Below are 72089 nucleotides of genomic sequence, written 5' to 3' on the forward strand. Positions count from 1 at the left end.
GGACCACTTCTCCAAAATGGCACATGCCTTTCCCTGCCGAAATCAGTCTGCGAAACAAGTTGCCCGGCGGTTGTGGGATGACTTCTTTTGTATTTATGGCTTTCCCCAAAGAATACACTCAGACCAGGGTGCCAACTTCGGGAGCAAGCTTATGAAAGAACTTCTAGAGATGGAGGGAGTTCACAAGTCACGCACCACCCCATACCACCCAATGGGTAATGGTGTTGTAGAACGTTTCAACAGGACACTGGGGAACATGGTGAGAGTCCTGCCCCCTACTGCAAAAGCCAGATGGCCACAGATGCTGCAGACATTGACCTTCTGCTACAACTGTACCGTGCACGAGACCACTGGCTTTGCCCCCTTCTTCCTGATGTTCGGGCGAGTCCCGCGCCTCCCCATTGACATCATGTTCCAACATGTCCGCCGGGATGACAAGGTAGTCAGCCGTAATGAGTTTGTTACTCGCTTGAAGCAAGACTTGTGTGCAGCCGCAGAGATTGCCCGAAGACACAGCCTCCAAGAACAAGCACGTCATGCCAGACTCTACAACCGTCGAGTCAAAGGCTCTTCGTTGGCTGTGGGCGATCGTGTGTTGCTGGCCACTCGTGGTGAGAAAGGCAAGAGGAAGCTCTCTGACAGATGGGACTCAGCTCCTTATGATGTTGTGTCAGTGAGGCCTGACATCAACGTGTACAGGATAAAAGACACCCAAACTGGCAAGGAGAAAGTTGTGCACAGGAACCTTCTTCTCCCAGTCGACTTCCTTAAATTGGATGAGGATGAGACTCCAGTCTCCCTTGTGGGATCGGATCTCAGTGTTGTGGCTGATGGAAGTGGCCAGGAGTCAGTGGCAGTTGGCGGTGTGGATCGTAATGTCCAGACTATGGACTGGCTCATGAATACTCCTGAGATTGAGGACCCTGTTGATGGGAGTGATGTGGATGAGGTTATATCCATAGCTGCAGGAAGTGATTCCCTACCTGGTGACTTGGCCGATGCACCTGATGGATCTGAACCTGTCCCTACCAATGCAGTCCCCTCCCCCGAACCTGTCCTTACAAATGCAGTCCCCTCCCCCGAACCTGTCCCTACCAATGCAGTCCCCTCCCCCGAGCCTGTCCTTACAAATGCAGTCCCTTCCTCTGACCTGTCCTCGCCGGTGCAGTCCCTATCCCTGATTCAGCCCCTGTCAGTGCAGCTCCTGAGACAGCCCTTTGAAGTCATTGAAGCTCGCTCACCTGATCCAGCCTCAGTCAGTGTGTCTCACTTAGATCTGTCAGAGGATATTAACCAGGATACTGTTGTTTCTAAACAGCCTCAGAGTTCAGGGCTGTACAGTGCGACATATATATCGCACGTGCTACAGCAACAGCGGTCTGTGCGATGAATGGATTTACTTCAGTAGCACTGGTGCGATAGGCATTCGGTTCATATTGATACTCTTATTTTGAAAATCCTGTCACAGGTCTCATTTCCGCCTAAGCGCAGTTCCAGTCATGATATATCTGGGCTCCGGCAGCTAGCAACAGTCAGGTTCATATGATACTCTTATTTTGAAAAAACCCATAGCAACTCCGTGATGTCATATCCGCCCCAGACCGTGCTTCTGCCTTCTGCTCTCAGCCGAGCGGAGCGGAGCTGCACAGCAGACTGCGGCTATTTTGCGATCCGAAATAAGTCTGTGGTGTTTTTTTTTCTCATAGCGGGTCAAATGCATCTAACACGCTTTGCATCGTCGCCATTCCTTTATGCCCACATCGCCCGAAATGAACGTACATTAGCATAAGCTAACAAGCTAATCCTGATCAGAGGCAGAGCCATAGAGAATTAGAGACAGTGTGGACTGGGGAAAGTGTGTGTGTCGAGAGGAGTGGAAGTTTGAAGACAGACTAGACTACAATATGATGCGGGGGTGGTGAGTTGAAACAGTGTGAATGAATGAAAACTTTATTTAACAGATTGCAGAATGGGTACAATACAGTACGGCTCAATACACACAATTGTTAAGGGGATGCAGACCAGAGAAAGACTTTCGTCTTGTTTACATCAGGGTCCCCCATTGTGTGTGTGTGTGTCCCAACCGACCCCACTTCTATGTTTCAATAAATTATTTCAAGTTTCAAGTTTCAAGTTTCTTTAATAGTTGTCATACAGAAGTACAGAATACTTTTGTACAAAATGCTTCTTACTGTTGCGCTCCAGAGACTGTGCATGACAAGATAAGTATGAAATAAAAACATAGTGAAAATAGTAAAAATTAGAAGTAAAAAAAGAGGTCACAGTGTTCAGTTTAGACATATGTACAATGTTCGTAGACGTAGTTACCATACAATATACAATACTGTGCAGTGTACTAATATACAATACTATATAGTGCAAGGCACTATATAGGTACAATTTGCATTTAAAACTATTAACGCTGACTCATTCCTTCAGTCCACTCAAAATTATGCTAATATTCCTTATGTTTATGATATTAATTGAAAATAGCATATGAGAGTATTATAGTAATAATAACACATGGCGATATACTAAAAAGCTATTTATAATTTTTGGCTGGTAAAAAATCTGCCTTTTTTAAATCTACCAGCCAAATGGCTGGTAAGTCAAAAAGTTAAGTTTGTTCCCTGACTGCAACTAAATAACACAAATACAATAGGCACATTTGTGACTGTTACAAATATAACACGTTTTATACTTGTGCTACAAGATTTTGGCCAGTGCTACAAAACTATCAACCTCTGTAGCACCAGTGCTATGTGCAAAAAAAGTTAACGTACAGCCCTGGAGTTTAAGTGCAGGTCAAACTGGTGCAGTCACTACCAGGTTTGGGAGACATGTCAGACCTCCTAACAGATTGATTTGTGAGATGTTGACACAAGAGGTTGAGGATACCTCACCTGTTTCGGGGTCTGTTTTTAATCTCCTCAGGAGCATGTTTGTGGTCTAAATGACCAAGAGTTTTTTTTCAGTTTTTCTTTGAAGTCTAAGTTTCTGATAAGCCTTGATTGAGGGAGTGGTTTATGTCATTTTTGTTAAGTGTGCAATGAGAGCTAGGTGAGAAGAGATGTTCAGGAGGTGTAAACGGCATCTTCTATTGGTCTGTGAGAAGTGTGGGGTTTGGTACCACCCTATTCTTTTGCACTCCCTATGGGAGAATTTTGTATTTATTGACTGTGTAATACGTCAGCGCTCTGGTTTCATTCATTTTTTTGAGTGGTTAAGATATTGTTTTTTGTTTGGTTTGATGACTCTTGAGATTTGTACAAGAGTTTACCATAATTTAAGGTGGGTGTATGTAACAGTGTTAACAAATACTTTATTATAGTTCTATTATGTTAAACTTGGGACACAGCCATGGCTATTTATATTTTATTTAGTTTTGTATGTGATGCATTTTACTTTGAAGTTGTTGTGTTGCATTGTGGGTCCTCAGCACACATGAATACCTTGCTGATGGTAAGATGGTTTTCTGTCTGCTCAGATCCAGAATACTTAATTAACATTATCTGTGCTTCATCAAAAACCCTGTTAGTGGCCAAATATGCACTTGTGTTTCATATTTATTGTCTAGTAACACTCGTTTTATATTTTGGTTCATGGAATTGCTTGGTTCATGGTTACAAAAAACGATTAGCATGCTAAGCTAGCTGTTGTGTTAAATAACAGCTCACTAACATGGAACATGCTGTGTCTGAACAGGAGATGACCCAATGCTGTTTTGTACCTTACAAGCTGTGGTTGTGTGTTCCAAATTGTATACAGGTATGTCTTCTGTGTAATATTGTTTATCTGGTTTTGGTTATTATTTTGCACAGTAAATACTTATGCAGGCCTACCTGCAATTCAGCATTTATTCCAGCAGGGCGACAGTGATGTTCCTGCTGCCTTTTGTTATATGAAAAATGGGGCTTTAGAGGGAAGAGGTTATTATGATATTTTGTAATGTTGTGTACTGTATTTTCTTATTTGAAGTTACATGTATTTTATAAGTAAATGTTTTATTGTTATTATTTGTATTTCTATCAGACTTTGTCAAACTAATTCCACTATATGATCCATGTTTGATCCAAGTCTGTAAGCACACATGAATATATTGCTGATGGAGATGACCCAATGCTGTTTTGTACCTTACAAGCTGTGGTTGTGTGTTCCAAATTGTATACAGATGAATAAAACCACACTCTACTGCTCCAGCACCTGATTCCTTGTCGGTCCTGGATGAGACAGCAGGCAGGACAGAATAGGAGAGGTCACACATGTAGCCTACCTTATATGTGACAAATACAACTTGAAACTTGAACTTGGAGGTGGAAGTGCCAGTTCACTTCAGTGTTAACCCTTCCACTACCACACTACAGAAGGTTCTGTTTCGTAATGGATCTCGCTCAGCGTCACTACTGCACTATACCTCGCTCGTGCACGCGCACTGAATAAAAAATTCCACAATGTACCTTTACATCCCAACATTCGTCTGGCCACACCCCTATCAGCTTACCTACATAAGCAGGGGTGGGGCCACATACTCACCTCCTTCTTCGCTTTCACCACAAGGAAGTGCCTTCGGTAGATCCCCACTTGACGAGGTTGTTAGAAGAAGAAAGTTGGAAAACAAGAGATACGTTGACATCATATCTTTATTTTCTCTCTCACTATTTTCGAGAAAATACGGCGATATTGTCTTCGTTACTGGAGTGTCTGGAAGATGATGATCATTCTACACCTCCACAGGTTTTTTCGTATTAGGAGCTCACGCCGCTGACATGCTTCCCAACTACAATCCTGCTTGCTGCGGCTGGATGGGGTAAGACCCTCCAGCAACACAGCTGGACTGTAGGACACACCGACTGTTGTGAGAAGCGGTGGGTTCCAGTTTGGGTATGTACTGTTTTGATTGCAAGCTCTGGTTGTTGTTGATGCTATGGGGGTTAGCTAACAATTTACGAAACGCCGACCCCAGGCTAAGGTCCTCTGCTCGGCTTAAAACGGTGGTCGGAGGATCTTGGCCTGATGCCCATGATGACTAATCTAGTGGCCCGTGCTAGGTTCTGGTGATCCCAGGATTCTAGAGCGGATGCTTCTCTGTCCCGTGTAGGCCCCATCTTTCATATACAAATGAAAGTTTACCCTAACGAGGAAATGTGGGCATAAGATCTTCTGTATTTTATTTTTTTATTATTTTTTAAACAAACACATAAACAAACATGACAACACACGATAAGATATACAAGCATTAATTGTCAGAGCACATCCAATGAAATCACATTTTAGTTAATTGTCTTTTATAAGATATACCCCTAATACCTGTTATCTAAAAACCTACACACATATGCTCCAGCTCGAACCCCCCCCTCCCGGACCCCACCTTGGGTAGTACCTCCATTATCCCTCGCACCTAACCAGACACTACCATTATAAGCTAGCTTTTATTCTCTCCACCACTTCTAACCACATTGACATTTTGGATTCATTGAGACCCAGAATTCTTGCTGTAGATATTTCTTGATAAATCACATCGAGATATGTAAGAAACCAAACTTTCCGGCACATTTTTTCCGGTTGAAACCAGCGTGATGCGATCAGCTTTTTAGCTACTGTGATACCCGATAAAACCAATCTCTTTAGCTGTGGATTTACTGCAAACTCAAAAACATCATTCAATAGTAATACCGAGGGGTGTACAGGTATATTCCAAGATACGAGTTTTGATAATTGTTGGGTCACATCTTTCCAGAATGCCTTAACTGGTGGGCAGTCCCAATACATGTGCATAAATGTCCCTTCGTCCCCATTTGTACATTGGGAGCATTTGGAGTCTTGTTTAAGACCCATTCTGCACAGTCTTATAGGAGTCAAGTATGTCCTGTGAATATAGTTAAGATTGATTTGTTGATGGTCCGGGTTCCTTGATGTAAGTCGGACATTTGCCCAGGCTCCTTGCCAATCAAAGTCATTTTCCAGGTCTGGTATATCCCTCCTCCAGGCAGAGTCTAGTTGGAGGGTTTCATACGAGGACGTTAGTAATTGATGATAAAAATCTGAAACAAAACCTCTCGATGTCTCTCTTTCATAGAAGAATTTGTGGTATCTGTGGTGTTCAATTGGTATGTCTAATGGAACACCGTGAGACTTCAAACATAGCTGTAACTGTATGTAAAAAAGCCATGTGGACTTGGTGAGATAAAAAAATTTGCGTATTTCTTTATAACTACAAAAACCCTGTTTGTTAAAAACATCCCCTAATGAGTGTATGCCTTGCTCTTCCCATATAGGGAATCTTATAGGTCGTTTTTCAATTAAGAGTACATTGTTATTGAATAAGGGAGTATGATTGTGCCATTTATGTGGGTTAGGATTTTTTTTTTGTGATTCACGCCATATCCGGATCGCATGAGTAATTATGGGGCCAAATTTCCGTTCACAGTGCTTGATTGGTAGTTTAGTGTATGCTATGTCCTTCAGTCTATGTGGGGCTACTATGTTTTCTTCTAATTTTCTCCAGGATACTAATGCTTGGGGGTCAAACCATGTTGTCAATGGTCTTAATGTGTACGCCTTAAAATATTGGAAAAAATCTGGAAATGCCATGCCACCATCTGCTTTATTTCTCTGTGCGGTGGTCTTTTTATACGTGGTGGTTTGTTATTCCAAATAAATTTGTATGTGGAGGAGTGTAATCTTTTCCAGTAACCCTCTGGAGGGGGTAACGGTAGCATTGAACTGAAGAAGTTGATTCTAGGTAGTACATCCATCTTAACTATTGATATCCGTGCTTGTACTGTGTTTTTAAGTTTTGCCCATCTATCAAGGTCGTCTTTGATTTTGTTTTGGATTTTTGTGTAATTGTGCTTCACCGTTTGTCTTATGGTGGGGAATATTTCCACTCCCAAGCATCTAAAATGTTTTACCATCGGTATCTCTCCTGGGAGGGTTATATCTTTTTTTGCAGGGGTGTTAAGTGGAAGGAAAGCCGACTTCGGCCAATTTATCTTAAATCCCGATAAATCACCAAAGTTCTCAATCAACTTGAGCAGATGAGGCAATGTGGTGTTGGGGTTTTGCATGAACAATATTACGTTGTCCGCATATAAACTAATTTTATGTTGTGTGCCCTTGATTACGATTGGTTCTATGGATTGGGATTGTCTTATATATTGTGCTAAAGGCTCTAATGATAGATTGAATAGTCCGGGACTAAGAGGGCAACCCTGTCTGGCTGAGCGTGATACCAGAAAGATTTTGGAGATGATTGTACCTGTTGTAATCATGGCCGATGGGTCTTTCCTTTATCGGAAGTTCCATGCTCAAAGGGCCCCGTGTGTGTCTGGATCACCGTTGAAACTGTGTTCTGACATCTCTTTTTCTTTTCCCTGTTAGGGAAGGGATTGGGACAGCGGCCTGTCTGCAGTGTAGCTGTTATGTCATTGTATACAGTTCAGGTGTTGGCTGGTTAGCTTGCGTGCTAGTTATGGCCTACTGCCAGTCAGCTGTTAGCCGCGCAGCTGTTAGCTGCGGCGTTAGCTCGATGTGTTTACCAGGCTGGTATACGTTAGCTTGTGGCTATCAGCCGATCGGCTGTTAGCTTAATGCTACACTGTTGAACGTTCTGAGACTATAACATGCTTTAAACACTCTGACTACGACGTCATCTTTGACAGAGGATGTTAGTCGAACCTACCCGGAGCCCGGCCGGCGAGGACTGCGTCAACAAGGAGAACCGTAGCGGCGGGGTAGAGCAGCGACGCTGCCCATGTCGTCAACACAGGATGCTGTGTTTACTATCGGTGCCCTGTTAGCAGACTGCAGTTCGCTTGGTCCACGCTCACGGTAGGGAAGGTCCTGACCAGACCTTAAAACGCGTCTTCTTCCTTCCCTTCTAATGTTTTGTAATAACGATGTTTTCCAAAACGGGTGTTGCTGCAATACATTTAGGATACGACGCGAGTTGTGTGTGAATTGTCTTGTCACTGGTATTAGCTTCTCCATGCAAATCGGGTTTTTTGTTACATATGTAAAAATGATCTGGTTTGTTGTGTTGAGAAACATCATGTGTGTTCATGTACCGTGTACTCACAACTAAGGGGGTTATTTAACCTATAAAGCTATGCTTAGTGACATATGAGTGAAGAATGAATTATTTTCTCAGCCTGTAATGACAATGAACAGTGTGTTCACACATGAACAGGTTTACCTGTTCAACTGGCCGTATCAAGGTGTTCCCCCCGGTTCCCTGGGCTTCCCCCCCTCCTCTCAGACATGTTGTTTACAATATATTGTGTCACTGTGTGGTAGGGATACGATGTAACCCTTAGCTTAGTTGCTGGGGTTGTGCTAAAACCGCTTGAGAAACTATATTTTCCTAAAGAAAAGATTGTTTGGTCACTTTTCGTGTGTGCTTAGCAAGGCCTGTGGCCGATACTAATCGAGAATTATGTATTCTCTCATTGTGAAAAACGGCGTTCCTCTGTAGAGTGTAATTGCCATTTTTTGTGGTGATTGTTCTTCGCTGCGGCCCTTGATCTCACCTTGTGGTGAAAGCTTGGGAAGGAGGTGAGTATGTGGCCCCACCCCTGCTTATGTAGGTAAGCTGATAGGGGTGTGGCCAGACGAATGTTGGGATGTAAAGGTACATTGTGGAATTTTTTATTCAGTGCGCGTGCACGAGCGAGGTATAGTGCAGTAGTGATGCTGAGCGTCACCATTACTCACAGAACTTGGTTATAGTTATAACCTATCGTTAACCCTTTACTATCACACTACAGACGGTTGGTTAACCGTCTGTAGTGTGATAGTAAAGGGTTAACCTTCTGTAGTGTGGCAGTGAAAGGGGTAACCTTCTGTATTGTCGCAATGAAAGGGTTAACCGTTTGGTAGTGTGGCAGTGAAAGGGTTAAAACATTCTCAAAGGAATACCAATTCAAGAACCAAAACAATCAAAACAACAGGCAGAACACATCAGTAATTACCTGATTCACATTGTTGAATTGTATTTTTTGTGTTTTTAAATATAAGACAGTGAACTAGTAAGGATGAGAGTAGGACGACATAACGCCACTTATCTCACGATACAAGTTGATACGACAACGAATGGGAAAGCTGAAATCCATTCTACACTCATAGCACACAACATCCACACACACACACACTCACTTTAAACATTCACCTATCCAAAGAGGGGTCCGGGAGGGGGGGGTTCGAGCTGGAGCATATGTGTGTAGGTTTTTAGATAACAGGTATTAGGGGTATATCCTGTATAAGACATTGGTATAAATGGTAATTTCGTTGGATATACACTGTATATTAATGCTTGTGTATCTTATCGTGTGTTGTCATGTTTGTTTATATGTGTGTTTAAAAAAAGAAAAAAAAAAACATTCACCTTTAACTCATTGGACGCCAGACCCGATGATAGTCGGGTTAACTCGCCATCGCTTGAGCGCCAGACCCGAGTATAGTCGGGTTTTAATCGTTATTTATTTTATTTGCGATATCCATTCATTTTCATCCATCCAAACTGATGTTATCGTTGGGAATGGGTCTGAGCTTGCAAAAGGGCAAATACTGTCGCCTACGCCTTCCAGTTGGTATTCAAGTCAAGTCAAGTCAAGAGTTTTAATTGTCACGGCATACAGGTATACAATGAAATGCGGGTGGTCTTGCCCGCAACGATGTGCAATACAGTGGTACAACATATAATAGAATCAAAATGAAAAAACAACACTGTGCAGTAAACAGGTAACAGGCAACATGGAGTGACATCTCGGTATCTGTACATAGTTATTTACAGAGCATATGGGACATGCTAGTTAGCTTCGGTAGTGCAATACACCGCTCCTGTTATTCTAATTTTATTGCAACCCATTGGGAATGGTCTAGTTTCTATTCTGGGATGATCCAAGCCGTGCGGGCGTGGTTTAAATACTCCGCAGGTAACCTGATTCATACATATATCTGCGAGGCTCCCCTCCCCCCCTTCAATATGCAATGCTGTTGAACGTGGCACGGACCTCCACGCCCAGTACTTCAAATGGCGATGAGATAATTGGATTATTTCTTTTGCATTACATCAGATACAAGGTAAGAAGATTATACATTTTATCGTTGATCTGATATGTATTTCTACCCCGATCGATGCTGTATCTGTGTCTGTATGTGTGGCTGTTTTCCGTTGGGTGGAGGAGGTGGGGGGGGGGGGGGGGGGCGCCGCGCTACGAGGGCTATTTCATGTATGCACAAGGAAGGATAATAATGGTGATCTAGTGTTGATTTCAGGAAAATTCGATTATCAGCCGAAAAATTTCTACGTGTTTTGTGTATTTCACTAAAGGGCTATTATCGCTTCTTTCTCTGGAATTACTAGAAATCACCAAAACTATACTCGTATTCAAAACGGTATCAAACGGAAATGTACCGATGAAAAAAGAATCCGTTTCGTACATGTTGACTGCAAGCAACTCATTGATAAGCGACGGGTATATTAGACCCATAGCCATAATTTAAGATATATTTTAAGCACTCGCAAATCTCCCTGTCCTCCCATTGATTAAAGTGGTGGCCATCTAGACCTTTATTGGGCATATAGCTCCGGCGCTGAATGAGTTAACATTCACTTTAGACACTTTAAACACTTTTTAACACTAAACCATATTTTATCTATTTATTCCTAAAATATTTGCACTACCTCTCTGTTACGATAGGTGGGGTAGTGAGGGAAGACGATGCGAACTCAGGTTGCAGACCGGAATGGAGGAGGCAGAGACGGCAAGATAACGTGTAAACAGACTTTACTTGATGACGACGGTACGTTTACAAAAGGAAACATAAACGGCTCAGCCGAGCTGGCGCTAGAGACGGAGAACTGAATTGTAAACACGGAAAATAAAACAACAACAAAATAAAATACTAATCTACTTACAAACGCTCAATACAAACAGCAAGGCACGGGAGAAAACGGGAGACACAACGAGCAGGGTAACACTGAGGACTTGGAGGAAATGACACCACAAGGAAATGAGGACAGACAGATACCTAAATACCCAAACTAATTAACAATGAAGAACACCTGGCCAAACACAGAATCACAACACAACCTAGACACAAAAGCAATGACAAACTAAACACAACTAGACACTAAGGCAATGACACACAACAACTCAACAGGGGGGTGACATCACACATAGACAGGGATGGCCCAGGACAACAGAACATTAGAAATTAAATCAACAATGTGCAACCAACATAGGATAGCAGACCGCACCATAGGGCTTAGGTCCCTAGAGGGAGGTAGAGAGCCAATGTCAGGCGGAGAGCACTGTCCAATGTTATTATCCTGCCCGATCCAGCCAGGACCGGGCCTAGGAACGTGACACCTCTCTACCTCATTTAGCATTTGGTTTTTGCATTTTGTAAATTTTTTGTTTTGTATATTGTATATTTTGTAGTGTTTGGTCTTTATTATTTAACTTTTTACTGTATGAAGCAGGGATGGGTACCGAATCCGGTACTTTTAAGGGTATCGACTATCGACTGAATCACGTCGGTACTACCGAGTACCGATTCACGTGATATCCACCGGTGCCACATTTCGGTACTGTTAATATATATTTTTTTAAACCTATGAAGTGTGCCGCACGTTCACGTCAACGTTTATGCGCATAATACGCATTTACTTAGGATTTGACTTGATTCAACAACAAAGCAGTCGGGGAAATGGCAAGCCGAAAACGGTCGCAAGTGTGGTTACACTTTACAAAGCTAGATGCAGAAAAGGCTTGCTGCAATATTATATATTATATATACAGTATATTAACAAATTGTTCTAAATAAATAATAAATAAATAATTTGAAGTTTGTAATTATTTTTTACAGCTGAGGTAGGTAGATACATATTTTTTAGACTAAAGTACAGAAAAAGGGTACCGTTGGGTACCGGTATCGGTTCAAATGTGAACGGTACCGAACCCTAGTATGAAGCACAATTTCAACAAATGTACCTTATTATGTGACAAATAAAACACAACTTGAACTTGAAATGCTGTCATACTGATGGTTTCAGTCCAGAAGGAGCGTTCTCCATCTCAAGTTCGTCCGAAGTTTGACTACCGCCTGCTGCCATTTTGGAAGGAGTTGATGTTGTGACGTTACCAGAGACAACCTACAGTATACAGACCTGAGGAGTCCCGCATGGTTCCAGACTAGTTTTTACCTGTGGTCTTTTACCATAGTAGTTTCTCGAGGTATGGTTCAGAGTTGAGCATAATTAAATGCGATCTGCGTTTTGAGGAATTTGAGGAAAAATAAGGGGGAAAACCCATGGCTGTGTACCTAATCTTTACTCGGAGTGGTTGTGCTCTTGTGATTGGTCCATAGACTGTAAAAGAAGGCAATGCTTATAGGTATTGTAATAGTTACCATGGAAACGTGTAAAGATACTTATATAAAACACGTTTTCTCAAAGGTTAAGTTAAAAGTAAACATTCATTGGGGAGCTCCAGTAGCTCACCACGTACCGCAAGTGCTATTTCAGCGCCGTGGACAACCGTGCTCGTCACGGATCTGGGGCTGAGCGAGTTCGAATCCCGGACTGCAGCCGTGCCTTTCCCAGAGTGTCTTCCCCCCCATCTGAACCCTTTCAGCCTGCTTCTGTCGGTCGAACTTGACCAAGTATAAATGCGATAAACGTATAAAAGAGCCAGGGAAATGGCCAAAGTTTAAAAAAAAAAAAAAGTAAACATTCATTGGCTGTACCAGTGAAATAATTAAATAATCTATACCTCCGTCAAAGAACCTAATGAAATACTTAGTATTTAGTGTTGTTCTTCACTGGGTGGCTACAATCATAGATATATATCACTAGATGGCTCAAGGCGGAGTCTCCCGCATAGTTCACCGGTGGCCATCTTGCTTGAGTGGACTACCGCTTTAACCCTTTCACTACCACACTACAGAAGGTTAACCCTTTACTATCACACTTCAGGGCTAACCCTTCGTCATGTGGCAGTGAAAGGGTTAACCTTCTGTATTGTCGCAGTGAAAGGGTTAACCATTTGGTAGTGTGGCAGTGAAAGGGTTATGGTCATGATCTGCACAAACAAAAATACTCTTAACTCGCTGAAATCTTGACGGATTTACAAACAGTTTGGTTTATTACAAACGTTGTTAACGTGGCTATGCTTCTTGGAATTTTTTTAATAATTAAAAAAATCTTTATATGAAAGTCCATTATATGTATGCAGTATGATAACTACATCTCTGACGTTTTTAACAAACCAAACGGTTGAAAATTTAGCAAGCTATGGTTATTTCAATAGTACATGCACCATAGACATGCATGTTATGAGTGGGCGTGCTCCACCCACGCAAGATGGCCGCCATGTGGCAATGTCGGTCTCCGTTGGCCAACAGCGCGGGTGAGTCATCTCATAGATATATATAGAACACTAGATAGCTTGCCCGCGCTGCCGGCCAATGGAGAGCGACGTCACTGAACCGCCGCCATCTTGGGAGGGTCAGCCTTGAGTGAGAGTGAGTGAGCTGCACAGACAAAAATACTCATAACTCGATGAAATATTGACGGATTTACAAACGGTTTGGTTTATTACAAGCATTATTAACGTGGCTATGATTCAAGCGGTTTGTAAAAAAAAACATCTTTAATTTTTTTTTAAAGTATGCAGTATCATAACTACATCTTTGATGTTTATAGCAAACCAACCCGTTTGTAAATCCGTCAATATTTCAGCGAGTTATGAGTATTTTTGTCTGTGCAGCTCACTCACTCTCACTCAAGGCTGACCCTCCCAAGATGGCGGCGGTTCAGTGACGCTGGTGACTCCGCCTTAAGCTATCTAGTGTTCTATATATATCTATGAGTCATCTAGTGATATATATCTATGGCTCCATACAACATGAAGAGTCCACCTGTCACACGCTGTCACTGCCTGGCTACTCTCTCTCTCTCCTTCTCTCTCTTTCTCTCAATCAGTCGTGTTTATTGTGCGCTCGTGAATAATCTAGTCCATTGATCTTTGACCGTACCTAACCCTTTGTTGTCCTCCTTCCCCTGCAGTCCGATACCTGGCTCTTCACCCTGATCTCATGCTTGGATACCGTGTTCTGACCTCCGCCTGCATGCATGTTCCCATAGAAATCGCCGCCTACATATCAGGTGCCGTCCCACGCTCAAACACGATGGGTCAATACTGCTCTGACTACGACCGGAAACCAAAACGCTCCTGATTACCAAAATCTTGTCCCGCCTACATATTCTGTATTAATATTAATATGAATAAACAGTGGCATTGGCTGAAATGTCATCTGGACCTAAAACACCTATCGATATTTGTGTATTTTTTGGGGAAACGTTCAACTCGTTTAATAAAAGAAACACGTTGCTGTATTTTACTGTATATGTCGGACTGTATATTTTAGAATGTATATACATATTTATAATGTATATCTCGGACTGTGTACTCATATTCTTATTCTAATTCTTATTTTAGATTTTTTACTACCTAAATATTTATTGTGAGCGATCTGTGTTGCTGAATTTCCCTCGGGATCTTGGTACTTCTATTCTATTCTATATGCAGATATCTGTTTACGGAGATTACTAAATTGTGATTACTACTACAGCAGAATGAAATGTAGCTGATATTGTTATACGTTCTTCTGTCCCATGATATGTATTGTCACATTGCTGTATCGCCATATATTGAATTTATATTGTAGCCTATACTGGCATGCACTCATAGTGATCTAAGAAAATGACGGTGCCAAAAACAAAAACAAGTGATTAAAATGATTGAGGAAAATTACCAACAGTCACAACATGCGATTCAATGCAGTCCTCATATTCATATATTCATATGATTGACTCCCATGTTGTGACTGTTGGTAATTTCCTCAACATGTGCTTTCCTAGTTTATTCAAGATGGCGACCAGGTGAATAAAGCGAATCATGACTGAACAAAACTACCATATAGTACACGGATGTAAACAACAAACAAACAATCAAACAAACAAACAAAACAGAACGGTTAGAGAGGAGAAGAGTATCAGAGTATGTAGATGTCTTACTCTGACCTGCTGTAATGAGGCTTCTCAATGTATTGGATTTACCCTCTGGCTTTGCCAATTCGACACACAATGGGAAGTCAGGCATCCTTGGTCACACAAACATCCGGATGATGGTGATGCAAAACAGGTTTTAATGAAGCTGATCTGCGCTGCGATGCGTGAAATGCTTAACAGGGGAATTCATTGTGGGGAGTGGGTTTCACAGCGCAGGCCTCTGTAATTCTTTTCATTTCACTACAATGGATGACAAGAGTGAAGATCTTGTTCCTCCTCCTCACGTTTGTGGCACAGTAAACATGTGTGCGCGTGTGTGTGTGTGTGTGTGTGTGTGTGTGTGTGTGTGTGTGTGTGTGTGTGTGTGTGTGTGTGTGTGTGTGTGAACATGAACTGCCACTTACCAATGCCCGTGACCATCTCATGTCGGCACAACAACAACGCCAACGTCAACACTGGACTGAGCTTAAACTGCAAGGGAAGCTTGCTTGTCTCCCTGCCGCTGACCACTCTGTCTCGCACGCAGTTTTAAAAAATGTAGCTATTGATGAGAGCATCATCATTTTTACTTTAAAAGCTAGGCTACAGGTTTTACCATCAATGCTCAACCTTTCCATCTGGTTCCCTGGCAGTCATAGCCCACACTGCATACACCATGGTCACGAACAGACAACAGAAACCATGTCTCACATACTCAATGGCTGTCATGCATACAAAGGGCTCTACATTTGTAGGCATGATAGGATCGTGGGGAGCATGTCTATGTTCCCCGGGTCCTATGTTCCCCGGGTTCTATGTTCCCCGCTTTGATTGATTGATTGATTGAACATTTTAGACCACCAGCCCTGATTCCAAACTCTAACCTTAACCAGTTCGAAAGAGGGCCTAAGCTTAACCGTTTGAAACAAGGCGGACATTAATAATTAATAAAATAATAAAAATTTATAAAATGTTCAATCTATTAATCAATCAAAGCGGGGAACATAGAACCCGGGGAACATAGGACGCGGGGAACATAGGGATGATCCCGGATCGTGAACCTGATTGCAGACAGTGTCAGTTCCACACTCGGGTCACCTGCAACATATAAGCTGTATAAGCACACCAGTGTGAAGCCATAATATGCTCAATCTGTGTAGGGACAATTCACTGTTCTCTGACATTTCAGCAAACACCCCCGATGTTGTTATTGTTAATGAGAATAACAGAGAGGTTCTCATCCTAGAAGTTGGTTGCACGTTTGATTACAGTCTAGAGGAAGCATTTACAACCAAAATGTTAAAATATCAACTGTTAGACCATACCATATCACAACTTGGCTACAACTGTAAACTTTTAGTCTTCATATTTGGAAGCCTGGGTCATGTCCATAAGTTGGGTGTTAGAGGCCTTCAGTTGGCCGGTCTTCCGAAGAGAAGAGCAAAACTATTAGCAAAATATTGCTCAGTGTCAGCAATTATTGGCAGCCGGGCAATTTGGAGAAGACGCTGCTATCTGTACCCATGAGCTGTGTGTTGATTGTCAGGTTCATCATCCGTGTGAGTCTGTAACTTTGATTGCCACTGTGGCACGATTGTATCGGAATAATCCCACAATGTACAGGTGCACTGTTAATATTTGTGTCCTTTAAACTTTGTCTTTATGTGGACATAAATAAAATATTCTAAATGTGTGTGTGTCAATGCATGCACATTGTATTGCGCAATCACCTGCTATTGTTTGTGTGCATTTTGAGGGGCTCTCGGAATGGCAATGTCGGTCAGTCGCACTCTGTCGGTCAGTCGCACTCGGTCCAACACTTTGGTCAGGTGGCAGCCATGCAGATTGCTACGTCCTCTAACCAACGCAGGATGGCAACCGTGGCAACCCCAAGACACCACTGGGCTCGGTGACTGAGGGGCGTTATGTGCCGACATGATGGCTACACTATGCCCATGTTTGGACTCCCGCTTCCAGGCGCAGCTGCAGCTAGTAGGTCATCAAGACCAGCTAGCCAATCACAACTGTATGCGCTTTTTGAGGAAAGTGAGGAAATAGGGGGCAAGGGACACACACACACACACTCACACCAGGAGAGGAGAGACTCGCCAGGAGAGAGGAGACACACCGGTAAGAGGAGAAGCCTCCCGCCAGACAGTAAGATTTAAGTGAGCTAAATGAGGACAGTATTTGTGTTTGGAAACTATTATTTTTTGGAACCGCAACTGGTTTTATTCTGCAACCCCAACACCTGTTGCCACACAACACAGAGTATCACACAAGAATCAAGACAGCATAGACCACACTACAGCAACACTTCCGGGATTCTGAAATCATGGGAGAGAGAGCGGGGGGAGAAAATGAATGAATGTGGATGGGAGCCTTGACATTAAGTGGTTGTAGCTATGGCTGTGAGGGTGCTGGAGACGTGATCCGATATGGAGTCTCATGAATACGGAGAGACCAGGCACATTCTCGGCCGAGCTATAGTCACTTTTCAGCAGCCGGTTCCCCCAATGGAAGAACAAGAACAGCAGGCTTGGCTGTGACACCGTTCACTGAAAATAAACAAGCCGTTTGTTAGCTAGTAACGTAACATTGTGAATGAATGAATGAACGAATGAATGAATGAAAACTTTATTTAACAGATTGCAGAATGGGTACAATACAGTATGGCTCAATACACACAATTGCTAAGGGGATGCAGACCAGAGAAAGACGTTTGTCTTGTTTACATCAGGGTCCCCCATTTTCAATTCATATTCATATTGTCAGAGCTTCGGCGCGACAGATACCTCACATTACATTTGAAGATGGTACAGTGGAGTCAAACAAGAAGCGGCGCGATCTGTCCTAAATGAAGGCAACTACATTTTACATTTAAATATAGTCATTTAGCTGACTAAATGTATAACAAGTCAGCCAGAAGATGCAGCTGTATGGGTATTGAGGGTGTGTAGTTAGAGACCATTGACCGGAGGTAGGAAGGAGCCGTTCCCCTCGCTGCACGGTGTGCCAGGTCAAGGACCTTGAAGCGGATTTGTGCGGCGATGGGAAGCCAGTGCAGCTCTCTAAGAAGTGGAGTAACGTAGGGCGGCTGGGTGGCGCAGCAGACTAAGCGCTCGTCACCACTGCAAGAGCCACTGGTATCGAATCCGGCTGTCAGCGGTGCCTCCGGCTTGGGCCGGCCGTCATACTGACACAATTGGCGGTGTCAGCGGGTGGGAAAGCCGGTGGGTGGTAATCTGGTCGTTGTAAACAGCGACTCCTACAGGTCGGTCGGGGTGCCTGCACAGCGAGGGAGGGAAATGGTGAAGGTAGTGTGACCTCCCATGCGCTACACTTCACCAATGAGAGTCCGCGCTGGCAGGTGAAAAGAGGCCGCTGGCTGTCTCCTATGTATCGGAGGAAGCATGTGATAGACTTCAGGGCTCCCTAGACTGACCAGTGGGGGGCACTTGCGCACAACGAGGGGGGAATTGGCATAACGACTAAATTGGGATGGGAGGAAGATACAGAAAAACAGGAGGAGAAAAAGTGGATAAAAAAAGTGGGGTAACATGGGCTGACTTTGGTAAGTTGGAGTTTAGGCGGGCTGCTGCATTCTGTATGAGTTGAAGTGGCTCGGTGGTGGTAGCCGGTAAACCAGCTAGCAGTGCATTGCAGTAGTTGAGGCGAGACATGACTGTTGAATGCAGGAGGAGTTGGGTGGCTTCTTTTGTCAGGAAGGGGCGGATCCTTCTGACGTTGCTCAGGAGGAATCTGCAGGTTCTGGTTGTTGAGGCAATGTGAGCAGAGAAGTTCAGCCGGTCATCAAGGATTACACCTAGGTTCTTGAGAATCGGGGATGGCTACATTCTCCACTGTGATCGAGAAGGTCGGTCATCTGGGAGGATTTGACTGGCAGGTGAAGTAGCTCCGTTTTGCTTAGGTTCAGTTTGAGGTGGAAATATTGGACAGGCAGGACGAGATCCGCTTTGAGGGCCATCTCTGTGGAGTGACCAGTCCTGAAGCCTGACTGATTTGGGTCTTGTTAACATTCTCCAAAACCATTACTACTGCCAAAGCTTCTTTCTTTCACCATAGGATCGAGGCCTCTGCCAAGAACCTTCGCAAACTGCATGCTACCATGTCCTCACTCTGAATGTTTGCATAGTTCTCTTTCTCCAGGATGGCTCCCTGTAACCACTGGTAACCAACCACTTTCAAAGGAAAATGCCTTATTTCTGTGTAGTGGTAGAGTAGGTAAAACACTGGAAAAGCTGCGTTGATTGAAGAGATGGACTGCACTCTAATCCACCCCCCTTAAAAGGAACATAGCAACCGTTTTGACATTTTAAAATAGCTATGTGCCAGACAAGAGGGGTGGATTAGAGTTCAGTCCATCTCTTCAGTTCTGCACATTCTTTTCTTTATGATGCCATATGCAAGCTGCAAAGAAATATCATTTTCACTTATTTCTTCATATAAATCTCTGTGGGGAAAAAGGAACCTGTGATATTGTGAATAAGTACGTAAGCCATAGAATGAGGATAGAATGGATTAGAATAAGGATATGATAAGAGCACTTGGGATGGTATTGGACTCAAATAAATGTTCTCATGATGGAGTATATTTGTAGACGTGACTTGTTATTTTTTATATTCTCTACCATTGAGAGACGATCAACCCAACCTGGTGTGGGGTCACTCTGAGCAGCCTGAGCTCTTCAGGATACCCAGTCTGCCCTCTGTGTAAAACACCCCTGATCTAAAGTCATTAAGGATTCTGGCCGTTTGGACTATACCCTGTTGTCTAGTTCTGTATCGTATCGCTCTCGCTCGGCATCGCTCTCTGCACTATCTCGCATACGTGCACGCGCACTGAATAAAGACCACAATGTACCTTTAATCCCAATATTTGTCTGACCACACCCCTATCAGCTTACCCATATAAGCAGGGGTGGGGCCACCCACTCTCCTCCTTCTCGCTTTCACCACAAGGAAGAAGTGCCTCCCCACACTTGACACCATGATGGAAGAAAGGTTTAGGAGCAGCTTTGGGAAACAAGGATACGTTGACATCATATCTTTATTTTCTCTCTCACTATTTTCGAGAAAATACGGCGATATTGTCTTCGTACTGGAGTGTCTGGAAGATGATGATCATTCTAAAAACCCTCCACCGGTTTTCGTATTGGGAGCACGCCGCTGCATGCTTCTCAACTGCAGTTCCTTGCTGTGTTTGTTGGGGTGAAACCTGTCAGGCCACAGCTGAACTGTCGGACATGCCGCTGTTGTGAGAAGCGGTGCGTTCCAGGTTGGGTGAGTAGTGTTTGCTGGCGGGCTCCACTTGTCTGTTAGTGCTATGGGGGCTACTTGACAAAGTTTATGGAAACCGGCCCCAGGCTAGGGTCCTTTGTTTAGCCACCTAGGCGACAGGAGGCCTTGGTCTGAAGACCATTATAGTTTTAACTAGTGGGCCGCGACCATTGACACTGGTGATCCCTGTGTGTTCTGGACGAGTGGATTCTCTCTGTCACCGTGTTAAGGCCCCATCTTTCATATCCAAATGAGAGTATTCCTTCACGAGGGGATATGTGCATGTAATGTGCGATAGCGGCAGATTCATGTTCAAAGTCAGCTACACAGGCCAGTTGGTACTGTGCTGATTCCGTCGGATGTGGTAAAGTCACCGTTGTGAAGCGGTGTTGACATCTTGTTTTCTCTTTTCTCTTAAAAAGTGAGGAGAGGTTCAGAACGGCGGCCTGTCTGGGTGAGTGTTATGTCATTGTTTACATGTTCATAGCTTACGGTTAGCCAGTCAGCTGTTAACTGCTGCGTTAGCCTGCTGGATCGCTGCATGGCCTGCTTAGGGCCTACTATTAGCCAGTCAGCTGTTAGCTGCGGGGCTAGCATGTCGTGGTCGCTAGGTAACGTTAGCTTGCTGCTATGGGCCATGGCTGGCGCGGGGTAGCTTGGCTTCTCGCGCGCCGCCGTGAGCTCGCTTCTGATCGGATGCTATTCTGTTGAACGTGCTTTGATTTTAACATGTTTTACACTCTTGACCGCGACGTCATCCTTGACAGGGGATGTTTCGTCGACCCTGCCCTGAGCCTGGACGGCAAGGTTGCATCAACGGGGGACTGTAGTACGGGTTGGGGCGGTGACGCTACCCAGTTCGGACAAGACAGGAGCGGCTGTGTTTCTACGGTGTCTGTGACTGCACTTCGCTGATCTGCGTTCCGGGTAGGTACGGGGTTGACCAGACCTCATAACACGTCTTCTGGTTTTACTTTGCTAGATGTATTGTGAATAACGGTGTTTTTTCCCAAAACGTGTGTTGTTGCAATGCATTTAGGATACGTTGCGGGTTATGTGTGAGCTGTTTTTTGTCACTGGCAGTTAGCTTCTCCGTGCAAATCGGATCTGGTTGTTGTGTGAGAAACATCATGGTGTTTATATGCTCACAACTAAGGTAACTAACCTATGAAGCTATGCTTGGTGACAAGTGAGTAAAAGAATGTTCTTTCTCAGACTGTAATGACAATGAACAGTGTGTTCACACATTAACAGGTTTTCCTGTTTTAACTGGCCGTATTGAGGGTAAAATAGGAGGATTGTGTTTCCCCCCCGGTTCCCTGGGGACTTTTTCATCCTCCTATCGGACATGTTGTGCATTAATTGTGTCTTTTGTGTGGTAGGGATACGATGTAACTCTTGGCTTGATTGCTGAGGTTGTGCTGAATCTGCTGGAGAAACTTATTTCCTAAAGGGAAATTGGTTTGGTTGCTGTCATGTGTGCTTAGCAAGGCCTGTGGTCGATACTAATCAAGAATGATGTATTCTCTCATTGTGAAAAAAACGGCGTTCCTCTGTTGAGTGTTTTTGCCATTTTTTGTAGGTGATGATGGGTTGTGTGTGTCATGTGACTTACAACTGGGTTGTACTGGCCACAGAAGCACATGTGTATGTTGGACCGGGGTTCTTAGAGCCCTCTCTATTCTGTGTTTTTCCTTAGTAAAAATCAGATAGCAGGTTAGCTCATGCGCTGTGTGGAGCTGTGAAACGCTTCATAGAGCTGACTATGACTGTGTCATATTCTCTTTTTGTCGTTACATCGTATCATGGGTGTGGGGTCGTAAAGGGGTGAACTGGTAACCTTTCCTCTCCCCATTGTTCTGTCGGTCAGGGGTACACCCCCTGTCCTTCAAGGTTCCCGTCACGTGGCGGTTCGGCACGTTACGGGGGGGGGGGGGGGGGAGTTCCTGGTCCCACGGCCTGGTATATTGGGCGTGTGCACCGCAGGAATTCCCCCGCCATAGAGTACGTCACCGTGCGCGTCTCTGTTGGTAGGACTTCCGTGTGCTGTTCAGGTCCATGTGATGGATCTGTTTTCAGGGGGGGTGGTCAGGGCTCCTCCTCACCAAGCGCCTATTCAGGCCTTCTGTGAGTTCGGACTCCTTCTTCCATGTGAGGAAGCCTCCATCAGAGTACAGAGCCTTCCTCCTCAGATTGTCAAAGTGAGTGGACCCTCTAGAAGGGTCCTTTTCTATTGTATGTATATTCGATTCAATTCGTTTATTGAGTGTGTATGGGTTCAGTGCCTCTTCCCCGGAGGCCCTGAAACCAGTTTTTTACATGGCTCAAGGTGCAATATATTCTTTTCAATCTGTACAGCTCGCGTGGGAAGTCTCTCTGGGGATCCCCGTCTCTTTCCTATGGGAGGGTGGTGGGGTGTAAAAATGTGAAATTTTTTTACCCCGGCTGTGTAGACTGGGATACATACTGTTGATGCTTCCTTCTTTATATTCCAGAAGTGTTGGAGTTAGGGAGTGTCACACCCCTCTTGTCGTTCCCCTGGGCACCTTGGGGATTCAATGACAGGTCTAATTAGCCTGTTCATTGATGGGGGTGTGTCCCGACGCACGTATAGTGCTGGCTCGCTGTAAACAGGCGATTGACTGGCACGCCTTGGTTGCTTGTGGTTGAAACAGCGTTTTTATAAAGCAACTGAGATGGGGGTTTTTCCTCTTCCGACGACCACATCCCATGACCTGGGTGGGTTGTCGACGGATTCTCGTTCATGTCTGGGGGATGATGACGGGATGGATCTGAACATATGTGGTGGGGTCTCACGCCCTTGGGGTGGGCCACCAGGCGCGGTTCGTCCGAACGTCTGGGTGGCGCCTTCTTTTCATGTTAAGATCAACACGCATATCTGCCCTTCTCCTGGAGTAGGCATGTCGGCGTGGTTAGGGCACGGGACTGGTTCTGGTCACGCTGGTCCTGGTTAGTACTTGGTTGGGAGACCGCCGGGGAATACCAGGTACGGTGTGCTTAGGGGCTGGTTCTCCATTATTTTTCGCTCCTCTCTCACGCATGGCGAAGAGGGGCCTGTGGGGGTGGTTTTTTGACCTCCTCTGGTGACCCTGTGCTTCCCGTACCGCCAGGCCCGGTCCGAAGTGATGTTTGCGACCCGTAGGCCTGGGTTAACCCTTTTTGGAAACTGAAACACTTGTACTGCGGTATAGCCGGTGTATACCCGCAGGTGTGTTTTGGAGTTTTTTCTTGAGGGGTTATAGGAACAACCACCGCATTGGGTAACACCGAGGTGGTTGATTCCCTGGTGTGTTGGAGCAGTGTCAACTCCCGGGTTCACCGTTTGAGGGTGCCCCTGCACGTTCATGACGTCTGCCAATCGTGTCATCCTTCTCTGCCTCGACCCCTCTGGGTGGGGGTTTTTAAATGGAGGCTTGGTCATGCAACACCGCCAGCTTACGCTCCTTCCGCCGGGGCGGCTGTGTTCAGCTGTCCCCTCTGGCGCCTGTCTCGTCCGCAGTCTCCAGGCTAGGGTTAACAGCCTGTTGCCTGGTTTTTCCCCGGTGCGCTGCCTGCTTCCGTTGGTTAACCTTTTTTGTGTGCTTACGGCCATGCTGACTGCCTGTTCTGCAGGGTCAGTGTGCCAGGCGGTGTACTATTGGGGGGACGGGGCCCGCTCGGCTTACGGCCATACCAACCTGAACACGCCCGATCTCGTCCGATCTCGGAAGCTAAGCAGGTTCTGGCCTGGTTAGTACTTGGATGGGATTCCGCCTGGGAATACCAGGTGCAGTAACTGAGGGGCCTTTGTCCGAATACGCTGGCGATGTGGGGGGCGGGGCACTACGTGCCCACCTGGTGGGGTCTTGATGCTGGCATCATGGACTTCTCCGGGCCCCCATTCTAGGGAGTCCAGTCCTTTTGGTGGGTCTGGGTCTTCCTTCGTGCTCCGCTGCTACGGCCTTGCCACGGGGTTGGGTTTGCCCTTGACCCCGTGATTCTGGGGGCAGTAACGAGGTTGTTCCTCCGTTCGTTCCCGGGTGGCATGCGGGTTGTGCGTGTGTGTAGTCGTGGGGTCAAGCCACGGTCTGCTCACCCTGTGCGTTGAGTTGCTTGAGTGCCTCTTCGCACGGTCGGGTCCGTCGCCCTCCCGTGAAGCCCCTAATAGGGGGGGTGCCCGCCATTAGGGTGGGTCGGGGGGGCTCGGCCCTCCCTGTTCTGATGGTTTGTGGGGGGCTGTCAGCGGGGTGTATTTGTCGGCCGTTGGCTCTCGCTCGGCCTCCCTTGTGCAGAGAGCGATGCCGAGCGAGAGCGATACGATACAGAACGTTAGGTTATGACTATAACCAAGTTCTGTTAGTATAGCGACGCTCGGCATCCGACGCCGCTGCAGCCTTTGACCTCGCCTTGTGGCGAAAGCTTGGGAAGGAGGAGAGTGGGTGGCCCCACCCCTGCTTATATGGGTAAGCTGATAGGGGTGTGGTCAGACAAATATTGGGATTAAAGGTACATTGTGGTCTTTATTCAGTGCGCGTGCACGTATGCGAGATAGTGCAGAGAGCGATGCCGAGCGTCGCTATACTAACAGAACTTGGTTATAGTCATAACCTAACGTTAGTTTACTTAAATGTATTAGGCTTGTTTCTTAGAGCTTTTACTATATTTGTATTTTTGTATTTGTATTTGTTTATTTTTTTTGTTTACCCAGGGACAGTGCACATTAACACTTAGAGCGCCGGGCCCGACTATAGTCGGGTTAACTCGCCGAACGTTGAGCGCCAGGACCCCCGAAAACCCGAGTATAGTCGGGTTTTCATCGTTATTTCTTTTATTTGATATTTCCATTCATAAACATGCAGGCAGCTGTGTGTTATCACTGGGGATAGGTCTGAGATCGCAAAAGTCCAATACCGCCGCCTTGCGCCTGCTATTGCACTCCATTTGAAATGAGTCTAACTAGCCGGGCAGGCGAAGCGCTTATAACACATGCATCGACGAGGGTCGGGCCCCCCCGGATCATGTTCAGTGCTGGATTACGTTGGTAACACAATCAACATCAGTAATTGGAATGGTGATCAGATCATTGGAATATTCTTTTCGGGACAGATCCTGGTCAAGGTAAGGACTATATGGTATCAATATTGTGTTGATCCGATAATTCCTTCCCCGCGATCGGAGCGTGTGTCTGTAATGTACTGTGTAACGTATTCCGTTGGTGACGATCAAAGCATAGAACCCCCCCCCCCTACCCTTTCATGCATGCATGATGAAACATAATACCGATAATCTAGCATTGATTTCAGATTGATTGTTGATCCAAGCGAGGAATGGCACGATTCCTAGTGAAATGCACTGAAACGCTGTTTAGCAGCGTTTCCTGGGATTACACAGCATTACCATAAAACTATACTCATATTCACCACGGTATAAAACAGGAATGTATGAATGAAAAAATTATCTGTTTTTTGCATCTTGACCAGAAGAAACTCAATGACAATCGACTATATTATTAGATCCATAGCTATAATATATAATATAGCTTTAGGCCTGCAAACACAGCCACGTATCCCCATGTTAAAAGGCGATGGCATTTCAACGACCCCTGGCGCTGAAAGTGTTAATGAACATCTTCAGTTTCCACATCAATGTAAATGTGCCAGATTTTAGCTAATTAGCTAGTTTCCATCGGTAGTCCCTGCCTACCATGCATGTCTATAAAAAAAAACATTATCGAAATCAATATTATATTCATTATTATTTATTATAAATGAATGTGTCACAGTTATTGTAAATTGTAGGTTACCTTTTCACCTATATTAAAGCTAACTGGTCTACTTCCATTTTTATTTGGTAACTGTGCTTCAAGGTAAAGATCCTTCAAATTATTTGATATTTATTATTATTATTTCTTATTATTTTCAAAAATGTATTGATGTAAACTGTCATGAACCAATACTGTTGTATTAAAATGGAACAGTTATATTAAAAAAAATTATAATAATAATTCACTCCCCTTTCCTGTCAATCCAGCGACCATCCATATGAATGGTTAAGCCACCCGATTATGTGCACAGCCCACTGAGCTGTGCATGTTATGTGTGATATTGTAAACAGACGCACACATGCAAAGCTTAACACACACAAGCACCATCCCGTCTGTTTGAACAAGCCTGTATTCTGCATTGCTAGGACAGGCTCTATTATCATAATTGCGCTATTGATTATACATAACTCACTTTGTCTGATTATGATTACAATTTAATGTTGACTTAACCAATGCAATGAATTCATTCTCCCGATGTCAGTCTTGTTGACTTGTATGATCTATGATTCATCAATACCATTGATTCTCCCAAAGTTCATCCATCCATAGGTGACTGGCACATCAGTGTTTTACATAAAAAGATTGAGGAGAGGCAATCTGCATGTCAGCAACATGTCACCATAATTGAGCTCGGCTGATTTTATTGTCCCTTAAGGAAGTTCTGACTGTTTTATAAACAGGGCTGGGACGTGAGGCATCAGTCACAGGGGACACCGTTAACATTACCAAGGACAAGAGCCTCACACTTCACACAGTCAGGGCAGATGTGTCGTATTGAACTTGAATGCTATTCTATATGCATTGTTGCTCACAGTGGCCTCCAATGTGCATTAATACTTGCTTTCTGTCTAAGTATTTGTTTGTTTGGATGTAGCATATCTATAGACCATACTCATCTGTCTATCTATTTATTATAGGGGATGTACTTACATGTTATGGGATAGCAGAGTGCGTGAAAGCACAAGAGTAATACACAAGAAGAACATCAACAAAGGCTACTTGAACGCAATGCAGTCCTGTGTATCTGTGGGGGGGGGGGTCATGGCTGTTCAGTACACACCCACATGTGTGTCTCTGGACATTAGTATGTACACCTGTGGCGGCACGGTGGTGTAGTGGTTAACACTGTCGCCTCACAGCTAGAAGGTCCAGGGTTCGATTCCCGCTTGGGGACCAGGTTTCCGCGTTGCCTGTTACCCAGGTGGGGTATCTCCCGGGCCTTTCTGTGTGGAGTTTACATGTTCTCCCTGTGCTCGCAAGGGTTTCCCCTCCCGATAAGATACACCCAATGGAAATACATGCACAACAGATCGCAAACGCTGTTGTGCAATTCCTGGGTTAATCCCGAGGGGGTGCAGGTTCTCTCAAACTCGTGTTCGCCGGACTTGGAAGATCTTTCTATCCTATGTCGTCCGTTTCACCTCCCGAGGGAGTTCACCGCGGTCGTCATGACTGCCGTGTATATTCCCCCACACGCGAATACGGGCAAAGCGCTGGGCGAACTACACGATCATCTCAACAGACACCAGATCAAACACCCAGACGCAGCGATGGTAGTGGCCGGCGATTTCAACCAGGCCAACCTGAAGAAAGTGATGCCGTCCTTTTTCCAGCACATCGCCTGCTCCACCAGAGGGAAAAACACACTCGACCACTGCTATTCCCCGCTCAAAGCCGGTTACAAGGCAGTAGCCGCTCCGCCATTAACGGGGTCCACAAGCTCGAGCGATCATGACTCCATCTTGCTATTTCCGGCATATCAACAGAGATCACGTGACGCCGTCGTGTCACGTGAGACAAAGAAGTGGACCGACGAATCAGAGGCCACGCTCCAGGACGTGCTTGCAGACACGGATTGGGATATGTTCAAAGGAAGCGCCAGTGACGTCAGTGAGCTAGCAGACACAGTGGTGTGCTACATCACAACAATAGCCGATGGTATTGTCCCCAGGAAAACGGTGCGGATTTTCCCAAACCAGAAACCGTGGGTGGATAGCACTATTAGAGCAGCTCTGAACTCTCGTACCACCGCCTACAACCTGGGTAGAGAGTCAGGAAACATGGAGGAGTATAAGGCTTCAGTCTATACTCTACGCAAGGCTGTCAAACTTGCTAAGAGGACATATGCTGATAAACTGGAGACACAAATGGCACAAAACGACACAAGAGGATTATGGCAGGGACTGAAGACAATAACTGACTATAAAGTCAGCGCCCCCTCAATGGGGAGCGACGACGCCTCCCTCGCGGACAAGCTCAACATCTTCTACGCTCGGTTTGGTGTAGACAGTGGCGCTGCTGGCTCTCCGGCTAGTGACGTCACTGGCGCGCCGGCTGTTGTGGAGGGGGGGGGGCAACCGCGAGGGGGGGGGGGGACGCTCTCTCGTTGTCGGAACACAGTGTGAGAAGAGCATTTATGCAGGTGAACACCAGGAAGGCTGCTGGCCCAGATGGCATAACAGGACGTATACTCAAGACCTGTGCCAACCAGCTGGCCCCTGTGTTCACCGCCATATTTAATCAATCACTGGCGGAGTCAGTGGTCCCTGCCTGCTTCAAGATGTCTACCATCATCCCTGTGCCGAAGAAACCCTCCCCAGCATGTCCAAATGACTACAGACCGGTGGCACTCACCTCTGTGGTCATGAAATGTTTCGAGAGGCTGGTCAAGGACCACATTTGTGCCTCCCTCCCCAGTGATATGGACCCTATGCAATTTGCATACAGGACAAACAGGTCCACCGACGACGCGGTCTCCCAGGTACTGCACAGCACCCTCTCGCACCTTGACCGTCAGAAGGGGGGCTATGTGAGACTGTTGTTCATTGACTACAGCTCAGCGTTCAACACCATAGTCCCCACCAGACTGGTGGACAAGCTGATCGAGCTAGGTCTGAGCTCCGCCCTGAGCGCCTGGGTACTGGACTTTCTGAGCGAAAGACCCCAGGCGGTCAGGGTGGGGGGTCAGACCTCCAACACCATCACCCTGAGCATCGGGTCCCCCCAGGGCTGTGTTCTGAGCCCCCTGCTGTACTCACTCTACACACACAACTGTGTGGCCAAGTTCAGCTCCAACTCCATAGTGAAGTTCGCAGATGACACGGTGGTGGTGGGGCTGATCTCGGACAACGACGAGAAGGCCTACCGGGAGGAGGTTGAGGTACTGGAACGCTGGTGCCAGGACAACAGCCTGCTCCTGAACATTGGTAAAACCAAGGAGCTGATCGTGGATTATAGGAGAGGTCAGCAGGAGACACACACACCACTGATGATAAACGGGGCTACCGTGGACAGGGTGAGCAGCTTCAAGTACCTGGGGGTCCACATCTCAGAGGACCTGACATGGTCAACACACATAGTCACAGTAGTAAAGAAGGCGAAACAGCGTCTCTACCACCTGAGACAGTTAAGGAAGTTCAGAGTATCGGGGAAGATACTCCAGTCCTTCTACTCAGGAGCTGTAGAGAGCATCCTGACCGGAAACATCACTGCCTGGTATGGAAACAGCACGGCACAGGACAAGAAGGCCCTACAGAGAGTGGTGCGCTCAGCCGAGCGTACCACGGGTATTGCACTACCCCCCCTGCAGGTTATATACAACAAGAGGTGCAAATCCAGAGCCTGCAGGATAATGAAAGACCCTCACCACCCCAATAACAGCCTGTTTCAGCTGCTGAGGTCAGGCAGACGCCTGCGAACCCCAGCTACTAGGACAGAGCGGCTTAGGCTCAGCTTCTTCCCCCAGGCCATCAGAGCCATGAACAATGAACATTGAGTGCTCAGAACATTGAACTGTCCACACACAAGCACACATGAACACACACACGACACGCACACTGTGCACGCTCACACACGAGCAGCCACTTAACACTTTAACATGAGCGGGCACACACTCATGTCGCACACACGCACGCTTATGGCCAAAGGAAAGGACACTTTAAATTAGAATAACAGGAACAGTGTATTGCACTACCAAAGCTAACTAGCATGTCCCACATGCTCTGTAAATAACTATGTATAGATACCGAGATGTCACTCCATGTTACCTGCTACCTGCTACCTGTTACTGCACAATGTTTCCTTCTTTTGATTCTATTATATGTACCACTGTATTGCACATCGTTGCGGGCAAGACCACCCGCATTTCATTGTATACCTGTATGCCGTGACAATTAAAACTCTTGACTTGACTTGACTTGTCACGTTCCCTGACGAAGACGGACAGGAGCACTTGGATTGGTCCCCGGGGGCGCGGCCCCACGCCGCAGCCACTATCTGCTCCCGGCTGCCCTTGAGGGGGAAGGACAACGGGATGGGTCAAGTGCAGAGAGACATTTCATCGGCGACCCAATGCATGGGTGTGTGTGTTCCTGTGTGTCGCCCATCTTGCATGTGTGTGTTAAACTGCATGACAAATAAAGACTTCTTCTTCTTCTCTTCTCTGGACATTAGTACACTACACCTGTGTGTCTCTGGACATTAGCACACTACACACACACTTGTGTGTCTCTGGACATTAGTACACACACCTGTGTGTCTCTGGACATTAGTACACTACACACACACCTGTGTGTCTCTGGACATTAGTACACACACTTGTGTGTCACACACCTGTGTGTCTCTGGACATTAGTACACACACCTGTGTGTCTCTGGACATTAGTACACACACTTGTGTGTCTCTGGACATTAGTACACACACACCTGTGTGTCTCTGGACATTAGTACACACACCTGTGTGTCTCTGGACATTAGCAAACACACCTGTGTGTCTCTGGACATGTCTGCTCTGCTGCTCGTGGTGGATACTGCTGCTGTGACAGTGGCCTGCCCTCAAAGGTCTCAGGATATCCAGTGTAATTCCAGCCCAGTGTGGTGCTGCGGTGCCGAAAAGCCAATAATGTGTTATTGCAGTTCTCCTGTCGCCTCTCCATCAGAGCACCGGTGTCACCTGACACACGGACCACAGTGTGATAATGGACAATAATGCCAAGAGGGCGGCTGCTGAGCAGTGAGAGAGCGGAGAGCAGAGCCCATATCCTGTTTGAGAGCTCTGACTCCAAGCCAAGGCAACATACATTACCGCCTCATAATGAGCCGCCGGACATCACCTCCAACATACTTAGTCTGCACGTATGTATTGTGTGATGATGCATTCAATTCCTTTTTTTTTTTTATATAACTTTCTTTATTGGAAGTGTTTTCAAAATTATACAGTTATACATATTATACATCTTACATTTACATTTAGTCATTTAGCTGACGCTTTTATCCAAAGCGACTTACAAGTTCTGTACGACAGGTCATCAGGAAGGGCACAACTCTATCAGCTGAGTAACAATATTCATCAAAGTGTTGCGTGTTACAGTGTAGGTTAGTTTATTAGGACAAGTGCATGACAGTAAGGTTAGTTAGGGTTAGAATTCTTTTTATTTTATTTTATTTCAGATAATGGTTGATAATGGTCTTTAGTCGACGGCGAAAGATTGGACGGGATTCGGCTGTCCTAACTGGGGTGGGTAGTTCATTCCACCATTGTGGGGCAAGGACTGAGAATAGGCGGCTTCTCTTTGATGACCCTCCCGGAGCTTCGATAGGAGTAGGTCTAAGGCGGCCAGAAGATGCAGAGCGTAGGGGTCTTGAGGGTGTGTAGTTAGAGACCATTGACCGGAGGTAGGCAGGAGCGGTTCCCTTTGCCGCACGGTATGCTAGGTCGAGGGCCTTGAAAAATCTTTTTTTCTTTTTTTCCCCCCATTTCCCATTCCTATCCCCTAACCCCACCCCATCCCACCCACGGAGAGCGACAACAAACATACATATAATACACGAAAATGTAAAATTTAAATGTGACAGAAAAAAGAAAGAAAGACTACGATACTAATATAACTGAAATGAAAAGACAAAAAATAATTAAGAAATAAATAAAAATAGGGGAAAACAGGGGGAGGGGTGGGGGGGCTCAGTCGTCACAACCAGGCAGGGATGTCAAGGATTCTATGTGCTTTAAAAGGGGTCTCCAAGTCTTCTCAAAGGTATTCAGGGAGCCATTAGGGCCTTTGAGGGAGAATCTGAGTTTTTCAAGATTAATAGATAATGGTAATTCCTTAACCCACCTATTGTGAGATGGAGGTTGAGTATGTTTCCACTTAAAAAGAATAAGTCGCCTTGCCAATAAAGTGGAGGAGGCAAGAACAGGATGTGATATTTTAGAGGGAAGAGGCTGCAGAGGAACACCGAACAAGGCCACGAGATGATCAGGGGTGATAGTAAGGTTGTAGGCTGTGTCGATAGTTTCAAAAATGTCAGACCAGAATGTGGCAAGGCTAGGGCAGGACCAGAACATGTGGGTGTGATCGGCAGGGGATTGTTTGCATCTATTACATGCGTCAGAGATGTTGGGGTACATTCGAGAGAGTCTCGCGTTTGTATAGTGGACTTTGTGTATAACCTTGCACTGTGTGTCCGTGTCTCGCACAGATGGAAGATGAGTGGACAGAGTCCAATGCCCAACTCCAATACTCATCAGACAGTTCAATTCCCAGCTCCCGCTCCCACGAGTTCTTAGGGCCGGTTCCTGGGGTATCCGTAGCGGAGTTAATCAGATTGTAGATGTTGGAGATTAGCCGTTTTCTTTCCGGGTTGAGAACCATTAGTGAGTCTATAAGGGTTTCAGGGGGCCAACTAGGTAATTTGGGGTTCTGGTTCTGTGTGAAGTGCCTAATTTGGAAGAAACTAAACAGATGGGATTTGGGAAGGTCGAATTTCTTTACGAGGTCTGGAAAAGACATGAAAGTCCCTTGGTCGTAGAGATCATTAAAAGTGGTTATCCCTTTGTCAAACCAGACTTGAAAGGAAGAATCAGTGCAAGAGGGCAGGAATAAATTATTGTTAAAAGTGGGGGAGAGGTCAGAGGCCCTATGGAGGCCGAGGCTTTTCCTGATTTGAATCCAAATTTTAGTGGAGTCGACCACCATTGGGTTTGCAGAGAGTCCAGTAACCGACATAGGGAGTTGGGAGCACAGCAGAGAGCGAAGAGAGTATCTAGAGGAAGAGAGTTCCATGTCGACCCACACTGGGTGTCATGGTTTTTGCCTTATTTCACCTTTCTGTGAGGGACAGCTGTCTATTTTTGCTTTATTTCACCTCTCTGTGAGGGATAGCTGTCAATCCCTGTTTCCTGTGGTTAATTGCCTCATGGGTCGGCAGGTGTGTGGGCTTGATTACAGCTGATGCAGTGCAGCTGTGCCTATGGCCATGTGGAGTCTATTTAAGTTTGGAGATCGCAGTGTCAACTGCTTTTTCATTTCCTAGTGTTGGCTGTCCTTTTGGTCACGTTCATTATATTGAAGTGTAGTCTGATTTCTGATTCAGAATTGAGCTTTATGGTAGTCATTCTTATTTTAGGCTACTCACGTGATTCTACACATAAACTCCCTTAGTGGAGGTTTATTGTTTTACTTTTTCCAATATAAACTCCTTTTATTAGGAGGTGTCCTTTTGGCTTATTTACTTTTATACTATACCTCTTTATTGAGAGTAGTCCTGTTTTTTGGGACTTGATTTATTTTCTTAATTACTCACTTTGAGATTTCTACCTGTAAAGGTTGTTTTCTGTTGTTTAATTTTTCCCCTCTCCTAAAATATCTGCGTAAGCAGTCTAGTGGTTGTCCGTTTTACGAGTCCCTGTTATCTGCTCATGACCCACACACACACATACACACAGCCCTCACAGAATGAAAAAGCCATGACTGGGTCAGCAGATAACACAGGTCTCGAACAAGCACTAGCTGCGCAGCGTCAAGGATTACTTTCACATGAGGAAGCTATCATACAATTACAACAACAACAAGCTCTCATGGTGCAACAGCATGGGGAGATGTATGAAGGATTGCGCAAGATGGATAGTTCCATGCGTGATTTGGCTGACCGCATAGCCAATGCACAATTACCTCCCCCTCACCAGAGCCCACCTAATGTCTCTCAAGCACTACTCACAGCCTCATTACCTCATTACCTTGTGAGGCTAAAGTCCAGCTCCCCTCACGCTTTAATGGGGAGTCAGGTAAATGCCGTGGTTTTCTGGCACAATGCCAAATAGTGTACAGAGCCCAGCCTTCTCGTTTTCAGTCTGAGGATTCACGTGTTGCCCTAATTCTATCCCTGTTGGAGGGACCTGCCCTCGATTGGGCTGTTCCACTCATACAGGCTCAGGCTCCAGTTTTAAACGACTCACAGGGACTCATGAATGAGATGGAGATCGTTTTTGATCATGAACTCTACGATAAAGAGGTCGCCATGAAGCTGACACGCATGCGCCAGGGCGCCAGTAGTGTAGCTGAGTTTTGCATCGCTTTCAGGACACTGGCTGGGGCTACAGGCTGGCCTGAGGGACCACTCATCACTTTGTTCACCAACGCGTTATCTAATCAGGTTAAAGATGCTTTGGCAGTTGTGGGATCTCCAGACACTTTTGACACACTGGTCACTACTGCCATACGCGTTGATAACCGGATCAGAGACCGTGAGCATGAGAGGCGGGGTCAACGTTTTCGTGTCCCGCTGGAGGAAGTTTCGTCCTTTCCTCCACAACCTTCAGTGGCCAGCTCGTCTGAACCTATGCAGGTGGACAGCACTTCTGTGCGTGACTCCAGGCAGACTGGTTCTCATGTGGACTGGTGCCGGTACTGCAGGAGAAAAGGTCACACGAGGGTGGAGTGTCTGAAACTGAAGGGAAACGGTCAGTCTCGCTAGTGGGCCGAGAGACACTAGTGAGACATCACATCACCCCCTTTCGAACCTTTTTGCCTGTGGTTTTAGGCTGGAATAGGCAGTCTGTTAAGGTTGACGCCTTTTTAGACTCAGGGGCAGTGGACAGTTTCATCGATTCCAGATGGGCTGAGGACTCTAAAATACCTGTACATTCCCTCCATAAGCCCTGTAGTGTCACGGCGCTTGATGGACGGCCATTGGGTACAGGCAGTGTCACCAAAAGAACCAATTATTTATCTATGCGGGTTGCTTATGGGAACCATTCTGAGCGCATTCGATTTTTTTTGGTGGATTCCCCCACGTATCCCATTGTGCTGGGTCATTCTTGGCTTAGTAAACACAAGCCACAGATAAATTGGGGTGAGGAGAGGGACACTGTCATGCAGTGGGGCTCCCAATGCCATCACCGTTGTTTCCAAATTCCTCCGTCACCCATGAGTTATGATCAGTTTAGTGAGAGCGGTTGTGATCCTGTTGAAGCAGTGGGCGGTCTTGGTTTCCAGAGCCCACTCTCTCAACCATTGCACTCCCAGCCATCTGTCGATCAGGATGGGAGTTTGGAATGGGATCCACAGTTTGATTGGGACTCCCTCGGTGAGGAGGTTCTGGCGGAGGACAGTTTAGACAGTTTAGAGGCTCTGTGTGAGGACTTCTCTTCGCTTACCTGTACAGTTGACCCCCTCATGGAGAGCACCAACATCATGACTGTGGAGTCACACCCGTTACCAGAGGGAGTTCCCACTGTCTATGCTGACCTCAGTGAGGTGTTTAGCAAACAAAGGGTTAGCATCCTGCCACCGCACCGACCTTATGATTGCGCCATCGAATTGCAGCCGGGCTCTATTCCCCCTCGTGGTTCCTTGTACTCGTTGTCGGTCCCCGAAAGGGCAGCTATGAACACCTACATCAAGGAGGCTGTGGCTACCGGTTTTATTAGACCTTCCACTTCACCTGCGGGTGCTGGATTCTTTTTTGTGGGAAAAAAGGATGGAGGACTGAGACCCTGCATTGACTACAGAGGTCTGAACAGCATTACAGTAAAAAACCGGTATCCCCTTCCCCTGATGAACTCGGCGTTCGAACGCCTCCAGGGGGCATCCATTTTTACCAAACTTGATCTCCGCAATGCCTACAATCTGGTGCGCATATGCCAAGGGGATGAGTGGAAGACCGCGTTCAACACTCATAATGGTCACTACGAATACCTGGTGATGCCATTTGGTCTTACTAATGCCCCTTCAGTTTTTCAGGCGTTAATCAATGACGTGCTCAGGGAGATGTTGGAGAAGTTTGTTTTCGTCTACTTAGATGACATTCTGATATTCTCCAAGTCCATTTCTGACCATGTCAAACATGTCAGGCAGGTCTTGAGGTGCCTTTTGGATGCACGGTTGTTTGTGAAGGCTGAGAAGTGTGCCTTCCATGTCCGCTCTGTGTCCTTTCTGGGATTCATTGTATCTGAGGGGAGGATTCAAATGGACCCCAAGAAGGTGTCAGCAGTGACAGACTGGCCTACACCTGTCTCGGTCAAGCAGGTGCAACGATTCCTAGGATTTGCAAACTTCTACCGTCGTTTTATTCGTAATTTCAGTTCAGTGGTAGCACTTATCACTGCACTCACCAGGAAGACAGCACCTTCCCATTTCCAGTGGACTCCCAAGGCTGAGGCAGCGTTCATTGAGCTTAGGAGAAGGTTCAGTTCTGAGCCTATCCTCATTACTCCTAACCCATCCCTGCCATTTATCGTCGAGGTGGATGCTTCTGAGCTTGGAGTCGGAGCTATTCTGTCTCAATGCTCATCGTCCGACGGTAAGGTACACCCATGTGCATACTATTCACGTGGGCTCTCGCTGGCTGAAAGAAACTATGATGTTGGGGACAGAGAGCTGTTGGCGGTCAAGTTGGCATTGGAGGAGTGGCGCCATTGGCTAGAGGGAGCTGAACACCCATTCACAGTCTGGACAGACCATACAAATTTGGAATATATCCAGGGTGCTCAGAGGAGAAACTCGCGACAGGCTCGCTGGTCACTGTTTTTCTCTCGGTTTAATTTCCTCCTGACGTACCATCCCGGGTCTAAAAATATCAAGCCGGATGCTCTTTCCCGGTTATATGATGGATCAGAAGAGGACCGTCCTCCTGAGCCCATTGTTCCTGCAGGACAGATCCTAGCTCCTGTGACATGGAGCATTGACTCTGCTGTGCGGAGGGCACAACGTTTGGAACCATATCCGGGTGGGGTGCCCCCGGGTCGGTTATTTGTACCAAACAGCATTCGTTCTCGGGTGTTGAAGTGGGGCCACTCCTCTCGGCTGACAGGACATCCCGGAGTGCACAGAACTTGTGACTTCTTGGCCAGAAGGTTCTGGTGGCCTGGTATGATGAAGGACATTCAGGAATTTGTGGCAGCCTGCCCCGTTTGTGCACGGAACAAAGTTTCTCAACAGTCACCACCAGGGCTGCTTCATCCTTTGCCCATTCCTAGTCGTCCGTGGAGCCACATCGCCATGGATTTTGTGACTGGTCTGCCTCCTTCTGGTGGTCACAGCGTCATCATGGTGGTGGTGGATAGGTTCTCCAAAGCAGCTCACTTCATTCCGCTGGTCAAGCTGCCATCTGCTCAGGAGACCGCTCAACTGGTGGTTGACCATGTCTTCCGAATTCATGGCATCTGCCAGGACGTGGTGTCGGACCGTGGACCCCAGTTTACTGCTCGGTTCTGGAAGGCATTCTGTGCTATACTGGGTGCGACGGTTAGCCTGTCATCAGGGTTCCACCCGGAGAGCAATGGGCAAACAGAGCGCACCAACCAGTCTATGGAGAGTACGCTTCGCTGCTTGGCCTCCTCCAATCCGACCACTTGGAGTCACCAACTGGCATGGGCAGAATATGCACATAATTCATTGTGCAATGCATCCATTGGTCTCTCCCCATTTGAGGTTCAGTTTGGGTATCAGCCTCCGCTGTTTCCTGAACAGGAGAGGGACGTGGGGGTGCCGTCTGCCGAGGCGTTTATCCGTCGGTCTCGGGCAACATGGAAGAGGGTGCGTTTAGCTCTTGTGCGTGCTGCGGCCCGGCACAAGCGGTCGGCGGATGTACACCGTCGCCCTGTGCCTTCCTACCGTGTGGGCCAACAGGTGTGGCTTTCCACACGCGACCTTCCATTACGGGTGGAGTCGCGCAAACTCGCTCCCCGTTTTGTGGGCCCTTTCACTATTGTTCGCAAGATAAACCCAGTCACGATGCGTCTTCGGTTACCCTCGTCGATGAGGGTACACCCTACATTTCACGTATCCCGCCTTAAGCCGGTTCGGAGGAGCAGGTTGGTTCCTGCAAAGAGACCTCCACCTCCCCCTTGATTCGTTGATGGCCAACCTGTGTATACTGTACGGTGTATCCTGTCCAGTAGGCGGGTTGGTAGTAGTGATCTGCAAGGGCCTTGAAATAAAGCCCGAGCCCTGCCCGAGCCCGTGAACTTCAGGCCCTGCCCGAAAATAAGCCTGACTGTAAATAATATTTTAAGCCCTAGCCCGCGTGAAAACCAGAAAAAAAATTATTATTATTATTATTAAAATATATATTTTTTTGGATTTGTTTTAAATACTCTAAACACTTTATATATTAACTTAATAAATAAACAAAAACGAAAATGTCCAATAGGTCTGCCTAAATAACGCATATCACGCTGAAAACTAAGAAGCATTTATGCCTCCCTCCCAGTGCTCGCTTATAGAGCAGCCTCGTAAAACGTATTGAAGGCTATAGAATCTTCTTTGACACACACACACGACACACAATAGCCTACTCAGTCACTATACAAACAAACAGAAATCAGATTTCGAGCAGACCAACATAATGAAAAGCACAACAAAACAGGTAGCGACCCAGCAAATAATAAACATCACTCACCACGACGTCAGCAACGCGTTGAACAACTTTAACAAAACTTTGCCAACCGGCTACATACATCCAAATACAAATAAAACGTTCGCCAACTGGCTATATTCCAACACAACCAATCGAGTTGTCCCCGGCCTGAGTTCTCCCTGCGCGCTGCGGTAATTACATCCAAATGTTTCTCTGATGACAGCTTGGCGCAAAAGAGAAAACAAATCTTAAGGAAAACGAACTAGTTATATGAGAAAAAAAAAACACAAAAAAAAACTGAAAAAAAAAAAAAAAAAACGCAGTGCCCGGGCCCGGCCGAGCCCGAATTATTTATTAAAAAAAAAGCCCTACCCAGCCCGAACCCACCGGGCCGGGCCGGGCCCCGTCGGGCCTGGGCAAGGTTGCAGTGCACTAGTTGGTAGTGGTATACAGTACCTGGTGGACTGGCAGGGTTATGGGCCAGAGGAGCGCACGTGGGTTCCGGCCAGGGACATCTTGGACCCTGAGCTTGTTCTGGAGTTTCGGAGACGTGTCTCGGAGGGTCCGTCTGGAGCCGCCCCCTAGAGGGGGGGTCCTGTCATGGTTTTTGCCTTATTTCACCTTTCTGTGAGGGACAGCTGCCTATTTTTGCTTTATTTCACCTCTCTGTGAGGGATAGCTGTCAATCCCTGTTCCCTGTGGTTAATTGCCTCATGGGTCGGCAGGTGTGTGGGCTTGATTGCACCTGATGCAGTGCAGCTGTGCCTATGGCCATGTGGAGTCTATTTAAGTTTGGAGATCGCAGTGTCAACTGCTTTTTCATTTCCTAGTGTTGGCTGTCCTTTTGGTCACGTTCATTATATTGAAGTGTAGTCTGATTTCTGATTCAGAATTGAGCTTTATGGTAGTCATTCTTATTTTAGGCTACTCACGTGATTCTACACATAAACTCCCTTAGTGGAGGTTTATTGTTTAACTTTTTCCAATATAAACTCATTTTATTAGGAGGTGTCCTTTTGGCTTATTTACTTTTATACTATACCTCTTTATTGAGAGTAGTCCTGTTTTTTGGGACTTGATTTATTTTCTTAATTACTCACTTTGAGATTTCTACCTGTAATTTTTCCCCTCTCCTAAAATATCTGCGTAAGCAGTCTAGTAGTTGTCCGTTTTACGGATAACTTTAAGAGTCCCTGTTATCTGCTCATGACCCACACACACACATACACACAGCCCTCACACCGGGCATAAGTTGTGTGTCGTGCCCCTCATCCAATATAAAAGTTTGTGTATGTTACACGACCAGTAGTAGTGTTGGAAATTAGGCAGTGCCAGTCCCCCTAGCTCTTTGGGGAGTTGTAGTATTGATCTCCTCATCCGTGAGATCTTATTGCCCCAGAGGAAGGAGCTTATTAATCGATCGAGTATCTTAAAGAACGACTTCTTAATGAGGACTGGGATATGGGTGAAGAGATATAAAAACTTTGGTAGCACTACCATTTTGATTAAATTTACTCTGCCCACTAGAGACAGTGGAAGACAGTTTTTCGAGAACATTGTTTGGATTGAGTTGGTGATGTTAACCCCTAGATATCTAAATCCATCTGTTGTATACTTAAAGGGGAAGAAAGTCACAGGTATTCTTTTGGCTGAGGTGTTGATTGGAAAGAGTTTGCTTTTATGAAGGTTTAACTTATAGCCTGAGTAGGACCCGAACTTGTCCAGTATATTAAGAATTATAGGGAGAGGGGGGGCGGAGCTGAGCGATCATGGAGTAGACGTGTTTCACATGAGCTCCCTTCTACCGTGCTGAATATACGTTTCTCCCCATTAGTCTTTATTTTATTTTTATTTGTTTTTTATCTGTTTGCTAGGTCGTCGTGTTTAGTATACATTCATCGACTTTTTTCGACTTTCTACGATGGCGGGGGTGGAAACCAGAGCCATGAAACCAGGCGCCACAACCAGCAAGCCGGCACCGCCGAGCCTGGTCGCACCGTCTCCCGCTGTCGGGGAGTTAAGCGAAGCTGTGCTCTTGGTCATGACCAAGCTACACGCAGACTCTGAGACACGCATCGCTGAAGCACAGAAGAAAGTGTTGGCGGATTTCTGTATCAGCCTCCGTCGTGAGATATCAGAAGAAATACGGCTGGCGGTAGTCCCGCTGACAGACAAGATGGAGACGATTCACGCTGCCTCATCGGCTAATGCTAACGAACTAGCCATGCTAACAACGGAGGTATCATCACAGTGTGAGAAGATGGCGGGTCTTGAATCCGCCCTGCTGGCTAGGCAGGCTGAAGTCAACAAACTACAGTCGGCAATGGAGGAGATGCAGTCCCGGGATAGACGCCACAACGTCAGGATTGTTGGAGTACCGGAGACCAGCGGTGAAGGCCGTCTCTCTGAGACCGTGCCCGAACTGCTGCAGAAGATACTAGGGACGGACGTCCTCCCTATGCCTCCTATCTGTGAATCGGCCTACAGAGCGGGCAGGTTTTCTCCCGGCGTGAACAAAGAGCCGAGGCCCATCATAGTCAAGCTGAACAGACTCCAGCAGAGAGAACTCATCATGCGGTCGGCTCGTACCAGAAGGGGTAATCTGAGGCTTGGCGATCACAAAGTGGCCATTTTCGAGGACTTTACACCGGAGGTTCAAGCACAGAGAGCCGAATACAAGGTGGTCCTGACTAAGCTATGAAAACTAGGCCTGAGGCCCACGTTATTCGCTCCCGCGAAATTATCTGTGTTGGAGAAGGTCGGTGGTCAGCGTTTGTTTTGGTCGTTGGCTAAAGCGAAGGAATATCTCGCGGAGACACCCGAGTCTGTTGCTTGATATCTATGGAGGGTGAGTGACTTGGCGGTTTGGGCCTATATACATTGATTAGGTAGACTATTCACAAACACTTGCTGTCATGCCCAGACATGCTAACTGTCCTCTGCCCATCCAACTAGCGGGGCTTCCCAATGACTTCTGTTACTTGCTAAAGCTGACCTCATGGTCGTACTTGTGTATCGCCTCTTTGGAAGCTAACGAGCTAGCTGAACAATGTACATAATAGGCTAACGTGCTATCCGGATTCATCACTAGCTTACGCGCTAGCCTCGGGCTGGCCAGCGGGCCTCGTCTATAGTCTGCGCTGAGACATTCGAGACCCGTTAATGGTTACGTATTTTGGTTGCTGTTGCTGTTCAAAGGGACATTGGTTTGCACAATTCAAGAGTGACCGAATCCCTAACTAACTTCTGGTATGCTTTTATTTTTATATCCAGGTTGTTTTGAGCTTTGGGATCCAAAGTAGATGCCAAGGTCGGTTGAATATGCATATACAATATATGATAACAGGTTGGGTCGGGTATGGCTTGCACTTCATGGCTATATGGTTATATGGCTTGCACTCTAGCCATTACCCTCTTTTCCTTTATTTTTTCTTTCCTATTGTCGCTGTTTTTATGTCATCTGTATGCGCGATTTAAATGTGATCCGATTCTACCTTGGACTAACTGCTGATTCGCCTTAATTTTGTTTAGAATTTTCCGTGAGCCACTTATGCTATAACGTTGCGACATTAATATGCAGACTACAAGGTAGATGGTTACAGGGTTGATGCTGAGTAATTATATAATAATTATTGTCGCTGTTTTAATGGCATTTGAATGAGCAATTTAACTGTGATTCGATCCTACCTTGGACTAACTTGCCCGACCGATATCTTTATTGAAACAATGTATGATAACAGGTGGTGTCAGGTGTTGCCTATTACCATCCCCGGATTAATTAATGAATGTGTTTAATTCTATTCTTACATAGGTTATGTCATTTCAGCCGTTGTGCCTGATCAGAGGGACAGCTAAAGGGGTGCACTTTGACCATAACCCTTTTTTTCCCTTCCTTTTTTTTTGGCATGGTTTAATTGACACTGTTCACACAATTTTGCACATTTAACCTGTGACCCGATACTGCCTTAGACTATCGGCTGGGATGCTTTAATTTAATTTCGTTTTGAATTTTCCTATACCCTTTTGGGCCATAACAATGCGACGTTGAAGCGCAGATTCGGAAATAGATGGCCGCAGGTTGATGTGGAGTTATTATTTAATAATGGCTATTTTTACCATTATGGTTATCATGTTGGGGCCAGGGCTCAGGTGGGTTTCGACCGATATCTTTATTGAATTTTATTTTTATTATTATTTGTGTTTATTGGACTAGTGGGGGTTTACTCAGGGGTTTATCTAGAGGGGGGTTGGAGTGGGGAGCGTCTTATTGATCCATGTCTCTAGTGGGAAGTGATAAGAAGATGACCATCCTCAGGGGATGGGGCATAGGGTGGGGATTGGAGAGTGGGTATAGGGGGCCTTATAATAGGACGGGTGGGATAGGGTTTAGAGTAGAAGGAGGGGGGGTTGTAGCTGGGGTGGTATTTTTATGTGTTTTATGTACTGTTGTCTTATATGTGTGTAATCGTTCCTCCTCTGAACTCCTGGGATTGACCGTCCGGGCCCGCCGGGATCAGCACCACTGTACTCAGCCTGGCTGCACTGGTATGTTCTCTATGCATTTACAAGCTCGACCATGGCTAAATTGAATATTTTAATTTGGAACGCAGGAGGGCTTAACGCCCCACACAAGCGTGCCAGTGTCCTTTGGCTATTGAAGAGGAGAAATATTGACCTTGCTCTCCTTAGTGAAACGCATTTATTGGTAGGTGATGTGTCAAGACTGGCAAATCGGCAATATCACGTTATCTCCTCATCCTCAGCCGATGATAAGACGAAAGGAGTAGTCATAGTTACAAGACGTAACCTTGATATCAAAATCTTGGATGTATGGTCGGACACGGAGGGAAGGATTACTATAGCAAAAGTTGAATTCTTGCATAGGAAGATGGCTATAATAGCATTGTATGCTCCTAACACATTTGATTCAGCGTTCTATAATACAATCACGAAGAATATGTTGGAACTTAATGGATACGCTCTCATTGTGGGTGGCGATTTTAATGCGTGCTGGGATGCGGAGATGGATAGGTCCGGGCCCTCTGAAACGAGCGACCAAAAACGGGCCTCTAAGGCCCTTAGGATGTGGGCCAAAGACACAGGGCTCACAGACCTTTGGCGCTTATGCAACCCCACCCTCAAAGATTACTCTCACCTGTCAGCCAGACACAAAAGCTTCTCTCGAATTGACTATGCATTCGCGTCCCCTAATATGTTTGATAGTTTCGATGTCTCATTGGTTCCCTTGGCTCTCTCAGACCACAAGGGGATTTTCCTTACGGCAACCTTTGGCAGGCTCTCCGCAAGAGCTCCCAGATGGCGTTTTAATTCGACCTTGCTAAAGAACGATGACTTCTGTTCTGAGTTCAGGAGTAAACTAGCTGAATTTTTGCAGATCAACGTTGGCACAGTAGAAGACCCTAGGGTCCTGTGGAACGCATTGAAAGGATTCATCAGGGGTCATGTTACACTATTTGCCTCCAATTTGCGAAAATCCTGGTCAAAAAAGCTAGAAGGACTGGAATCATTATATGCGGACCTATACGCATCCTTGCAAACTGACTATAATGAACGACTAAACACACAACGTAAGATAGTCAAAAAAGAAATAAACTCCATACTTAAACAACAGTCTGAGTTCTTGATACATAGGACAAGACAAAATTACTATTTTCACGGCTCCAGACCTAGCCATCTATTGGCAATGAAAATACGCTCAAATGATCATTTCTCGGATATCCCCTCGATTAGGACGAGCCAGGGTGCAGTCACTACTGATTCGAAAAAGATCAATGACACTTTTAAAGAGTTTTACTCACAGTTATATAGCTCAGAGGGTAATCTGGATGACTCTAAATTTGAATCGTTCATTGGCGGGCTTGAGATACCCCACATTTCTGAGGAAGAGGCCAAGGAACTGGGGAGACCGATTACTCTCGTAGAATTGAGGGAGACGATTGTTGAAATGCAGAGGGGTAAGGCACCAGGCTGGGATGGTATTCCACCCGAAGTGTATTTAGCTTTCTGGGACCAACTGGGTCCATTGATGCTCGATATGATCAATTACGCTATTGAACAAGGGGAGTTCTCAAGAGATGTCAATATGGCGTTGATTTCTTTACTTCTCGAGAAATAAATGTAAAAACAAGACATCTACAGACAGTAATGAAATAGATATGAAAATAGTAAAAAATGTCATTATTGGGATTTCAAAACCACTCACGCACATCTGCAATTTATCATTCAAAACTGGTCGATTTCCGAATAAAATGAAAATAGCAAAAGTCATACCTCTGTTCAAGACTGGAGATAAACACCACTTCACAAATTATAGGCCTGTTTCTCTACTTCCTCAGTTTTCAAAAATATTAGAAAAACTCTTCAACAACAGATTAGATAAATTCATTGATAAACATAATTTACTCACCGATAGCCAGTATGGATTCAGAACACACCGGTCAACATCACTAGCGTTAATAGAACTCATTGAAAAAATCACAAATTCCATAGATCAAAAAAAACATGTAGCTGGAGTATTCATTGACTTAAAAAAAGCATTTGATACTATTAATCATGATATATTAATCAGGAAATTGGAGAGATATGGGATCAGGGGGGTAGTATTGGACTGGGTAAGAAGCTATCTAAATAAAAGACTACAATTTGTGACAATGAGAGATTATAAATCTGAATGTTTGGACATTGCTTGTGGTGTCCCCCAGGGGTCAGTGTTGGGTCCAAAACTGTTCATCTTGTACATTAACGAGATATGTAAAGTATCCAATATATTTAAATGTATTTTATTTGCGGATGACACTAATCTTTTTTTTTCTGGTGAGAATGTCCAGCAGCTTTTAGAGGTCATCACATCTGAAATGAAGAAATTGAAGGAATGGTTTGATAGAAACAAATTATCATTGAACTTGAGCAAAACTAAAATTATGTTGTTTGGAAACTGTAGATTGGATACTCAGGTACAAGTTAAAATAAATGATGTGATTATTGAAAGAGTTTATGAAAATAAATTCCTAGGTGTAATAATAGACCATAAAATCTGTTGGAAACCTCACATAAAACATGTCCAATCTAAACTCTCACGAAGCATTTCAGTCATGAGTAAAGTAAAGCACATCCTGGATAGAAAATCACTCTACATTCTCTACTGTTCACTAGTTTTACCATATTTAAATTACTGTGCTGAAGTCTGGGGAAACAATTATAAGTCTACACTACAACCACTTTTTATACTCCAAAAAAGGGCCATAAGGATAGTTCACATTGCAGGTTATCGTGATCACACTAACATATTGTTTCTGGAGTCAAAGACATTGAAGTTAAATGATCTTGTGGAATTTAAAACGGCACAATTAATGTATAAAGCAAAAAGTCATGCACTTCCAAGAAACATTCAAGAATTGTTCTTTGATAGGGAGGGGGGTTATAATCTGAGGGGAGAACACAATTTAAAGGTGCTAAACGTACGCACTACCATGAGAAAACACTGCATCTCAATATGTGGAGTGAAACTGTGGAACAGTCTAAATGTGGTGCTAAAGCAATGTCCAAACATGAGACAATTCAAACTGATGTATAAGGAAATTATGTTCACAAGGTACAGGGATGAAGAAGGGACTTGATATTCACGGGTGTTTACATTTTTATTTTGTTTTCTATTTTATTTTATTTTATACATATATAGTTTTTGTTTTTTGTTTTGCATATATATATATATATATATATTTTTTTTTTTTTTTTTTTTTATGTTTAAAATAGTACACTCATTTGAGTAGTGGAAAAGGGGTAGGATTAAATAAGTGTATACTTCTTCCTACTCCTTTTCGAACATGCAGATTGAGTTGTTTTTCTTTTTTGTTATTGTTTGTTGTATTCATTGCATGTTCGAAATAAAGACTTCAAAAAAAAAAATCAAATCAAGGACAAAGATCCCAATGATTGTGGTAGCTATAGACCCTTGAGTCTTCTCGGGGCCGATTTAAAGGTGTTTGCCAAGGTGCTGGCCCGTCGCCTGCAGATATTTATGTCTGTATTGGTACACTGCGATCAAACTGGTTTTATCCCGGGGCGTCTGGCTGCAGATAATCTTAGGAGGCTGTTGCATGTAATCGATAACAGTAAAGACAATACAACTCCATCCACAGTTCTGTCTTTGGATGCCATGAAGGCGTTTGACAGACTTGAGTGGTCATACCTGTGGAAGGTACTTGAGGTCATGGGTCTTGGAAAGAGTTTTATTCATATGATTAAAGTCCTGTATGCCTCGCCGTCTGCGATGATACTGACAGGCAAAAACTGTTCCACACTCTTTCCAGTCTCCAGATCTTCTAGACAGGGTTGCCCTCTGAGCCCGGGACTGTTTGCGCTTTCCCTCGAACCTTTGGCCCAATTTATTAGGCAATCGGAGGACATCGTCCCCATAATGGTCAACAATACTCCACACAAAATTGCTCTCTATGCGGATGACCTGCTGATTTTCATGGACGACCCCTCCCGGTCGGCCACAAAATTATTGAGGATAATCGACGACTTTGGTAAATTGTCAGGTTTTAAGATTAACTGGAACAAATCAGCCTGCCTACCTCTTAATGAACTGGCCAAGGCGGTACGACTACCAGCTGATATCCCCATAGTAGAACATTTTAAATACTTGGGCATAGAGATATTCCCCACGCTGAACCAAACTACTAAGTACAACTTCACGGGTACTTATGATAAAATACGCCAGGATCTAGACAGGTGGTCATCCCTTCCTAACTCCTTACAAGCCCGGGCTTCCATAATCAAAATGAACATCCTGCCTAGGATAAATTTTATTAGCTCAATGCTCCCCCTGCCCCCTCCAATAGACCACTGGCGCAAGGTACAATCGATGGTATCTAAGTTTGTCTGGAATAACAAACGCCCGAGAATCAAAAGGGCTACTACTCAACGTAGAAAACAAGATGGGGGCCTCGCAATCCCTGATTTTAAACTTTATTTCTGGTCCTTTTCACTGAGACCTCTGATGTGCTGGCTAGACCCTGTAGAGGCTGTATCGTGGCGCTCCTTAGAAGCGGCGGCGGTATCTCCGCTAAGATTGCAGGATGTAGTGTACTCCACTGTCTCTATTTCGAAATGCCGGCTGAGGTATGGACCGATCATAACTCACGTGATCCAAACGTGGCGTAATGTACAGAGGTCGTGTGGGGTTAAATGCCCTTGGCACCTGGACTCTCCAATTTTTAATAACCAGCAATTACTTGTTGGACACAAGCCGGTTAATATTCCTCAATGGCAAAGGAGGGGAGTGCATACTCTGGAGGATATTTATGATAAGAACGGCCTCCGTGCGTTTCAGGACTTAAGAGAATTTTATGATCTTCCCGGCGAGTCCTTCTTTCTTTACCTTCAACTAAGGTCAGCACTGAGGGCGCATGGCGTACCGTGGGCTCAAGCCTTGCACCCACACCCCTTCCTCAGGCTCATAGTGGACAGGACGACATCCAGAGGGTTTGTCTCCGACTTTTATACGCTCTTAATTCAATCCACGTATAAAAATGTATCATTGGATACAATCTGGCGTGTGGATATCCCGGAGTTGGACCCCGAGTTTGACTGGGATGATGTTTGGGCAAATGTGGCATTATCTTCCCGCAACCCCAATCACCAGCAAATTAATTTTAATTATATTCATAGGACCTATCTTACACCTAGGAAGCTATATGCTATGGGACTGATAACCGACTCTCGGTGCACTTTGTGCTCTCAAAAGGCCACTGGCACTTATATGCATATGTATTGGGATTGCCCACCAGTGGCCCGCTTCTGGAGGTCAATAACGGACAAACTTTCAGATCTGTGTGGCTTAACTATCCCATTCACAGCTGTTACGCTACTCCTGAACGATATAACGACACTACCCACGTCCGTACAACTGAAAAGGGTTGTCCTAGCGGGCGTCACAGCAGCGAAGAAGCTAATAGCAATGAGATGGAAGGAGCCTGAGAAGCTTACAATGATTAACTGGTCCCTAACTCTATTGGATGTGATTTATCTTGAGATATCCACAGCCCGGGTGATTGGGGTGGGGCAGGCTGGAATTGACCTGTGGTTCGCAGCAGCTGAGAAGGTAAAGACCGCAGTGTGCGGCTGAGCGGGGTTGGGGTGCGTGTTCGGATGAGTCCGGCGGTCTCTTGGGAGGGGGAGGAGGAAATGTTTTTGTCTGTCTTGTCTTTTGTCTTGTCATCTTGAGTTTAGCTGGGGATATTATGGGGGGGCAGCTATTTAACTATTTCTTCACTGTTTGGCCACTTTTACACGGTCTCTGTGAGTCTATGGAACACCTCTACAGGTTTTTGTTTTTTCATGAAGGTTCATTGCTCTGTTTTCGGGTCGTGTTCTCAAAAAATGGTCCTTGTGGTGGATTGGAGATGTACGTTTTATTAATATAGGGTCACACGGCCGGGAATCGGGGCTGAACACTGGGAAAGACCATTTATTAGATAGTACCCCTTGGAATTAAAATTTAGAAGGTTGAACTCTGTTTTCTTTTCTCTTGTCTGTATAATTGTTAGTCTGTATTATTATTATTGTTTTTGTTATTTTCTTGTGAAGTTCTATGTATTGTGATTGTTCTGAAGGATCAGATTAAACCGAATATATATATTTATTTATATATATATATTTAATTGTATTTGTATATCCCCTGATATCCCTTGTATATTCCTTGTACAATATGCATTGAATATCCCTTCTAGTCTACTGAACATCCCATAATAGTCTCCATTCTACCATTGGACGAGACCTTGGTGCCAGGTCGCCATACCCCTCAGACCAAGTTCAATCGTACCGCTCAACATGTATGGACAAGTCCTAGTTCCGCGTAGGAATATGTCTACCGCACCACTAATGGTACTATTTATTCATAGTGCGTATATATACTGCGCTATTAAAGTAGAACTTTCTTTTAGTCCAGTTCCTTACCCTCCAACAGAGTGACAGACGCAAAAGCCTCCCCGCGAACCACGTGTGGGCAGTAAGGCCAATTCGGCCCAGTATCGGCATTGAGACATCGTGTATATTAATATTTGAATAGTCATATTTGGCACTATATCGTCGAGTTGGACGTATTCTATTAAGCTAATAATAGTCTATTCATATATAGTGCCTCGTGCGGTAAGAGTTCTATAGTAATCAGCACCCCCATCGTTTCGGGCATCAGCTGGACGCTTATCCAGGGTGGTTGACCCCACGTGAAGCTGCACCCGAGGAGCTCCAGGCCAAAGAGCGAGTGGACCTGTATATTGGATTATTCTACCGACGACGGCTAGCCTTCCCCGGCTTGGATTATGCTTTGAGTACTTTGATTATTCTATGGATAAAGGCCAACACTGTGGTGTGTTGGAAATACCCCCCCCGGAGAGGACGACAGGTGAGACGGCGCTCTGCACAGTGAGGTCGCCTCACGTCTCTCCGTCGTGGACCGGAGGACGCCGGCCACAGAGGGTCCAACTGCATTCATCTGTGGATCGAGGATCGTTGGGCACCGTGTCGCACAACTGTGGACTCTCCCAAGATACCCTCGGCCAGACGGGATCCAGCCAGTGACTCTCTAACCCCCCCCCCCCCCCTCCAGCTGTCCTACAAGCAGTCGGAACCTTTCCCTAGTGTATCCAGCTATATAATCATTCAAGTATCATCGCTATTGTTCCCTAAATATTCCAGGTTGTATATTTGCTTCCTGCGCAATCAGAGATTGGACATTCGATATTGATCTACCTACGAATACTCATTCGCCATAAAAGTGCATACTATTTCAAATCATAAATGTAATTAAGTGATCGTTGTACATACCTTTTGCTATGTATTAAAACTCAAACTTTCGATTTGGTACATTTGTGTTGGATCCGTTTATCAGGTGGGAGTGTTCAACATATTCATACCTAGTACTGGGTGGCCAGAGTCTAAAGTACAAGAGGTAGTGGTAGTAAGTATCATATCTAACCATACAGTCAGGGAATTGTACCCCTCAGTTACAATTGGTCCTTCGAGCCGGATGGTAATCAGTGTAATATTAATATAGTGTTATTAATATTAAAATGGCCTATGATGAACACTCCACGAAACGATCCTCCTAACCAACAACGCCCGCGGCGCAAACGACAGCTCCCTCAGTACCTAGAGGCTTACGCTGTCAGTCAACAACCTAGTCTTCTACCAACAGTAAACGCGGTAAAACTAGAAAGTAAAATTATGTCTAACCCTAACGACCAGGCTACCCCGACCATAGAGGCCCCTATGGGTTCTAATGTAACTGACCAAGCTCACGGTGGGGACCAGGGGGAACCAGACATGACTTTACACCCCGCCAATACCGAAGAAGTAGTCCCCGACGAGTCCCGGGAGGAAGACAACACTACCGAGAGAGAACTCGGCACGGAAGAAGATGAGGAGAGCACCGTGGAGATAGAGCTCCAAGACTCCGCACGGAGTACCCCAAGGGACGGCTCCCCTATACAACCGTCTTCTCCCAGCGAGGCAGAGAGGACACTACAGCAGGCATTCCTCGTCAGCCTGAAAGCCTCTACTGAACGCGATAGACTCCAGGGTGAACGCGATCGATTGCAGATACAGCAACGGAGCGAAGAAGAGCACATACGCCTGGAAATAAGACGCATTCAGATGGAAGAGAATATGGCAAGAGACCGGGCCGACGCCCAGCGCGCCGCCACCGGTGCCCAGAGAGAATCGGATCTCACCAAGCGCGAAGCCGAGCGCGACAGAGCACAAGCGCAACTAATAGAACAGCTGATCAGAAGGACAACACCCCCTCCCTCCACCAGAGGCTCCAGGAACTCGTCTAGACATCACTCCAGGGCGGCATCCCCTAGCCGAGTAAGCGACCCTGAACTTGACCAACAGACGAGGTCTATACCCCCCGCAGACCCCCTTCCCCAACCGGTCCAAGCGAGACCCAGCCACCGGGAAGGAGCAGCATACACTGCGGAGAGACTAAATCAGAGACTACAAGCCCTGGATGACCTAACGGAAGACGAAGAGGAAGAGGAGGAGAACCACGCCCGATGACAGCACAGTACTCTACCGGACCAGGAGGTCCAGTACAGCCCAGGCTATACCCCCGCGGAGCTGCGCTACAGACCCCCGACGCTATTCACGGGTGAGCACGACGCACGACCCGCACCGAGGAACAGCACTTGGACCAGCGGGCCATGGTACACAGCCGGTACCAGCCCACGCCAAGGAGCAGGAGGAGACTCGCCTAGGAGGCCTCTCCCCCAACGCTCGCCGATGTATCAACAATCCGCGTCATACATTGGCACACCTATGGTACCAGACTTCACCCAGGAGAACCGGGCCCAGTATACGGAGCTCCGCATGTGTCTGGAGACAATGTTGGTGGATGTCATTGATGAACACCATAAATACGCGATACTACTGAAGCATTTAAAGGTACCCCGCGCGCACAACATAGCGTTCGCCTACGCCACTTCCACGACCCCATACACCGCAGCGCTGGTAGCGTTGGACCAGAGATATGGACGTATATGGGATTACGTGATCCAGGAGATCAGGCACATCGACCGCCTACCCCCAGCAACAGACAATCGAGCACTGGACGACCTGTCCATCAGAGTGCAGTCCCTGGTAGGGATGCTGGGAGCGCAGAGGGAAAAGGGTAGGCATGAACTATACGCCAACTCAAATGTAGAGAGGATCTTGGAGAAGCTACCGCCCGCCCGACAGGAGCGCTTTAGGCGGCAGAGAGACCACCGAGACCCTAATGGCCCCGAACCGAACCTCCTCGATCTAGCCGACTTCCTGGCGAGAGAAGTCAGCAGCTTACGGCTAGATACATTCGGACGGAGCACCCCTGGCTCCCGAGAAGGAACCAGGAGACTAAATGATGGAAGAAGATCGGTGACTGTCATGCACCAATCGGAGTCAGTGCCAAGCAGTAGGAGCCACAGTACCCCCTCAAGAAAGGAGAAGTGGAAGATAGTGTGCCCCTACTGTGAGAAAGAACACTGGCTGTCACAATGTGACTCATTCCCCAAGATGAATGCGGAGGAAGCGAGTCAATGGATAAAGTCCAACAGACGCTGTTTTCGCTGTGCGCGATCACACATGGCAGCCGAATGCCGCTTAAAGAAAAGGTGCAGTCGGTGCGATGGAGCCCATCTGGACATACTCCACGACAGTAACAGACGGCGGCCTCCACCCGCACCATCAAGCAGCAAAGCAAGCGTCATGTACATCGACCCCGCCAGCAGCAGCGGAGCCAGAGTGCTCATAAAGGTAGTCCGTGTGACATTGAGCTACCAGAATAAAGTCATGGACACTTACGGCGTCCTTGATGACGGGTCAGAGAAGACCCTTCTGCTCGCGTCCGCTGCGGCCCAGCTAGGGCTGCGGGGGAGCGAAAACCAAATGACAATTCGGACAATAAGAAGAGATTTGAAAACGATAAAGGGCGAGAATGTCTCATTCTCTATCGCAGCAAGCGGCCAGCCCGAGCGACGGTACAGGATTACAGACGCTTTCACCAGCCAAGAAATAGGACTGTCGCGGTACACATACCCCGTAGCCAAGCTGATGGAGAAATATGTACATCTACGCAAGTTACCGATCCCACTCATAGACGGTGCTACCCCGACACTGTTGATAGGCTCCGACCATGCAGACCTCATTGTCCCGATAGACCGGGTTCATACCGGACCCAGAGGCTGTCCTGCAGCAGTCGAGACCCGCCTAGGATGGACTCTCCAAGGCCCACTCGCCAAATCTCTCAACCGAACCACAGCCACTAGCTGTCTCCACTCCCGAGTCACAGAGGGAGACACCGCACTCCTGCAGCATGTAGAGAGGCTATGGACCTTAGAACAAATGCCCTTTAAGAACGAAAAGAAAGACATTCGCTCTAAAGACGACATCTACGCCATTAACCTCCTCGAGACGGGAACAAAGAGAGTCCCAGTCAGCGGCGTGTTGAGATACGCCACGCCACTCCTGCGGCGGGAAGGGATGCCTACCTTTCATGCAAAGAAAGACGCCACAGAGCGGTACCTACTAAACACAGAGCGGCGCTTAGCCAAGGACCCCGCCCAAGAAAGTGTATACCGCGCTGAGATTGAGAAGCTCATCACAGCGGGACACGTCACAAAGATTGACATTAAAGAGGCCGACCAGACGACTGAATCGTGGTACGTGCCCCACCACAAGGTTCATCACAACGGCAAAGACCGCATCGTGTTTAACTGCAGCTACCAGATCGGATCCCAAAATCTGAATAAAGAGCTATTGCCCGGTCCTACACTCGGCCCCTCCCTACTAGGCGTACTACTCCGCTTCCGCCAGGACAAGGTGGCTATCAGCGGGGATATCAAAGGGATGTTCCTGCAGGTGAGATTAGTAGAGGAGGACAAGCCCCTGTTGCGGTTCCTATGGAGAGAGAGGCCAGGAGATGAGCACCCAGCCATCTACCAATGGGAAGTCCTCCCTTTCGGAACTACATGCAGCCCATGCTGTGCTACATTTGCACTACAGAGACATGTCGCAGAGGACCCAGCAGCGGACGAAGAGGTCCGACACAGTGTAAAGAACAGCTTCTACGTAGATAACTGTCTACAAAGCGTTTCGACCCAGGAAGAAGCCGAGGCTCTCCTACTTAAACTCCGCGCCTCTCTGATCAAAGGCGGCTTTGATCTCAGGCAGTGGGCCAGCAGCGATCCGCACGTACTGCGCAGCCTCTCCTCCGAGGACAAGGCAGCGAGCTGCGAGACCTGGATGGCCACAATCCCAGGAGAAGCCCAAGAGATGACACTAGGACTAGTGTGGCGCTTCAAAACAGATTCGCTCCACTATAGACACAAACCCCTGACCACGGAGCAGGGAAGGTCGACGGCAATACCGACCACCAGACGGAGTGTGTACAGAACACTCGCCCGACAATATGACCCGTTAGGATGTATACTACCGTACACCACCAGGGCAAAGATGATTGTACGAGCATTGTGGGACAAGGACCAGGGCTGGGACGACCCCATTCCCGCACACCTTAGATCCACCTGGAGAGAGTGGGAGATGGAACTCCACTCACTCCCAGGCGTTAATATACGCCGAAGCTACTTCCCACCCACGGTGAGGCCAGAGACATGTAAAATGGATATACACGTCTTCAGTGACGCCTCCGAGGTCGCCTACGGATCAGTAGCCTACTTGCGGGCCCAAGAAGAGGGGGGAGAGATCTACACAGCATTCATCCTCGCCCGCTCGAGAATAGCCCCACGCAAGCAACAGTCTATCCCACGTCTAGAGCTCTGCGCAGCCCTCGCAGGAGCGCATCTAGCCACGCTCATCCAACGTGAGCTCACCATTCCGGTGCATAGAACAATCCTGTGGTCAGATTCCACGACAGTACTCGCCTGGATCAAATCGGATTCATGCAAATACAAAGTCTTCGTGGGAGTCAGAGTCACTGAGATTCAAGAGTTAACCGGAGAGTTAACCGGAGAAGCAAACTGGCGCTATGTTGATACAAAACACAACCCAGCTGACGTCATCACCCGGGGAATGTCCCTAGATGACTTAACCCGTCGTAACATCTACAGTGACGGACCAGCATTCCTCAAGCTCCCGGAAGGAGATTGGCCCACGCCCACCCCGAGGGAAGCAAGTGACGAGGAGGCTGAGAATAAGAAACCTATGTTCTGTGGATTGAGCACTGTTGTCTCCGCAGACCCCAACATAGACGATTGCATTACCATAGAGAGTGCGCAGCAACGGACATTCCTGCGGCACCACCCAGAGATTCAGTCCCCCGCTGATATGTCAGCAGCTGACTACGAGGAAGCAGAACTGCTTCTACTGCAACGAGCCCAGAGAGACTCGTTCCCCGATGAACTAGACTGTCTACAGGGAGGAAAGCCCGTCCCATCAGACAGCAGATTGATTCATCTGGCCCCCGAGAGTGACACACATACCCTCATCAGAGTGGGTGGTCGCCTGCGGAGAGCCCCCAATTTACCGGATGACATTAAGTACCCGATCGTATTGAACAGCCGACACAAGGTCACAGAGCTGATTATAAAGAAATACGACGAGGATGTACACCACGCAGGAGCAGAGAGAGTCTTCGCGGAGATCAGACGTCGTTACTGGATACTTCAAGGAAGAGAGGCGGTGCGACGCTTCCAGCGAACCTGTCTAGACTGCCGAAAGTGGCGCGCGCAGCCCAGCATACCACGGATGGCTGACCTACCTCCATGTCGCCTCCGACTCGGCGACAAGCCATTCCACTCAACAGGCATGGACTGTTTTGGCCCGCTGCACACAAAGAAAGGAAGAGGCACCGAGAAGCGGTGGGGTATTGTATTCAAATGCATGACCACCAGAGCGATACATATCGAGCTCCTTCCGACCATGAGCACAGACTCATTCCTTATGGCCTTCCGAAGATTCACATCACGGAAAGGAAAACCGTCTACATTATTGTCCGATCACGGGACAAACTTCAAAGGCGGAGAAAGAGAGCTGAGGGAGAGCTTCCAAGCTATGGGCCCAGAACTTAAGACCCACCTCGCTCCAGCCCAGATTGACTTCCAATTCAACCCCCCAAACGCACCCCACTTCGGTGGAACTTGGGAACGAGAAGTACGTTCTATAAAGACAGCCCTGTACGCAGTACTTGGGGCCCAGACTGTGGCGGAAGAAGTCCTAATGACAGTCCTCACGGAGATTGAGGGAGTATTGAACTCAAAGCCCCTCGGTTACGTCTCCAGTGATGTAGCAGATGTCGACCCAGTCACCCCCAACACCCTCCTGATGGGGCGGCTAGATCCCGCGTTACCCCAGACAATGTACCGGCCTGAAGAAGCGAACGGCCGACGAATGTGGAGGTACAGCCAAGTATTAGCCGACAAGTTTTGGAGCAGTTTCCTACTGCACTACCTACCGTCTCTACAGACCCGCCAGAAGTGGGTAAAAGAGAGAGACAATTTGACGGAAGGAACAGTCGTCATGATTATTGACCAGTCACTACCCAGAGCTATGTGGCCGGCTGGCCGCGTAAGCAAAGTGATCACCGGTGCCGATGGCAAGGTCCGAGCAGCTGAAGTACTCGTCCAAGGGCGCACTTACACCCGTCCTGTGGCGAGGCTCATAGAACTGCCCCGACTCCCAGACACAATCGATGATGACCATGACCCTATGACTTTGTGAGTTGACTGACCCTTACAGCGAACCCTTGAGTGGTAGACAGTGCGGTTAATCTGTCTCTGCTTAACTAATTAGGTTGGGACCAATTAGGGGGCGGCTGTTCTGAAGGATCAGATTAAACCGAATATATATATTTATTTATATATATATATTTAATTGTATTTGTATATCCCCTGATATCCCTTGTATATTCCTTGTACAATATGCATTGAATATCCCTTCTAGTCTACTGAACATCCCATAATAGTCTCCATTCTACCATTGGACGAGACCTTGGTGCCAGGTCGCCATACCCCTCAGACCAAGTTCAATCGTACCGCTCAACATGTATGGACAAGTCCTAGTTCCGCGTAGGAATATGTCTACCGCACCACTAATGGTACTATTTATTCATAGTGCGTATATATACTGCGCTATTAAAGTAGAACTTTCTTTTAGTCCAGTTCCTTACCCTCCAACAGAGTGACAGACGCAAAAGCCTCCCCGCGAACCACGTGTGGGCAGTAAGGCCAATTCGGCCCAGTATCGGCATTGAGACATCGTGTATATTAATATTTGAATAGTCATATTTGGCACTATATCGTCGAGTTGGACGTATTCTATTAGGCTAATAATAGTCTATTCATATATAGTGCCTCGTGCGGTAAGAGTTCTATAGTAATCAGCACCCCCATCGTTTCGGGCATCAGCTGGACGCTTATCCAGGGTGGTTGACCCCACGTGAAGCTGCACCCGAGGAGCTCCAGGCCAAAGAGCGAGTGGACCTGTATATTGGATTATTCTACCGACGACGGCTAGCCTTCCCCGGCTTGGATTATGCTTTGAGTACCTTGATTATTCTATGGATAAAGGCCAACACTGCGGTGTGTTGGAAATACCCCCCCCGGAGAGGACGACAGGTGAGACGGCGCTCTGCACAGTGAGGTCGCCTCACGTCTCTCCGTCGTGGACCGGAGGACGCCGGCCACAGAGGGTCCAACTGCATTCATCTGTGGATCGAGGATCGTTGGGCACCGTGTCGCACAACTGTGGACTCTCCCAAGATACCCTCGGCCAGACGGGATCCAGCCAGTGACTCTCTAACCCCCCCCCCCCCCCCCTCCAGCTGTCCTACAAGCAGTCGGAACCTTCCCCTAGTGTATCCAGCTATATAATCATTCAAGTATCATCGCTATTGTTCCCTAAATATTCCAGGTTGTATATTTGCTTCCTGCGCAATCAGAGATTGGACATTCGATATTGATCTACCTACGAATACTCATTCGCCATAAAAGTGCATACTATTTCAAATCATAAATGTAATTAAGTGATCGTTGTACATACCTTTTGCTATGTATTAAAACTCAAACTTTCGATTTGGTACATTTGTGTTGGATCCGTTTATCAGGTGGGAGTGTTCAACATATTCATACCTAGTACTGGGTGGCCAGAGTCTAAAGTACAAGAGGTAGTGGTAGTAAGTATCATATCTAACCATACAGTCAGGGAATTGTACCCCTCAGTTACAGTGATTGTGGTTAATGTGTTGTCTTGTTTCGTGTGAATAATAATAAAAAATGTGATCAAAAAAAAAAAAAAAAATTATAGGGAGAGGGCGGTTAGGTGGCGTAGCGGAGATTGCGTTCGTCACCAACCCCGGAGCTGTGAGCTGGATTCGCCTGTTCGAATCCAGCTCACAGCTCCGGGGTTGTCACCAGCTTGGCTGGCCGTTCACACTAATACAATTGGCTGTATTAGAGGGTGGGAGAAGCTGGCGGGGTGGGTCCGGGTCGTTGTAAACAGCGACTCCTACAGTTCGGTCGGGGCGCCTGCTAAGCGCGGATAGGACCTGAGTGGGATAGTGTGATCCTTCCACACGCTACGCCCTCTCAGGGAGGATCCGCGCTGCCAGGTGAAAAGAAGCGGTTGATTGGCTGGACGTGTGTCGGAGGAAGCACGTGATAGCCTCCACTCTCCCAGATGATCTGACTGTGGGGGGTAAGTGCGCAGCGACCAGGAAGGGGATTGGGAATTGGCATACGACTAACATTGGAAACAGAAACAGTGCTGGACTATGTTTGTACTATGGTGGAAGAAACAATCCCCACTACCAAAATAAGAGTTTACCCAAATCAAAAACCCTGGGTAGACAAATCCGTCCGTGAAGCTCTGAGAGAGCGCACCAAAGCATACAACGACGGCCTAGTGGCAGGCAACATGAATGACCACAAGGTGGCGCGATACAACGTAAGGAGGACAATGTCAGAGGCCAAACGGCGCTACAGGGATAAAATTGAACTCCAGTTTGAACAAGCTGACTCTAGAGCTATGTGGCAGGGGCTCAAAACGATGACAGACTACAAAGGCGCCTCCCTCAAACTGAACAGTGACATCTCCTTAGCAAATGACCTCAATACCTTCTATGCGAGGTTTGATGCTGGTAATAACAACACTAGCTCACAAGCCACGGCAATGGGGGGGGGGGGGGCGCGGCTGCTGATGGAGGCGCAGTGTTCAGGGTAACAGAGCATGAGGTGAGGCGGACCTTTAAAAAAGTGAATATCAGGAAGGCAGCAGGTCCGGACGGCATCCCCGGCCGCGTCCTAAAAGTCTGTGCCGACCAACTGGCCCCAGTATTCACTGACATATTTAACCTGTCCTTAGAACAGGCTGTCATCCCCACCTGCCTGAAGAAGTCCACTATTATCCCTGTACCCAAAAAATCCAAGCCTGCTTGCCTCAACGACTACCGCCCTGTAGCTCTCACCTCCATAGCCATGAAGTGCTTTGAGAAGCTAGTAAAGGGCTACATCTGCTCCTCCCTCCCCATCAACATGGATCCCCTGCAATTTGCATACCGCCCCAACAGGTCCACGGAGGACGCCATAGCCCATGTGCTGCACACAGCAGCATCACACCTGGACAAGAGGCAGGGGAACTATGTGAGAATGCTATTCATCGACTACAGCTCGGCATTCAATACCATAGTCCCCTCCATACTCATAGCCAAGCTCAGGGACCTGGGCTTGAACTATGACCTCTGCCAGTGGGTCTTGGACTTCCTGACTGGCAGACCCCAGGTGGTGAGAGCAGGCAACTGCACCTCCTCATCCATCACCCTCAACATAGGGGCCCCCCAGGGCTGTGTTCTGAGTCCCCTCCTCTACTCCCTGTACACACACGACTGTGTGGCTCAGCGGAGTAGCAATACAATCATCAAATTTGCTGACGACACAGTGGTGGTGGGCCTGATCTCTGCCAACGACGAGAGGGCCTACCTGGAAGAGGTCAAGGTCCTGGCGGGATGGTGCCAGGAAAACAGCCTCTCCCTGAACGTCAGCAAAACAAAGGAGATGATTGTGGACTTCAGGAGGTCGGGGGTCAAGGACTACAGCCCCCTCAGCATCGACGGGGCACCGGTTGAGAGAGTCAACAGCTTTAAGTACCTCGGAGCCTACATATCCGAGGATTTGACATGGACCACACACATTGACAGTGTTGTGAAGAAGGCACGACAACGCCTCTACTTCCTCAGGCGCCTAAGGAAGTTCCAAGTCAGTCAGAAGATCCTTAAGAACTTCTACTCATGTACAATAGAGAGCATCTTGACCGGCAACATCACCTCCTGGTTTGGGAATAGCACTGAACAAGACCGAAGCAGACTACAAAGAGTGACACGTTCAGCCGAACGCACAATTGGAGGGGGGCTCCCCACCCTCCAGAACATTTACAACAAGCGTTGCAAGGGCAAGGCGAAGAGAATCATTAAAGACTCCAGTCACCCGAACAACTGCCTCTTTGAACTGCTGCGGTCAGGCAAGCGATACCGGAGTCTCAAGGCGAGCACAGAAAGACTCAGAAGAAGCTTCTATCCCCAGGCCATCAGGCTGCTAAACGAACAATGAATGAACACTACACAACAACAACCACCAAACGCACATAGCACACACATCCACACGCACACACTCACTTTAAACAAACACACTGTAGCACCCACTCCACACACTTTATAGCACACACCCACTTTAAACAAACACACTGTAGCACCCACTCCCCACACTTTATATTTATTGATGAAGGATTGCACTACAACTCGTACACCTTACTGTAAATTGTACCTAAATTGTACCTCATCCCATTTCTGCTTTGCACTATATAGTACTGTACATTAGTACACTGCATAGTATTGTATATTATATGGTAACTCAGAACATTGTACATATGTCTATACCGAACACTGTGACCTCATTTTCTTCTTCTAAAATTACATGCTATACTATGTTATTTGATACTATCTTGTCTAGCACAGTCTCTGGAGCGTAACAGTAAGAAGCATTTTGTATGAAAGTATTCTGTACTTCTGTATGACAACTATTAAAGAAACTTGAAACATTGGGATGGGAGAAAATCGGAGGAAAATGGAGGGGGGAAAATATCAATAAAAAAATAAAAATAAAAAAAGATTATAGGGAGAGAGTCGGTCGGGTTAGACATATACAGAAGGAGGTCATCTGCATATAGGGACAGTTTATGAACTTTTCCGACCCGTGTGATGCCTTCAAACCTCTCTTCCTGTCTTAACCAGATGGCCAGTGGTTTGATGGCTAGGGCAAACAGAAGGGGGGAATGAGGGCAGCCCTGTCTGGTGCCTCGATGAAGGGGAAATGAGGCTGACTGAAGTCCGTTTGTATGGACTGAGGCGACTGGGTCTGTGTAAAGTAACTTAATCCAGGCAATAAAGTCAGGGCTAAAACCGAATTTCAGCAGTATAAAGAAGAGGTAGCCCCACTCCACTCTGTCAAAGGCCTTCTCTGTATCCAGGGAGACAATTACTTCTGGTGACATAGAGTTAGGGGAATTGAGGATATTAAGAAGCCTTCTAGTGTTATGAAAGGAGTGTCTACCCAGCATGAATCTTGTTTGGTCGATTGAAATTAAACTTGGTAAAACCTGTTGTAAACGTTGGGCTAGGATTTTGGATAGAATTTTTAAGTCTACATTTAAAAGTGAAATGGGTCTATAGCTGCCACATAGAAGAGGGTCCTTGTCTTTCTTGAGCAGGAGAGAGATCGAGGCCTCAGACATAGTGGGGGGCATGCGACCCTTTGAAAAGGACTCATTGTATGTTTTCTGGAGGATTGGAGCGATGGATGTAGAAAATGACTTAAAAATGTCCATGGTGAACCCGTCTGGGCCCGGTATTTTACCATTCTGTAGAGACGTAATTGCTTCCAGTACCTCCGTGATCTTAATCGGACCCCCCAATGCCTTAGCTAGGTCTTTATCAATATTGGGGAAGACAATCTCCTCTGGGTTGTCCCCGTCCCATATGTCTGAAGAGCACTGTGAGGTTTACAGTTCTGAATAAAAGGCAAGGAACGTCTTGTTAATCTCTACAGGGTTTAAAATAACATCACCAGTCATGGATCGGATCTTGGGGATCAGTCTGGATAGGGATGTGGCACGTGCTTGGTGAGCTAGCAGTCTCCCCGCCTTGTCACCAAATTCAAAGAACCGCTTGTTTGGTCAAGAATAACTGCTTCTGCGTTTTATTTGTAGTCAGTAAATTGAATTTAGATTGGAGTTGAAGGCGTTCTTTATAAAGAGCCGGGGTAGGGGCTGAGGCGTGAAGGCTATCAACCCTAGCTATATGGTCTGCGGTTGCAGTCAGATCAGCCCTTTCTGTTTTATTTAAGATGTAGATAAAAGATGCATTCAATTCCATTAAGAAATAAGGATGTTAATTTAAAAGGGATAGTTTGGATTTTTTAAGTTGTATGAAATACTTGCCACTGTGGTGCAGTCGATGCAAAGCTATTAGCCTACTTACTGCATCCCTGGTGGTCGGAGTTCTGGCTGGGTTCCGAGTGAACCGGGGAAAGCCAACGGGGTCACGGAAACAAAGGGTTTTAATCCACACCACAACATGTAGGCCAAAGGGTTCCCTATTTCTAACACAAAACCACGCTCCTCCGGCTTTTTCTGATACTGCTATCACTTGGCACACTTTGTGTCCTGAAAAAAGCCAGTGTATTACTACGCACTGGAGCCGGTTCCCAGGTAACGTGGCCTGTCAGCTATCAGTTCTACAAAGAAAATGTTTCCACTTAATTTTTGCCAAAGATTTTGAGCCTTTCGTTCGTTCTTTCTTTATTTTTTGTATAATAAATAAGAAACAAAACATTATTTATTGTTATAAATGATATGGGAACAAGTCACTAAAACATCGATCTGGATATATAGAATAACAAATACATAAGACACAGATTCAGTGGAGTAAATGGTAAATGGCGCATTTATAACAGCTTTTATCCAAAGCGCTTTACAACTTATGCCTCACATTTCACCCATTCACTCACTAGGGGTGTAACGGTATGTGTATTTGTCCCGCGGCTTTACGGTACGGCCGTCACAGTGCGGTACGCGCAGCCATATGGCGAATACGCCCCACAGCGCACACAGGTCCGCGGGAAGTCAGTCAGCAGTGGGGGTGCTGAGATAAGTGATATAATAATAACATCATAGGTTTACCACTCTGGTAAACCAACACTCTCATTAACTAGAGGAGACCACTGCCCAACTCTGCGCTCTCACACTCAGCTCTGCGGAGCGTGCGAGACAAACAATGTAACCGTTTTGATGCATACATCTCTGCCCAGCCTACCCCACCTGTTGCGCCCCCGCACAGAGAGCCCCATGTCCCCGCACCAGAACGCTACGACGGGGACGTCTCTAAATGTCGTGCCTTTATTTTTCAATGTTCACTAGTATTCGGACAACAGCCGCACACTTCCAAAGTGATACATTTAAACTCGCTTACCTGTCGGGTCTGCTCAAGGGTCCAGGACTCCTGCGTTAGAATGGGCGACAGGCAGCTCTCCACTTCAGTCAGTCCTCCCTCTGCAATTCGTTCCCCGCATACATCGCCGACATGCAAAAGGTCTTCGACCACCCTCCCGGGGGCTCGGATAGTTCTGCTGGCTTGTTCGCCATCCGCCAGGGAAACCGCAGATATATTCCTTTACTGCGAATTGAGCGTCCCAAAAACTATTCCAGGTCGGTATTTTTTTACCAACAGATTTCCAGTTCCGCGTTGACGCTTCCAGGCCGCGTCTATTCGAATCCCAACTGGTTCATGCGTCGGCTACACGCTGCTTTAATAACACTGCATTATCGAGACAGCGCCCCTATGAGGATCTGGCAATGAATTCCAAGAGTAGGGTAAATCTGCAGTACCGCTCCGCTCTGTGACATTGAGTAGCCTCAGTATTACAATGGAATAAAAGCCAAAACAACCTTGCAGTTGCAGTTACACTCCCCGCCAGCAGGGGGTGCTGCAGCCCCCGCAGCACCCCCACTTGCCGCGTCCCTGGTCGCACATGCAGGCATTCGCAAGGTCCGTGCGAGAACAGCGCGCGTGGCCGGGCACACGAGTCAGACTTCAGAGCTTTCGAAAGTGCACGGAGAAAGGCACATACATTGGAACAGCTACAGGGTCATTACAATTTTACAGTTTTCTTTCGTTTTCTTGTTCGCCCAATAACGTTAACCAAATTAAACCAATGGAAAGACACACACACGCGTCGCCGACACACACACACACGCCAACAAACACATCAACATTCTCCCCCGCCGGACTCACAGGCACAGCTCATCAAATAAAAAAAATAAACATACTTTTCCGGACAGATCATCTGAGCTCCTCTCCAGTTGAACTGTCTGCTACTGTGTTTAAATCCAAAGAATCCTCTGCCATTGTTGTAATATGTCATCAGTTCTCTAGTATTCAGTCTCGTCGTGAAGTTAAATTCTCTCTAGAAGTGAAACTGAAACTTATCAAGGATAAATTGTTAAAGGGGCAGTAGGCAAGTGGATGCCTGAACACAGAATGACACCAGTATCACTGACTACCACGGCAAGCCTATGGAAAATTATTCTATTTAATAATAATAATTATAATAATTATCATAAATATAATATAAATTAAAACAAAATTAAAAAAATTACAAAAAATTTATATTACCTCGTCATTCCCCGCCATGCTAATTCTGCCAATGACGCCGTAACACGTCATTGAGATCAATATTTCAAAAATCTGTGATCGCAATCATATTTCTCCCGCGGAGACTTGAGATCTACTGTTGATCCCCTCTCAACTCTCCAACGGTTCAAGAGCGCCATCTGGTGGGCGATCGGCGGATCGCCCAAACCAGAAACCGGAAACGGAAACTGGTGCTCATCCAAAATCGGTCCGACCACTCGCTATAGGTCCCGGGGCTCGACACAATGGATAGCGATCCGTTACCAATAACTCGATAAACAACATGATTTGGACGTATATACTATTATACAACCTGGAGATGGATCGCATATTTCAACATCCCATAATAGGAATATTTTTGGTCCACACTCATCGCCCAACGGCCCGAGGAGACTGGGGTAAGATTCAGAGTTTTTTTTTACCGTGTTCGATACAAACTGCTCTAATGATCATATCACCCACACTAGATGAATCATCTAACGTTGGCCACGGAATTATAAACGACCCCCCCCCCATCCGGTCAACATCAGATGATAAGTAGTAACTTCTAGAAGCACGTCCATTTGAAATTTTGTATCTCGCGCCGATCGCTATCAAACTGTATTTGATCATCAATATAATGCATTTAGGGCTATAAATCACGTTCTGCAGAATGCTGCAGAAAACGATAAAAACATATTTATACTTTAGACCGTATTTTAGTATGAATATGTGAATGAAAAAGTATAACGTTGCTACATCCTGAACGATAGATAATTGATGTTGAATGGGCCATAGTAATGTCAATTTAGCAATACAATTAAAAAAATTATAGCCCTGCAAAGAAGGGGAACTTCTCCATAGACAAATAGAGCTGGCAGAGGATGGTATAATGATGTACATAAGCCTGGCAAAGAACGTGTTAATAATAATTATTATAAATATTTATTTTCTGTTGTACCAAACTCGTACCGAACCGTGACCCCAATACCGAGGTACGTACCAAACCGTGGCTTCTGTGTACCATTACACCCCTATCACTCACATCACGCGAGCGATCACGACTCCATTTTATTATTCCCTGCATACAAACAAAGATCACGTGACGCCGTCGTGTCACGTGAGACAAAAAAGTGGTCTGACGAATCAGAGGCCACGCTCCAGGATGCGCTCGCAGACACGGACTGAGATATGTTTCAAGGCAGCGCCAGTGACGTCAGCGAGTACGCTGATACCATTGTGAGCTACATATCAACACTCGCTGATAGTATTGTGCCCACGAAAATGGTGCGGGTTTTCCCAAACCAGAAACCGTGGGTGGACAGCACTATTAGAGCAGCCCTGAACTCTCGCACCACGGCTTATAACCGGGGCAGAGAGTCAGGAAACATGGAAGAGTACAAGGCTTCAGTCTACACTCTGCGCAAGGCTGTTAAACTTGCTAAGAGGACATATGCTGATAAACTGGAGACACAAATGGCACAAAACTACACAAGAGGCTTGTGGCGGGGACTGAAGACAATAACTGACTACAAAGTCAGCGCCCCCTCAATGGGGAGCGACGACGCCTCTCTCGCGGACAAACTCAACTCCTTCTACGCTCGGTTTGGTGTAGACAGTGGCGCTGCTGGCTCGCCGGCTAGTGACGTCACTGGCGCGCCGGCTGTTGTGGAGGGGGGGGGCAACCGCGGGGGGCGGGGACGCTCTCTCGTTGTCGGAACACAGTGTGAGAAGAATGTTTATGCAGGTGAACACCAGGATGGCTGCTGGCCCAGATGGTATAACAGGACGCATACTTAAGTCCTGTGCCAACCAGCTTGCCCAGGTGTTCACCGCCATATTTAATCAATCCCTGGCGGAGTCAGTGGTCCCTGCCTGCTTCAAGATGTCTACCATCATCCCTGTACCGAAGAAACCCTCCCCAACATGTCCAAATGACTACAGACCGGTGGCACTCACCTCTGTGGTCATGAAATGTTTCGAGAGGCTGATCAAGGACCACATTTGTGCCTCCCTCCCCAGTGATATGGACCCTATGCAATTTGCATACAGGACAAACAGGTCCACTGACGACGCAGTCTCCCAGGTACTGCACAGCACTCTCTCCCACCTTGACCGTCAGAAGGGGGGCTATGTGAGACTGTTGTTCATTGACTACAGCTCAGTGTTCAACACCATAGTCCCCACCAGACTGGTGGACAAGCTGATCGAGCTGGGTCTGAGCTCCGCCCTGAGCGCCTGGGTACTGGACTTTCTGAGTGAAAGACCCCAGGCGGTCAGGGTGGGGGGTCAGACCTCCAACACCATCACCCTGAGCATCGGGTCCCCCCAGGGCTGTGTTCTAAGCCCCCTGCTGTACTCACTCTACACACACGATTGTGTGGCCAAGTTCAGCTCCAACTCCATAGTGAAGTTCGCAGACGACACAGTGGTGGTGGGGCTGATCTCGGACAACGACGAGAAGGCCTACCGGGAGGAGGTTGAGGTACTGGAACGTTGGTGCCAGGACAACAGCCTGCTCCTGAACATTGGTAAAACCAAGGAGCTGATCGTGGATTATAGGAGAGGACAGCAGGAGACACACACACCACTGATGATTAACGGGGCTACCGTGGACAGGGTGAGCAGCTTTAAGTACCTGGGGGTCCACATCTCAGGATCTGACATGGTCAACACACATAGACACAGTAGTAAAGAAAGCGAAGCAGCGCCTCTACCACCTGAGACAGTTAAGGAAGTTCAGAGTATCGGGGAAGATACTCCAGTCCTTCTACTCAGGAGCTGTAGAGAGCATCTTGACCGGAAACATCACTGCCTGGTATGGAAACAGCACGGCACAGGACAAGAAGGCCCTACAGAGAGTGGTGCGCTCAGCCGAGCGTACCACGGGTATTGCGCTACCTCCCCTGCAGGCTCTATACAACAAGAGGTGCAAATCCAGAGCCTGCAGGATAATGAAAGACCCCCACCACCCCAATAACAGCCTGTTCCAGCTGCTGAGGTCAGGCAGACGCCTGCGAACCCCAGCTACTAGGACGGAGAGGCTTAGGCTCAGCTTCTTCCCCCAGGCCATCAGAGCCTTGAACAATGAACATTGAGTGCCACAGAACACTGAACTATCCACACACAAGCACACATGAGCACACACACGACACGCACGCTGTGCACGCTCACACACTAGCAGCCACTTTAACAAGAGCGGGCACACACTCATGCCGCACACACGCACACTTATGGCCAAGAGGAAAGGCCACTTTAAATTAGTATAACAACAGGAACAGTGTATTGCACTACTAAAGCTACCTAGCATGTCCTATATGCTCTGTAAATAACTATGTACAGATACCGAGATGTCACACCATGTTACCTGTTACCTGTTTATTGCACAATGTTGTTTTTTTATTGGATTCTATTATATGTTGTACCACTGTATTGCACATCGTCGCGGGCAAGACCACCCGCATTTCATTGTATACTTGTATGCCGTGACAAATAAAACTCTTGACTTGACATTCACACACACCGACGGCGGAGGCAACCATGCAAGGTGCCGACCTGCTCATCGGGAGCAGTTAGGAGTTAAGTGTCTTGTGGGCGGCTACGTGGCGTAGTGGGCAAGGCGCTCGCCACGAAATGCTGGAGACGCTGGGCTCGTCAGTTCGAGCCCAGCGCTCCACATTTGCTTTCAGTTTAGCTGGTCGTCCATACTAATACACATTGGCCGTATTAGGGGGTGGGAAACTGATGGGTGGGGATCGGGCGTTGTGGACAGCGACTCCTACAGGTCGGTTGGTGCGCCTGCGCAGTAGAATCAGGAAGTGTCGGGGGCAGCGTGAGCCTCCCACGCGTTACTCCTCGCCACTGAGAGATCGAGCTGCGCAGGTGAAAAGATGCGACTGCTGTTACCTCAAGTACCGGAGGGGACTTGTGCTATGTATGACTTAGTCCACATTGCAGCCGGCTTGTGGGAGGCAAGAAACAGCGTCCGTGACAGGGGAGGGTTGAATTGGATGATACGAAATTGGGATGGGAGAAAAAATATAGAAAAATGGGAGAAAAAGTGGATAAAAAAAAAGGAGTTAAGTGTCTTGCTCAAGGACACTTCGACACGCTGCCTGGGAGGAGCGGAAATTGAACCGGGAACCGAGAACCTTCCGATTACCAGATGACTGCTCTACCTCCTGAACCACTGTCACCCCAATAATAGAATAGAATAGAAATCCTTTAATAATCCAGAGGGAAATTCGGCACTACAGATCGCTCACATTGAACAACAATAAACATTTAGGTAGTCAATAGGACTAAAGTAGGAATAATAATATAATAATATTGAAAATAAGAATAAAATAAATAGAATAAAGAATTAAATGCGGTCCGGGATCTACATTGAGGAGGAACCGAGCCCCCGGACCCCCTAGAGGGGGACGGGAGGGAATCGGATCCGACTGTGCGAAGAGGGTTTAGCACCTCAAACGCACAGGGTGAGCAGATCGTGGGACTTACCTTCACACAGAAGGACCCGCGACCACTCAGGCGCGCATCCCACATGCCACTAGGGAACGAACGGGAAGAAAACACCCCCGTCACAGCCCCCAACATCACGGGGTCAAAGGTCAAGAACCCAACCCCGTGGCAAGGCCATAGCAGCGGAGTGCGGAAAAGGACCCAGCCCCAGGAACAGCCTGAGGGCCAGGACCCCCGGAAAAAAGGGGGCCCGGTGAGGCCAACGATGCCGTAGCATCGAGACCCCACCAGACGGTCACTGGTGACACCACCCCCCACATCGCCAGCATATCGGACAGGGCCCAATCCAAGAGCAGGCCCTTCCCCCCCTACAGCACGCCGCCCTGAAGCACTCCACAGAGGCTACATCCCCACAATACTGTGGGGCCAGTTGGCGCACCGGGGAGACAACCCCCAAGAGGTTGATCCCTCAATCCCGGGCAACAGGTCCAAGAGCATAACTCGACCTGTGCCCGGAGCACTGCGGACTAGACAGCCGTCTAAGGGGTCTACTGTGAAAACAGCACCCCGGTGGAAGGGGCGTTCGGTATGCTGTGCACCATGTTGCAACCTCCACAAACCCGACCCCTTAGAGAGGTCGAGGTCCAAGAGAAGGCCGACATGATTGGCAGACGTCATGAAAGGTGCGGGGGCACACTCGCGGGCAGACGGGGTCAAGCCCGGCCTATACCCGAGAGTCGACTCTGCTACCAACACACCGGGGAATCAACCACCCCCCTATGTTTAGTTTAACAGGAGGCGGTTGTTCCCCCAAGAAAAAACTCAGAAACACAACTGCGCGTATACACCGGCTATACAGGCAGTACAAGTGTTTCAGTTTTCAAAAAGGGGTTAACCCAGGCCAACAGGTCGACGAGAACGAGTCTGGACCGGGACGTACACAGGGATGCCAGAGGGGTTCAATAGAAACCTCCTCGACAGCCCCCTCCCAGCCCTGCCCAGCAGGGGAAGGGAGGGGCGAAAATGAATGGAGAAGGACCAGTCCCCTTAGCACATCGCAAGGTACAACACAATATGGACCAAGCACACTGTGAAGGACAACTCGTAGTGACATACCTATGACACACACATCCATAACATCAATCCCTGCGACGCCCGGGCCGACCTGGCATTTTCCCCCCAGAAAAGCACAAAGTCCTTCAGGGTACCAGAACAGCAGATCTGCGCCCCGGCGGACAACGGGTTAACTGACCTGGTCCGGCTTGACCAGAACCAGTCCTGTGTCCTAGTCACGCCGCCATCCCCAGTCCTAAGAGGGGGGTAGGTACGCGTGTCGATCCAAAACATCACAGAGAGCGCCACCAATCGGTCAGAACACGAACACACCGTACCCGGTGGCCCACCCCATGGGAGTGAGACCCCTCCGCCAATCCTTTGATCTACTCCGTCATCTCCCCCCAGAGATGAGCGTGAGTCGTCGAGACTAACCTAGTACACTGGCGCTCGGAAGAGATAAAATCTCCATCCCAGTCGCTTGTATAAAAAACACAGTTTTTATAAATGAGCAACCAAGGCGCGCCAGCCCATGGCGTGGTTCCACACTGAAAGCACCCAGGGCCAGCGCCATGTACACGTCGAGACCCAAAACACATCAATGGTAATTCTAACAAGAAACCAGATAACATTCCCTCCACGCCGCCTGGGACGAGCGGCAGGAAGCTGGCCAAAAAGACACAGATATGGGTCCCATATGACGTGTCTGAGGGAAAAAAACCTGTCAACACCGCTCTGTATAAAAGAGGGGAGACAGGGAACCCCCAGAGAGACCTCCCACATGAGTAATAATTGAAAAGATATATGTAAACATTGAGCCACGTGACCAAAAGCTCAACACATATGCAAATAGAGAGCAGAGCAGAAAACAAACAGTTTCCAACGCACCGCATCACCCAATCTTGACAATGACAGTGGTCCACAATATGGAGCCTGAAAAAACTCACAGAAGTCTCATGACCAATAGAAACGCGCCCAGTGACGTATTCTATGGCCGGGGAAATTCCGTGACCCACCTGTCCAAATATGGCGTGGGACCAGGGAACTCCCTCCCCCTTTCCCCTCCCTGTGATGCGCTGACCCCACAGCGTGACAGGAATACCGAAGAACAGGAGGTCCGACCCCCTGGTCAATCAGTAAAAAAGGGGGGAGGGGTTTATCAGTTCACCCCCCATGACCCCATACCCCGGATACGATGAAAATAACAAGCAGCGCATGATACCAGTTATCTAGCATGCTACATGAAAAAGCGTATATCCTCTAGGATAAGCTCAACAGTTGCACGCCAGCCACAGACGATAAACTTGTCTGTGTAAAAAACGGGTTTTTATACAAGGCTTTAGGCTCATGTGCCACCCGTGTTTTCTTTTTTTTTAAACTTTGACCAGTCAGCTGGTTCTTTTCGCGTTTATCGCTTTTTCTGGTCAAGTATGACCGACAGAAACAGGTTGAATGGGGGTATAGATGGGGGGAAAGACACTCTGAGAAAGTACGGCTAGTCCGGGAGTCGAACTCGCTACCCCAGATC

Source organism: Notolepis coatsorum (assembly GCF_963971535.1).
Source record: "Notolepis coatsorum genome assembly, chromosome: 2".
Taxonomy (NCBI): domain Eukaryota; kingdom Metazoa; phylum Chordata; class Actinopteri; order Aulopiformes; family Paralepididae; genus Notolepis; species Notolepis coatsorum.